Here is a 63,057-nt window from a genome sequence, read left to right on the forward strand (position 1 = left end):
CCTCGTAGTTGAGGGAAAAATCTTGGTCTTAGCGTCTTTCAAGTTCTTCATAGTGATCAACAGATATAAATCCCAAGTGACTCAGGGAATAGAGCTATGCTCCCCGGCAACGACACCAGAAATTAGTCTTGATAACCCACAAGTATAGGGGATCGCAACAGCTTTCGAGGGTAGAGTATTCAACCCAAATTTATTGATTCGACACAAGGGGAGCCAAAGAATATTCTTGAGTATTAGCAGTTGAGTTGTCAATTCAACCACACCTGGATAACTTAGTATCTACAGCAAAGTGTTTAGTAGCAAAAGTGGTATGATAGTAATGTACAATAGCAACAGTAAAGATAAATGTTTTTGGGGTTTTGTAATAGTTGTAACGGTAGCAACGGAAAAGTAAATAAGCGAAGAACAATATATGAAAAGCTCGTAGGCAATGGATCAGTGATGGATAATTATGCCGGATGTGATTCCTCATGCAATAGTTATAACATAGGGTGATATAGAACTAGCTCCAGTTCATTAATGTAATGTAGGCATGTATTCCTAAATAGTCATACGTGCTTATGGAAAAGAACTTGCATGACATCTTTTGTCCTACCCTCCCGTGGCAGCGGGGTCCTAGCAGAAACTAAGGGATATTAAGGCCTCCTTTTAATAGAGAACCGGACCAAAGCATTAACACATAGTGAATACATGAACTCCTCAAACTACGGTCATCACCGAGAAGTATCCCGATTATTGTCACTTCGGGGTTGTCGGATCATAACACATAATAGGTGACTACAGACTTGCAAGATAGGATCAAGAACACACATATATTGATGAAAACATAATAGGTTCAGATCTGAAATCATGGCACTCGGGCCCTAGTGACAAGCATTAAGCATAGCAAAGTCATAGCAACATCAATCTCAGAACATAGTGGATACTAGGGATCGAACCCTAACAAAACTAACTTGATTACATGGTAAATATCATCCAACCCATCACCGTCCAGCAAGCCTACGATGGAATTACTCACACACGGCGGTGAGCATCATGAAATTGGTGATGGAGGATGGTTGATGATGATGACGGCGACGAATCCCCCTCTTCGGAGCCCCGAACGGGCTCCAGATCAGCCCTCCTGGGAGAGATTAGGGCTTGGTGGCGGCTCCATATCGTAAAACGCGATGAAACTTTCTCGCTGATTTTTTCTCCGTGAGACGGTATATATGGAGTTGGAGTTGAGGTCGGAGGAGGTCCGAGGGGCCCATGAGATAGGGGGCGCGCCCTAGGGGGGGGGCGCCCCCTGTCTCGTGGATAGGCCTTGGGCCCCCTGGGCCTGATTCTTTCGCCAAAAATTCTTATTAATTCTGAAAAGTCCCTCCGTGGATTTGCAGGTCATTCCGAGAACTTTTCTTTTCTACACATAAAACAACATCATGGTAGTTCTGCTGAAAACAGCGTCAGTCTAGGTTAGTTTCATTCAAATCATGCAAGTTAGAGTCCAAAACAAGGGCAAAAGTGTTTGGAAAAGTAGATACGTTGGAGACATATCATGCATTCGCACTCATGTTGAATCAATAGGATCAAAATTACGGTGTCAAAGGAGACTAATGAATGTTGCTAGACCTATGGGAAGCAACCATAGTGTAAGCAGACAAGTATATGTAGAGCAATAGTTTTAAAGAGGATTCTCGAATGATCGGATAGAATTTCAAAGTATCATATGAAACATATGAACAAATGGGGATGGATGAATACTCGATAAGTGCGAGTAATTATTTGCAGGGGTATCCATGTGGTAAAGAACTGCAAAGCAGTAGACACAAGGTATTCTCATATCAATAGAGATCAAGATCAACTGGGGATAAAAGTAAGAACGACAGGTGTATGTATTTATCCATAGGGATATTTCGGTGGTAGGGAATTGCAAAAGCAACAGGCACAAAGTCTTGAGAGAACATCAGAGGGAATCTTTGGAATCCTTCGATGCACCAAGCAATCATCTGGAGTGAGGGGCTCTCCGGGAGAAAGTAGTTACGAGAACCTAGTGTTAGAGTTAGCAAAAATCATTTAACCCGAATAGAAGAGAGCTCAGAGTCCCAGAGTATAGACGAGGAATAAAAGATCCTAATACCACCCAATGGCAATGTGGGCCCATAAGGCACACATCCATGTTAGTAAAAGTTTTGTAGTGACTAGACTAGACTTCGTCCAAGGAGTGTGGAAGGGGGATTCCTACAGGCAGTCGGCTCTGATACCATCTTGTGACGCCCCCAATTCAATCGTATACTAATCATACACGCAAACGTGTATGATCAAGATCAGGGACTCATGGGAAGATATCACAACACAACTCTACAAATAAAAAAGGTCATACAAGCATCATAATACAAGCCAGGGGCCTCGAGGGCTCGAATACAAGTGCTCGATCATAGACGAGTCAGCGGAAGCAACAATATCTGAGTACAGACATAAGTTAAACAAGTTTGCCTTATGAAGGCTAGCACAAACTGGGATACAGATCGAAAGAGGCACAGGCCTCCTGCCTGGGATCCTCCTAAACTACTCCTGATCGTCGTCAGCGGCCTACACGTAGTAGTAGGCACCTCCAGTGCAGTAGTCGTCGTTGACGGTGGCGTCTGGCTCCTGGGCTCCAACGTCTGGTTGCGGCATCCGAGAAGAAGAGGAAAACGGGGGGAAAGAGGGAGCAAAGCAACCGTGAGTACTCATCCAAAGTACTCGCAAGCAAGGATCTACACTACATATGCATGGGTATATGTGTAAGGAGGCAATATCAGTGGACTGAACTGCAGAATGCCAGAATATGAGGGGGATAGCTAGTCCTATCGAAGTGTACGCTTCTGGCAGCCTTCGTCTTGTAGCATGTAGACGAGAGTAGATTGAAGTCCTCCAAGTAGCATCGCATAGCATAATCTTACCCGGCGATCCTCCCCTCGTCGCCCTGTGGAAAAGCGATCACCGGGTTATCTGTGGAACTTGTTTGGGTGTGTTTTATTAAGTATCCGGTTCTAGTTGTCATAAGGTCAAGGTACAACTCCAGGTCGTCCTTTTACCGAGGGACACGACTATTCGAATAGATAAACTTCCCTGCAGGGGTGCACCACATAACCCAACACGCTCGATCCCATTTGGCCGGAAACACTTTCCTAGGTCATGCCCGGCCTCGGAAGATAGACACATCGCAGCCCCACCTAGGCACAACAGAGAGGTCAACACGCCGGTCTAAATCTATGCACGCAGGGGCCTGGGCCCATCGCCCATTGCACACCTGCACGTTGCGAGGGCGGCCGGAAGCAGACCTAGCCTCCCTAATACAAGAGCAGGCGTTCCAGTCCAATCCGGCGCGCGCCGCTCCGTCGCTGACGTCAAGAAGGCTTCGGCTAATACCACGACGTCGAGTGCCCATATCTTTCCCGCGTAGTTGGTTAGTGCGTATAGGCCAGTGGCTAGACTCAGATCAAATACCAAGATCTCGTTAAGCATATTATTATGAAGCAACTGCAGACACCGACCAGGGCCAGGCCCACCTCTCGCCTAGGTGGTCTCAACCTACCCTGTCGCTCCGCCACAAAGTAACAGTCGGGGGCCGTCGGGAACCCAGGCCCACCTCTACCGGGATGGAGCCACCTGTCCTTCCAGCCCCCATATCTGAATCACTTGCGGGTACTCAACGAGCCAACCCGACTTTAGTCACCATCTGTATAGTATATGCATGAATAGTATATACCCGTGATCACCTCCCGAGTGATCACGGCCCGATAGTATAGCAAGGCAGACTGACAAGAATGTAGGGCCACAGATGATAAACTAGCATCCTATACTAAGTATTTAGGATTGTTGGTAAGGTATCAATAGATGTAGCAACAATGACAGGCTATGCATCAGAAAAGGATTAACGGAAAGCAGTAACATGCTACACTACTCTAATGCAGGCAGTATAGAGGAGAATAGGCGATATCTGGTGATCAAGGGGGGGGGGCTTGCCTGGTTGCTCTGGCAAGAAGGAGAGGTCGTCAACTCCGTAGTCGTACTGGGTAGCAGCGGCGTCGGTCTCGTAGTCTATCGAAGAGAAGAGGGGGAAGAAACAATGAATACAATGCAAACAGATGCATCACGATGCATGACATGACAAGTAACGGTGCTAGGTGTGCCCTAACGCAGTAGGAGGTGATACCGGTGAAGGGGGGGAAACATCCGGGAAAATATCCCCGGTGTTTCGCGTTTTTGGACAGGTGAATCAGAGGGGAAAAGTTGCGTGTTTGACATGTTAGGGATGTGTGGCGGACGAATGGGCTGCGTATCCGGATTTGTCTCGTCGTTCTGAGCAACTTTCATGTACAAAGTTTTTCCATCCGAGCTACGGTTTATTTTATATTAATTTTAAAAGATTTAACCATTTTTAGAATTTTATTTAATTATTTAATTCTAACATTATCCAGAATAGTGTATGCTGACGCAGGCATGACATCATAGTGATGTCAGTAGGTCAACTGGTCGGTTGACTAGTCAAACCAGACAAGTGGGTCCAAGGGGACCCACATGTCATTGTCAGGGGCACTAACGGGGGTTTAGACTAACTAAATTGGTTAATTAGTGGGTGGGTCCCAACAGTTAGTGACTATTTAGTTAACTAAATTAATTAAGGAAATAATTAGCATTTTATTTATTTACAAAAATGTTTTAAACGACACGGGCCCGCATGTCAGTGGCAGTAGCCGCCACATCAGCGTAGTTGACTTCAATCAACGTGGCCAGTTGGGGCCCCAGGCCCACACGCAGTGACCCAGTGGTGGGGCCCGCCTAACCACGTCAGCAGACGGCGCCGGAACGACGCCGGCGAGGCAAAACGCGACGGAGGCGCACGGGAGGCCGCGGGATTTGGCTACAGGCCACCAAAATTGAGGCGGGGGGTTGCGTTCGAACGGGGAGTCGATGCCGCATCTACTAGGACCGGTGGCATCGCCGGAGTTCGTCGAAGCTGACGGCGGCGAGCACCGAGGCGGATGCCGGAGCTCGGTTGTGGGCGGCTACGGCGGGGAGAGGCACAGCCGGGGACAGGGATAGGTGCGTTGGGGCCCTGGAGACGTGCTGAGAACGACGACGCGGTCGGACGCGAGCCACGCTTGCGGTGGCCGCGACGGAGAGCTCGACCGCAGCGGCGGGAGGGTGAGCGCAACGAGGGAGCGAGCTACGGGATGCGATGAGCTAGGAGCGGAGGAGGAGGAGGTTCAGGGGCTCACAGCCGTTGCAGAGAGGGGCCGGGGAAGACTCAATGTGCTCGAGGCGGCGCGGATTCCGGCGATGGCGACAACGGAGCAGAGGAGGGAGACGAGGTCGGCGCGGTCGCGGCAGGGGCTCCGAGTTCCAGCCCGAGGTGGCGGGAGGTGTAGGGGACGACGGCGGGGCTGTTGAGCACGTCGACGAGGTGAGGGAGGGTCGGTGGCCGCGTCGACGGTGAGCAGCGGCAACGAGCTCGAGCGACCGAGGTCGGGATCGAGCGTGAGGAGAGGGGAGAGGTGAGGTGGATCTGATGGGAGGGGGAGATCTGGCAGGGGGCGAGTGGGGAGGGGAACCCGAGGAAGCGCGGGCGCGGCATCCTTATCCATCCGCCATCGACGGTGAAGAGGTTCAACGGGGGCGCGCCCCTGTTTAGGCGCGGTCGGTGGAACAGTGCATGGGGAAAGAAGACGACAAAGGGTGGGCGGGGAGTGGGCCTACGACGATGGTCAGTCGGCTGGGCTAGCTGCCAGCTGGGCCGGTTGGCCCAGTGGGGGGTCCTTTCCTTTTTTTGTTTGTTTTGTTTTGTTTTACTTTTCTTATTTTCTTCTGTTTTGGCTAATTGTTTGGGCACCAAATGAGTTTTGTAAAAGATGAGAGCTGGCCCACAAATCACAGCACTATAAATCCTACCACCAAAAACTAGTTTGGGTTAATTATCATTTCATATTTATTTTGTATTAATGAAAAGGTTATTAAATAATGTTTTCAGCCACCTTTTGAGGTTGTTTAAGTCACTTATTAAATATCAATAATGTTGTTTACAATTAATCATAGTCTCTAATTTATCTATTATTTATTGAACATTTTAGTTTTAATATTTGAAAACTTTATTGTTTGCTTGATTTTGAATTTTGAATTATAATCAGTTTCGAACTAACGCGAGATTGGAAAAAATAACCATGGTGACGTGGCATCATTAACGTGGGATTACTGTAGCTTAATTATCCGGACGTCACAACATACTAGCCATAGATTCATCAAAATAAGCAAACAACACATAGAAACAGAATCTGTGAAAAACAGAACAGTCTGTAGTAATCTGTATCAAACATATACTTCTGGAACTCCAAAAATTCTGAAATAAATTAGTGGACCTGAGGAATTTGTCTATTAATCATCTGCAAAACGAATCAACCTAAAATCACTCTTCAGTAAAAAATGGCAGCTATTCTCGTGAGCGCTAAAGTTTCTGTTTTTTACAGCAAGATCATAAAGACTTCACCCAAGTCTTCCCAAAAGTTCTACTTGGCACAAACACTAATTAAACCTAAAACCACATCTAACCAGGGGCTAGATGAATTATTTATTACTAAACAGGAACAAAAATCAAGAAGCAAAAATAAAGTTGGGTTGCCTCCCAACAAGTGCTAACGTTTAACGCCCCTAGCTAGGCATGATGATGACAATGATGCTCGCATAAAAGATAAGAATTGAAACATAAAGAGAGCATCATGAACAATATGACTATCACATTTAATCCTACCCACTTACTATGCATAGGGATTTTGTGAGCAAACAACTTATGGGAACAATAATCAACTAGCATAGGAAGGCAAAACAAGCATAACTCATAAAGAGAACTAGCATAGCAGAGGAAACTTGACATTATTGCAATTCCTACAAGCATATGTTCCTCCCTCATAATAGTTTTCAGTAGCATCATGAATGAATTCAACCATATAACCAGCACCTAAAGCATTCTTTTCATAATCTACAAGCATAGAAAATTTACTACTCTCCACATAAGCAAAATTCTTCTCATTCGGAATGGTGGGAGTATCATAAGAGACTTGGATACTATAAATTGTTTCCACATTAAAAGAGTAATGTTCAGAAAAAGGGTAATCATAATCATGACAATTTTTATAAATATAATCATCACTACTTTTTATAGCATAAGTTTCATCACAATAATCATCATAAGTAGCAACTTTGTTCTCATCATAATCGATTGAAACCTCTTCCAAAATGGTGGAATCATCACTAAATAAAGTTGACACTCTTCCAAATCCACTTTCATATTCATCACAATAAGATTCAACATCCTCCAAAATAGTGGGATCACTACTTCCTAAAGTTGACACTCTTCCAAACCCATTTTCATCAATATAATCATCATAGGCAAGAGGCATGCTATCATCATAACAACTTTGCATATCAAAACTTGGGAGGCTAAAAATATCATCTTCATTAAACATAGCACCCCCAAGCTTGGGGCAAACATTAATTTCAATAAATATATTATCAAATATTTCATCCTCATCAAACATAGCTTCCCCATGCTTGGCCCTTTTCATATCATAAGTATAATCACTCTCATCATTAATAGTGTGGATAGCACCAATAGTATAGCAATTATCATCATCACAATGAGTAGTAGGAGCAATATCATTTGGAAGGGATACCTTTTTACCTTTGCTGCTCCTTCTCTTCCTTTTCTTCTTCACATTATGTGTGGGTTCAACCCTCTTCTTTGAGCTCCTTATTGATGAGATTGGTTCAATAGAAAACTCCAAAGCCACTAATAGCGGAGAACAAACGAAGATACTATGGTAGGGTACGAAACCACCTCAAAGTTATCCTTTTTGATCTATCTATTCAAGAGTCTGTAGTAAAATAACATGAAGCTATTCTTTCCGTTCAATCTATCATAGAGTTCATACTAGAATAACACCTTAAGACACAAATCAACCAAAACCCTAATGCCACCTAGATACTCCATTGTCACCTCAAGTATCCGTGGGCATGATTATACGATATGCATCACACAATCTCAGATTCATCTATTCAACCAACACAAAGTACTTCAAAGAGTGCCCCAAAGTTTCTACCGGAAAGTCAAGACGAAAACGTGTGCCAACCCCTATGCATACGTTCATGGGCAGAACCCGCAAGTTGATCACCAAAACATACATCAAGTGGATCACGTGAATATCCCATTGTCACCACAGATAAGCACGGCAAGACATACATCAAGTGTTCTCAAATCCATAAAGACTCAATCCGACAAGATAACTTCAAAGGGAAAACTCAATTCATCACAAGAGAGTAGAGGGGGGAGAAACATCATAAGATCCAACTATAATAGCAAAGCTCGCGATACATCAAGATCGTGCCATAGAGGGAACACGAGAGAGAGAGAGAGAGAGAGAGAGATCAAACACATACCTACTAGTACATACCCTTAGCCCCGAGGGTGAACTACTCCCTCCTCGTCATGGATAGCGCTGGGATGATGAATATGGCCACCGGTGAGGGATCCCTCCTCCGACAAGGTGTCAGAATGGGCCCCCGAGAGGTTTTTGGTGGCTACAGAGGCTTGCGGCGGTGGAATTCCCGATCTATCTTTGTTGTCGATGTTTTTAGGGTACGTGGACTTATATAGGCGAAAGAAGTCGGTCGAGGGGTGCTCGAGGGGCCCACGAGACAGGGGGCACGCCAAGGAGGGGTGGGCGCGCCCTCCTATCTCCTGGCCTCCTCGAGGATCTTCTGACATGAACTCCAAGTCTCCAGGATCATATTCTTCCCAAAAATCATGCTCCCAAAGGTTGCATTCCGTTTGGACTCCGTTTGATATTCCTTTTCTTCGAAATACTGAAATAGGCAATAAAACAGCAATATGGGATGGGCCTACGGTTAATAGGTTAGTCCCAAAAGTAATATAAAAGTGTATAATAAAGCTCGTAATCATTCAAAACAGATAATAAAATAGCATGAATGCTTCATAAATTATAGATACGTTGGAGACGTATAAGAGGACAGGGGCAAAAGACAGGGATGGGTCGCGATCTGGGCGAGCTTTCTGTTTTCTCATGCGATATAGTCAGCAGGGGCAGCTTTGTCTACTTAAAAAAACTAACAAGCATCTAAACGGTATATGCTAACAAAAGTGACGGAAGTGTTACAAAAGGCACAAATTTTAGAACTAGTGTTAGATAAGGAAGACATTTTTTTTGCAGTGTTAAATAGGGAAACAACATTTAAAATAGTGTTATATAAGGAATTCTCTCTATCATTGTAGTGCTTAGATGAAGCCTTGCGCGGATCACATCATCAACACCATCATCATGCCGTCATGCTGACGAAAATCTCCCTCGGCCCTCTGCTGGATCAAGAGTTCGAGGGACGTCATCGAGCTGAACGTGTGCTAAACTCAGGTGTCGTACGTTCGGTGCTAGATCGGTTGGATCATGAAGACGTTCGACTACATCAACCGTGTTAACATAAAACTTCCGCTTTCGGTCTATGAGGGTATGTGGACACACTCTCCCCCTTTTGTTGCTATGCATCTCCTAGATAGATCTTGCGTGATCGTAGGATTTTTTTTTGAAATTGCATGCTACGTTCCCCAACAGTGGCATCCGAGCCAGGTGTATGCGTAGATGATATGCACGAGTAGAACACAAAGAGTTGTGGGTGATAATAGTCATACTGCTTACCACCAACGTCTTACTTTGATTCAGATGTATTGTTGGATGAAGCGGCCCGGACCGACATTACATGACCGAGTTCATGAGACTATTTCTACCGACGTGCTTTGCACGCAGGTGGCTGGTGGGTGTCTGTTTCTCCAACTTTAGTTGAATCGAGTTTGACTACAGCCGGTCCTTGTTGAAGGTTAAAACATCACACTTGATGAAAAATCGTTGTGGTTTTGATGTGTAGGTAAGAACGGTTTTTGCTAGAAGCCCGTAGCAGCCACGTAAAACTTGGAACAACAAAGTAGAGGACGTCTAACTTGTTTTTGCAGGGCTTGTTGTGATGTGATATGGTCAAGACATGATGTGATATAAATTGTTGTATGAGATGATCATGTTTTGTAACAGAGTTATCGGCAACTGGTAGGAGCCATATGGTTGTCGCTTTAGTGTATGAAATGCAATTGCCATGTAATTGCTTTACTTTATCACTAACGGTGGCGATAGTCGTAGTAGCAATAGTTGGCAAGACGACAATGATGCTAACGATGGAGATCAAGGTGTCAAGCCGGTGACGATGGAGATCACGACGGTGCTTTGGAGATGGAGATCAAAGGCACAAGATGATGATTGATACGTCCATTTTGCATCATGCTTTTATGATAATATTTATTGCATTATGGGCTGTTATTTCACGTTATGTCACGATACTTATGGCTATTCTCTCTTATTTTACAAGGTTTACATGAAGAGGGAGAATGCCGGCAGCTGGAATTCTGGGCTGGAAAAGGAGCAAATATTGGAGGCCTATTCTACGCAACTACAAAAGTCCTGAAACTCCACGGAATACCTTGAAATAAATAAAGAAAAATCGTCACCAAAGATGAAGGCCTGGGGGCCCACACCCTACTCACGAGGGTGGGGGCACCCTCCTGGGCGCGCCCCCCTACCTCGTGGGCCCCTTGGTGGCTCTCCGACGCCCATATCTTCTCCTATATGAAGTCTTTCGATGAGAAAAAAATAAGAGAGAACCTTTCGGGACGAGACTCCGCCGCCACGAGGCGGAACCTTGGCGGAACCAATCTAGGGCTCTGGCGGAGCTTTTCTGCCGGGGACACTTCCCTCCGGGAGGGGGAAATCATCACCATCGTCATCACCAACGCTCCTCTCATCGGGAAAGGGCAATCTCCATCAACATCTTCACCAGCACCATCTCATCTCCAAACCCTAGTTCATCTCTTGTATCCAATTCTTGTCTCCAAGTTCGGGATTGGTGGTAGTAGTTTGCTAGTAGTGTTGATTACTCTTTGTAGTTGATGCTAGTTGGTTTATTTGGTGGAAGATCATATGTTCAGATCCTATATGCACATTATTACCCCTCTGATTATGAACATGAATATGCTTTGTGAGTAGTTACGTTTGTTCCTGAGGACAAGGGAGAAGTCTTGCTTATTAGTAGTCATGTGAATTTGGTATTCGTTCGATATTTTGATAAGATGTATGTTGTCTAACCTCTAGTGGTGTTATGTGAACGTCGACTACATAACACTTCACCACTATTGGGCCTAGAGGAAGGCATTGGGAAGTAATAAGTAGATGATGGGTTGCTAGAGTGACAGAAGCTTAAACCCTAGTTTATGCGTTGCTTCGTAAGGGGCTGATTTGGATCCACATGTTTCATGCTATGGTTAGGTTTACCTTAATACTTTTGTTGTAGTTGCGGATGCTTGCAATAGAGGTTAATCATAAGTGGGATGCTTGTCCAAGTAAGGGCAGTACCCAAGCACCGGTCCACCCACATATCAAATTATCAAAGTACCGAATGCGAATCATTTGAGCGTCACGAAAACTAGCTTGACGATATTCCCATCTGTCCTCGGGAGCGCTTTTCCTATCATAAGAGTTTGTCCAGGCTTGTCCTTTGCTAAAAAAAGGATTGGGCCACCTTGCTGCACCTTATTTACTTTTATTACTTGTTGCTTGTTACCATTTATCTTATCATAAAACTATCTATTACCACTTATTTCAGTACTTGTAGAGAATACCTTGCTGAAAACCGCTTATCATTTCCTTCTGCTCCTCGTTGGGTTCGACACTCTTACTTATCGAAAGGACTACGATAGATCCCCTATACTTGTGGGTCATCAAGACTCTTTTCTGGCGCCATTGCCGGGGAGTGAAGCGCCTTTGGTAGGTGGAATTTGGTAAGGAAAAATTTATTTAATGTGCTGAAATTTTCTGTCACTTGTTACTATGGAAAGTAATTGTTTGAGGGGCTTGTTCGGGGTATCTTCACCCCGTCCGGTTGAGCCAAGAGTTGCTCCTCAACCCACTGAACCTACTGAATCTATTGAAAATGAAACTCCTTTTGGAATTCCTTCGGGTATGATGGAAAAACTGCTAGCTAACACTTTCGTAGGAGATGGAACAAAGCATCCTGACGAACATCTACGCTTTGTGGATGATATTTGTGGACTATTTAAGCTTGCAGGTATACCCGATGATGTTGTTAAGAATAAGGCTTTCCCTTTATCTTTGGAGGGAGACGCATTGACATGGTATAGGCTATGTGATGATACGAGATCATGGAACTATAAAAGAGTGAAATTGGAATTTCATCAAAAGTATTACCCTATGCATCTTGTTCATCGTGATCGCAATTATATATATAATTTTTGGCCTCGCGAAGGAGAAAGCATCGCTCAAGCTTGGGGGAGGCTTAAATCAATGTTATATTCATGCCCCAATCATGAGCTCTCAAAATTGACAATTCTCCAGAATTTTTATGCTCGGCTTTGAGATAATAATCGCACCATGCTCGATACTTCTTGTGCTGGCTCTTTTATGATGAAGTCTATTGAATTTGGATGGAATTTATTGGATAGAATTAAACGCAACTCTAAAGATTGGGACCTCGACGAAGGTAAGGAGTCAGGTATGACACCTAAGTTTGATTGTGTTAAATCTTTTATGGATACCGATATTTTTCGTAAGTTTAGCACTAAATATGGACTTGACTCTAAGATAGTAGCTTCTTTCTGTGAATCTTTTGCTACTTATGTTGATCTCCCCAAGGAGAAGTGGTTTAAATGTCATCCTCCCATAGAAGTAAAAGCAGTTGCACCTATTAAAGTTGAAGAAAAGATTATCACTTATAATGATCCTATTGTTCCTACTTCTTATGTTGAGAAACCTCCTTTCCCTGTTAGAATGAAGGATCATGCTAAAGCTTCAACTGTTGTTCGTAAAAGCAATACTAGGACTTATACACCCCCTGAGCAAGTCAAAGTAGAACCCAATATTGCTATTGTTAAAGATCTATTGTCAGATAATATTGATGGGCGTGTTATTCAATTCACTAGAAACTACTAGAATTGCTAAACCCTGTGATAGAGATAAACATAGACCTGTGGTAGGCGTGCCTGTTATTTCTGTTAAAATAGGAGATCATTATTATCATGGCTTATGTGATATGGGTGCTAGTGCTAGTGTTATACCCATTGACTTATACAAAGAAATTATGCATGAGATTGCACCTGCTGAGTTAGAAGAAATTGATGTTACAATTAAACTTGCAAATAGAGATACTATATCTCCAATGGGAATTGTTAGAGATGTTGAAGTCTTGTGTGGGAAAACCAAATATCCCGCTGATTTTATTGTTCTTGGTTCTCCACAAGATAGCTTTTGTCCCATTATATTTGGTAGACCCTTCTTGCATACTGTTAATGCTATGATAGATTGCAAAAAGAATGTTGTTACTGTTGGCTTGGATTATATGGTTCATGAGTTTAATTTCTCTAAATTTAGTAAACCACATCGTGAGGAAGAATTGCCTAGTAAGGATGAAATTATTGGTCTTTAAACAGGAACCTATTTGCTAGACCATGAAAACGATATGTTCATGAATGAAAGAAGGGAAATAGATGAAGTATTCTTTAATCAGGAACCGATTCTGCAACACAATTTGCCTGTTGAAATCCTAGGGGATCCCCCTCCACCCAAGGGCGATCCCGTTTTTGAGCTTAAACCGTTGCCTGATAATCATAAATATGCTTATCTTGATGAAAAGAAAATATATCCTGTCATTATTAGCGCTAACCTTTCAGAGCATGAAGAGGAAAGATTATTGAAAACTCTGAAGAAGCACCGTGCTGCTATTGGATATACTCTGGATGATCTTAAGGGCATTAGTCCCACTCTATGTCAACATAAAATAAATTTGGAAGTTGATGCCAAACCAGTTTGTGATCCTCAACGGTGTTTGAATCCTAAAATGAAAGAAGTGGTAAGAAAAGAAATACTCAAGCTTCTGGAGGCAGGTATAATTTATCCCGTTGCTGATAGTCAGTGGGTAAGTCCTATTCATTGTGTCCCTAAGAAGGGAGGTATTACAGTTGTCCCTAATGATAAAGATGAATTGATCCCTCAAAGAATTATCACAGGTTATAGGATGGTAATTGATTTCCATAAATTAAATAAAGCTACTAAGAAAGATCATTACCCCTTACCTTTTATTGATCAAATGCTAGAGAGGCTATGCAAACATACACATTATTGCTTTCTAGATGGTTATTCTGGTTTCTCTCAAATACCTGTGTCAGCTAAAGATCAATCAAAGACTACTTTTACATGCCCTTTTGGTACTTTTGCTTATAGACGTATGCCTTTTGGTTTATGTAATGTACCTTATACCTTTCAAAGATGCATGATGGCTATATTCTCTGACTTTTGCGAAAAGATTTGTGAGGTTTTCATGGATGACTTTTCCGTCTATGGTTCCTCTTTTGATGATTGCTTAAGCAATCTTGATTGAGTTTTGCAGATATGTGAAGAAACTAATCTTGTCTTGAACTGGGAAAAGTGCCACTTTATGGTTAATGAAGGTATTGTCTTGGGGCACAAAGTTTCTGAAAGAGGTATTGAAGTTGATAAAGCCAAGGTTGATGCTATTGAAAAGATGCCATGTCCAAAGGACATCAACGGTATAAGAAGTTTCCTTGGTCACACCGGATTTTATAGGAGGTTCATTAAGGACTTCTCAAAAATCTCTCGGCCTCTGACTAATTTATTGCAAAAAGATGTACTGTTTGTCTTTGATGATGATTGTGTAGAAGCATTTGAAATACTTAAGAACGCACTAGTCTCTGCACCTGTTGTTCAGCCACCTGATTGGAATTTACCCTTTGAAATTATGTGTGATGCTAGTGATTATGCTGTAGGTGTTGTTCTAGGGCAGAGAGTTGATAAGAAATTAAATGTTATCCATTATGCTAGTAAGACTCTAGATAGTGCTCAAAGAAATTATGCTACTACTGAAAAGGAATTTTTAGCAGTGGTATTTGCTTGTGATAAGTTTAGACCTTATATTGTTGATTCCAAAGTTACTATTCACACTGATCATGCTGCTATTAAGTATCTTATGGAAAATAAGGATGCAAAACCTAGACTTATTAGATGGGTTCTCCTGCTTCAAGAATTTGATTTGCATATTGTTGATATAAAGGGAGCCGAGAACCCTGTTGCAGATAACTTGTCTAGGTTAGAGAATGTTCTTGATGACCCACTACCTATTGATGATAGCTTTCCTGATGAGCAATTAAATGTCATAAGTACTTCTCATAGCACTCCATGGTATGCTGATTATGCTAATTATATTGTTGCTAAATTTATACCGCCTAGCTTCACATACCAACAAAAGAAAAAGGTTTTCTATGACTTGTGACATTACTTTTGGGATGACCCACATCTTTATAAAGAAGGAGTGGATGGTGTTATTAGACGTTGTGTACCTGAGTATGAACAGGAACAGATCCTACGCAAGTGTCACTCCGAAGCTTATGGAGGACATCACGCTGGAGATAGAACTGCACATAAGGTATTGCAATCCGGTTTTTATTGGCCTACTCTCTTCAAGGATGCCCATAAGTTTGTTTTGTCTTGCGATGAATGTCAAAGAATTGGTAATATCAGTAGACGTCAAGAAATGCCTATGAATTATTCACTTGTTATTGAGACATTTGATGTTTGGGGCTTTGATTATATGGGACCTTTTCCTGCCTCTAATGGTTACACTCATATTCTAGTTGCTGTTGATTACGTTACTAAGTGGGTAGAAGCTATTCCAACTAGTAGTGCTGATCACAACACTTCTATTAAAATGCTTAAGGAAGTTATTTTTCCGAGGTTTGGAGTCCCTAGATACTTAATGACTGATGGTGGTTCACACTTTATTCATGGTGCTTTCCATAAGATGCTTGCTAAATATGACGTTAATCATAGAATTGCATCTCCTTATCATCCTCAGTCTAGTGGTCAAGTAGAATTGAGCAATAGGGAGCTCAAATTAATTTTGCAAAAGACTGTTAATAGGTCTAGAAAGAATTGGTCCAAGAAACTTGATGATGCATTATGGGCCTATAGAACTGCATATAAAAATCCTATGGGTATGTCTCCGTACAAAATGGTCTATGGAAAAGCTTGTCACTTACCTCCCGAACTAGAACATAAGGCATATTGGGCTATTAAAGAGCTCAAGTATGATTTCAAACTTGCCGGTGAGAAGAGGTTATTTGATATTAGCTCACTTGATGAATGGAGAGCCCAAGCATATGAAAATGCCAAGTTGTTTAAAGAAAAAGTTAAAAGATGGCATGACAAAAGGATACAAAAGCGTGAGTTTAATGTAGGTGATTATGTATTGCTATACAACTCTCATTTAAGATTTTTTGCAGGAAAACTTCTCTCTAAATGGGAAGGTCCCTACGTTATCGAGGAGGTCTATCGTTCTGGTGCCATAAAAATCAACAACTTCGCAGGCACAAATCGGAAGGTGGTAAACGGTCAAAGGATCAAACACTATATCTCAGGTAATCCTATAAATGTTGAAACTAATATTATTGAAACCGTGACCCCGGAGGAGTACATAAAGGACACTTTCCAGAATGTTCCAGACTCCGAAAAGGAATAGGTATGTGTACGGTAAGTAAATCGACTCCAAAACAATTTTTAAGGCAATATTTCTCTGTTTTGGAATATTTAGAAAAATAGAAAAATAAATAGCAGTCCGAGGAGGACACGAGGCCTCCACGAGGGTGGAGGGCGCGTCTAGGGGGGTACCTCGTGTGCACCTCGTGTGCCCTCCAGACTCCGTTTCCTTGCACGATACGTATTTTGGTCGGTAAAAATTCATTATATATACTCCCGGAGGTTTTGACTCTCGTATCGTGCAAATATCTTCTGTTTTCGTTCGAGCTGTTGCTGCTGTAGATTAAAGCAAGATGTCTTCTCAGGAGTCAGTCAGAGAAAGCCGGGTATCTAACCCGACACCAAAACCAACGGTAAACAGTGACGCTGACCACTTTGGGCCGGCAATGGAGGAAGATATGGAGGCTGACCTGATGAGAGTAGATGCCATGGAAGATCAAGAAGTCACCTCCCGCCTCCGAGATGGATTTACAATGGGGGAACTACAGAGCTCAGCTATTCCAAACTCGGTTATCCCTTCCAATGTTAAATTTCTTTCCTATGAAAATATGAGGAGGAGTGTCTCTTGTTCTCCCGCAGCTATGCAACACCCTTGGGTGCAAGGAGCTTTAGCCGTTACAGGAAAGCTTCGCAAGGAAATAATGGACCTCAAGCAACAAGTCAATAAGCTCGAGGAGGAGAACCGTATTCTGAGGGGAATCATCGCCAAGAATATTACACCTACAACAAAGAAGGAGAAATAATCACCTGGGTATGGGCACTCCCTTTGGCAACTGCCAAGCTTGGGGGAGGTGCCCTGGTATCGTATCACCATCACAACTCCTATCTTTACAGTTTTTCTTAGTTCGATCCTATTAGTAGTATCTTGATTTAGTAGAATAAAGTCATGGCATGATCTAGTTTTGAGTTTTGCTTTATGATCTTTCCTTGTAATTGAGTCCATGAGCTATATAATAAAGATTAGTGTTGAGTCAAGGGCTTGAGTTTTTTGCCATGATCTTGGGAAAGTAGAAGAAAAGAATAAAAAGAATCAAGGAGCTCATATTGATCTTAGTGAAAGTAATGACTTCACATAGAAAGAGTATGATGATTAAAAGTTGTTGGGAGTTGGAAAATATAGCTTTGGTCATCGTTGCAATTAATAGGAAGTAATAAGGAAAGAGAGGTTTCACATATAGATATATTATCATTGACGTCTTTTATGGTTGGGAGCACTCGTTAAAATATGACATGCTAAAGAGTTGAGGTTGGACAAGGAAGACAGCATAATGAGTTATGTTTTCTTACATTCGAGATAAAGTATGTTGTCATGGATCCTCTACCGTGTTGAGCTTGCCTTTCCCCCTCATGCTAGCCAAATTCTTAGCACCAAGTAGAAATACTACTTGTGCTTCCAAACACCCTTAAACCAGTTTTGCCATGAGAGTCCACCATATCTACCTACGGATTGAGTAAGATCCTTCAAGTAAGTTGTCATCAGTGCAAGCAATAAAAATTGCTCCCTAAATATGCATGATTTATTAATGTAGAGAAATAAGCTTTGTACGAACTTGTTGTGGACGCAATAAAAGCGACAGACTGCATAATAAAGGTTCACATACAAGGGGCAATATAAAGTGACGTTCTTTTGCATTAAGATTTTGTGCATCAACCCTAAACGCGCATGACAACCTCTGCTTCCCTCTGCGAAGGGCCTATCTTTTATTATTATCCTCTACCTTACAAGAGTCTCGGTGATCCTCACCATTCTTTTTTCATTTTATCCTTTGGCAAGCTCAGCATGTTGGAAAGAGTATGATATACATATCTAATTGGATGTGGGGGAGCATGAATTGTTATTGTTGACATTACCCTTGAGGTAAAAGGTTGTGGGGCAAAACTATAAGCCCCTATTTTTCTCTGTGTCCGATTAAAACTCCGTAACCACAAGTATCGCGTGAATGCTAGCAATTATGAAGGACTAAATGATAGTTGAGTATGTGGACTTGCTTTTAAGCTCTGACATAGACTCTTTTCGATGTTATGATAAATTGCAATTGCTTCAATGACTGAGATTATAATTGTTAGTGCCCAATAATGTTTCTGATTCATGCTTTGGCTTCGTGAATAGATCACTACTTGAACATGAGTAATCATATGACAAAATCTATTTATGTTGCTGTTATGAAATAATCATGATGCCTTCATGTCCGTATTTTATTTTTATCGACGCCTCTACCTCTAAACATGAGGACATATTTATTGTTATCGGCTTTTCGCTTGAGGACAAGCGAGGTCTAAGCTTGGGGGAGTTGATACGTCCATTTTACATCATGCTTTTATGATAATATTTATTGCATTATGGGCTGTTATTTCACGTTATGTCACGATACTTATGGCTATTCTCTCTTATTTTACAAGGTTTACATGAAGAGGGAGAATGCCGGCAGCTGGAATTCTGGGCTGGAAAAGGAGCAAATATTGGAGGCCTATTCTACGCAACTCCAAAACTCCTGAAACTCCACGGAATACCTTGAAATAAATAAAGAAAAATCGTCGCCAAAGATGAAGGCCAGGGGGCCCACACCCTGCTCACGAGGGTGGGGGCGCCCCCCCCCCGGGCGTGCCCCCTACCTCGTGGGCCCCCTGGTGGCTCTCTGACGCCCATCTTCTCCTATATGAAGTCTTTCGATGAGAAAAAATAAGAGAGAACCTTTCGGGACGAGACTCCGCCGCCACGAGGCGGAACCTTGGCAGAACCAATCTAGGGCTCTGGCGGAGCTTTTCTGCCGGGGACACTTCCCTCCGGGAGGGGGAAATCATCACCATCGTCATCACCAACTCTCCTCTCATCGGGAGAGGGCAATCTCCATCAACATCTTCACCAGCACCATCTCATCTCCAAACCCTAGTTCATCTCTTGTATCCAATTATTGTCTCCAAGTCCGGGATTGGTGCTAGTAGGTTGCTAGTAGTGTTGGTTACTCCTTGTAGTTGATGCTAGTTGGTTTATTTGGTGGAAGATCATATGTTCAGATCCCTTATGCACAATATTACCCCTCTGATTATGAACATGAATATGCTTTGTGAGTAGTTATGTTTGTTCCTGAGGACAAGGGAGAAGTCTTGCTATTAGTAGTCATGTGAATTTGGTATTCGTTCGATATTTTGATAAGATGTATGTTGTCTAACCTCTAGTGGTGTTATGTGAATGTCGACTACATAACACTTCACCATTATTTGGGCCTAGAGGAAGGCATTGGGAAGTAATAAGTAGATGATGGGTTGCTAGAGTGACAGAAGCTTAAACCCTAGTTTATGCGTTGCTTCGTAAGGGGCTGATTTGGATCCACATGTTTCATGCTATGGTTAGGTTTACCTTAATACTTTTGTTGTAGTTGTGGATGCTTGCAATAGAGGTTAATCATAAGTGGGATGCTTTTCCAAGTAAGGGCAGTACCCAAGCACCGGTCCACCCACATATCAAATTATCAAAGTACCGAACGCGAATCATTTGAGCGTGATGAAAACTAGCTTGACGATATTCCCATGTGTCCTCGGGAGCGCTTTTCCTATCATAAGAGTTTGTCCAGGCTTGTCCTTTGCTACAAAAAGGATTGGGCCACCTTGCTACACCTTATTTACTTTTATTACTTGTTGCTCGTTACCATTTATCTTATCATAAAACTATCTGTTACCACTTATTTCAGTACTTGCAGAGAATACCTTGCTGAAAACCGCTTATCATTTCCTTCTGCTCCTCGTTGGGTTTGACACTCTTACTTATCGAAAGGACTATGATAGATCCCCTATACTTGTGGGTCATCAATGATGGCCATATCATGTCACATATTTTGATTGCATGTGATGTTTATATTTTATGCATCTTATTTTGCTTAGTACGTCGATAGCATTATAAGATGATCCCTCACTAAATCAAGGTATAAGTGTTCTCCCTGAGTATGCACCGTTGCTACAGTTCGTCGTGCCGAGACATCACGTGATGATCGGGTGTGATAAGCTCTATGTTCACATACAATGGGTGCAAGCCAGTTTTGCACATACAGAATACTCGGGTTAAACTTGATGAGCCTAGCACATGTAGATATGGCCTCAGAACACTGAGACCGAAAGGTCGAACGTGAATCATATAGTATATATGATCAACATAGAGATGTTCACCATTGAAAACTACTCCATCTCATGTGATGATCGGACATGGTTTAGTTGATATGGATCACGTGATCATTTAGATGACTAGAGGGATGTCTATCTAAGTGGGAGTTCTTTAGTAATATGATTAATTGAACTTTAATTTATCATGAACTTAGTCCTGATAGTATTTGCAAATTATGTTGTAGATCAATAACTCGCGTTCTAGCTTCCCTATGTTTTTTGATATGTTCCTAGAGAAAACTAAGTTGAAAGATGATAGTAGCAATGATGCGGACTGGGTCCGTGATATGAGGTTTATCCTCATTGCTGCACAGAAGAATTATGTCCTTGATGCACCACTAACTGACAAACCTATTGCAGGAGCAAATGCAGACGTTATGAACGTTTGGCCAGCTCAATATGATGACTACTTGATAGTTTAGTGCACCATGCTTTGCGGCTTGAACCGGGACTTCAAAAACATTTTGAAACGCCACAGAGCATATGAGATGTTCCAAGAGATGAAATTGGTATTTCACACGCATGCCCGTGTCGAGAGGTATGAGACTTCTGACAAGTACTTCGCCTAAAAGGATGGAGGAGAATAGCTCAGCTAGTGAGCATGTGCTCAGAATGTCTGGGTACTACAATGGCTTGAATCAAGTGGGAGTTAATCTTCCAGATAAGATAGTTATTGACAAAGTTCTCTAGTCATCATCACCAAGTTACTGGAACTTCGTGATGAACTATAGTATGCAAGGGATGACAAAAGCAATTTTTGAGCTCTTCATGATGCTGAAATCAACGAAGGTCGAAATCAAGAAAAAGCATCAGGTGTTGATGATTAAACAAGATCACTAGTTTCAAGAAAAGGGCAAAGGGAAAGAAAGGAAACTTCAAGAAGAATGGCAAGCAAGTTGTAACTCCCGTGAAGAAGCCCAAAGCTAGACCTAAGCCTAAAACTAAGTGCTTCTACTGCAAAGGAAATGGTCACCGAAAGCGGAGTTACCCCAACTATTTGGTGGATAAGAAGGATGGCAAAGTGAACAAAGGTATATTTGATATACATATTATTGATGTGTACCTTACTAGTGCTCGTAGTAACCCCTGGGTATTTGATACTTGTTCAGTTACTAAGATTAGTAACTTGAAACAGGAGTTGCAGAATAAATAGAGACTAGTTGAGGGTGAAGTGACGGTGTATGTTGGAAGTGGTTCCAAGATTGATATGATCATCATCGCACCCCCCCCCCTATACTTTTGGGATTAGAGTTGAACCTAAATAAATGTTATTTGGTGTTTGCTTTAAAGCATGAATATGATTATATTATGTTTATTGCAATACGGTTATTCATTTAAGATAGAGAATAATTGTTATTCTATTTACACGAAGAAAAACCTTCTATGGTCATACACTCAATGTTGATGGTTTATTGAATCTCGATCGTAGTGATACACATATTCATAATATTGATGCCAAAAGATGCAAAGTTGATAATGATAGTGCAACATACATGTGGCGTTTAGGTCATATTGGTGTAAAGCACATGAAGAAACTCCATGCTGACGAGCTTTTGGAATCACTTGATTATGAATCATTTGATACTTGCGAACCGTGCCTTATGGGCAAGATGACTAAAACTCCGTTCTCCGAAACAATGGAACGAGCTAATGACTTATTGGAAATAATACATACCGATGTATGTGGTCCGTTGAGTGTTGAGACTCGTGGCAGGTATCATTATTTTTTGACCTTCACAGATGATTTGATCAGATATGGGTATATCTACTTAATGAAACACAAGTCTGAAACATTTGAAAAGTTCAAAGAATTTCAGAGTGAAGCGGAGAATCATTATAACAAGAAAATGAAGTTTCTACGATCTGATCGTGGAGGTGAATATTTGAGTTACGAGTTTGGCCTTCATTTAAAACAATGGAATAGTTTCACAACTCACGCCACCTGTAACACCACAGCGTAATGGTGTGTCCGAACGTTGTAACTGCACTTTATTAGATATGGTGCGATCTATGATGTCTCTTACTGATTTACCACTATCGTTTTGGGATTATGCATTAGAGACAACTGCATTCACGTTAAACAGGGCACCGTCAAAATCCGTTGAAATGACACCGTATGAACTATGGTTTAGCAACAAACCTAAGCCGTCGTTTCTTAAAGTTTGGGGTTGCGATGCTTATGTGAAAAAGCTTCAACCTAATAAACTCGAGCTCAAATCGGAGAAATGTGTCTTCATAGGATACCCAAAAGAAACTGTTGGGTACACCTTCTATCATAGATCCAAAGGTAAGATGTTCGTTGCTAAGATGGATCCTTTCTAGAAAAGGAGTTTCTCTCGAAAGAAGTGAGTGGGAGGAAAGTAGAACTTGATGAGGTAATTGTACCTTCTCCCGAATTGGAAAGTAGTTCATCACAGAAATCAGTTCCAGTGATTCCTACACCAATTAGTGAAGAAGCTAATGATGATGATCATGAAACTTCAGATCAAGTTACTACCAAACCTCGTAGGTCAACCAGAGTGCGGTACGCACCAGAGAGGTACGGTAATCCTATTATGGAAGTCATGTTACTAGACAATGATGAACCTACGAACTATGAGGAAGCGATGATGAGCCTAGATTCCGCGAAATGGCTTGAGGCCATGAAATCTGAGATGGGATCCATGTATGAGAACAAAGTGTGGACTTTGGTGCACTTGCCCGATGATCGGCAAGCCATAGAAAATAAATGGATCTTCAAGAGGAAGACGGACGCTGATAGTAGTGTTACTATCTACAAAGCTCGACTTGTCGCAAAAGGTTTTCGACAAGTTCAAGGTGTTGACTACAATGAGTTTTTCTCAACTGTAGTGATGCTTAAATCCGTCCAAATCATGTTAGCAATTGCCATATTTTATGAAATCTGGCAAATGGATGTCAAAACTGCATTCCTTAAATGGATATTTCTTAAAAAAGAGTTGTATATGATGCAACCAAAAGGTACTAACAAGGTGTGCAAGCTCCAACGATCCATCTATGGACTGGTGCAAGCATCTCAGAGTTGGAATATATGCTTTGATGAGTTGATCAAAGCATATAGTTTTGTACAGACTTGCGGTGAAGCCTGTATTTACAAGAAAGTGAGTGGGAGCACTACAACCTTTCTGATAAGTATATGTGAATGACATATTGTTGATCGAAAATGATGTAGAATTTTCTAGAAAGCATAAATGAGAGTTTGAAAGGAGATTTTCAAAAAAAGACCTCGGTAAAGCTGCTTATATATTGGGCATCAAGATCTATAGAGATAGATCAAGACGCTTAATTGGACTTTCACAAAGCACATACCTTGATAAAGTTTTGAAGAATTTCAAAATGGACCAGTCAAATAAAGGGTTCTTGCCTGTGTTACAAGGTGTAAAGTTGAGTAAGACTGAAAACCCGACCACAGCAGAAAATAGAAAGAGAATGAAAGTCATTCCCTATGCCTCAGCCATAGGTTCTATAAAGTATGTTTTGCTGTGTACCAGACCTATTGTGCACCTTATCATGAGCTTGGCAAGGGGGTACATAGTGATCCAGGAGTGGATCACTGGACATCGGTCAAAGTTATCCTTAGTTACCTAAGAAGACTAAGGAAATATTTCTTGGTTATGGAGGTGATAAAAGAGTTCATCGTAAATAGTTACGTCAATGCAAGCTTTTACATTAATCCAGATGACTCTAAGTCTTGATCTAGATACATATTGAAAGTGGGAGCAATTAGCTAGAGTAGTTCATGCAGAGCATTCTAGACATAGAAATTTGCAAAATACATACGGCTCTGAATTTAGCAGACCCATTGACTAAACTTCTCTCACAAGCAAAACATGATCACACCTTAGTATTCTTTGGGTGTTAATCACATAGCGATGTGAACTAGATTATTGACTCTAGTAAACCCTTTGGTTGTTAGTCACATGGCGATATGAACTATGGGTGTTAATCACATACATATGTGAACTATTGGTGTTAAATCACATGGCGATGTGAACTAGATTATTGACTCTAGTGCAAGTGGGAGACTGAAGGAAATACGCCCTAGAGGCAATCATAAAATTGTTATTTATATTTCCTTATATCATGATAAATGTTTATTATTCATGCTAGAATTGTATTACCGAAAACTTAGTACATGTGTGAATACATAGACAAAACAAGGAATCCCTAGTATGCCTCTACTTGACTAGCTCGTTAATCAAAATGGTTAAGTTTCCTAGCCATGGACATGGTTGTCATTTGAAGAATGGGATCACATCATTAGAAGAATTATGTGATGGACAAGACCCATTCATTAGCTTAGCATTATGATCGTTCAGTTTTATTACTACTGCTTTCTTCATGTCAAATACATATTCCTCCGACTATGAGATTTTGCAACTCCCGGATATCGAAGGAATGTCTTGTGTGCTATCAAACGTCACGACGTAACTGGGTGATTATAAAGATGCTCTACAGGTATCTCCGAAGGTGTTTGTTGGGTTGGCATAGATCGAGATTAGGATTCGTCACTCTAAGTATTGGAGAGGTATCTCTGGGCCCTCTCGGTAATGCACATCATAATAAGCCTAGCAAGAAATGTGACTAATGAGTTAGTTGCGGGATGATGCACATGGAACGAGTAAAGAGACTTGCCAATAACGAGATTGAATTAGGTATGAAGATTCCGACGATCGAATCTCGGGCAAGTAACATACCGATGATAAAGGGAATAACGTATGTTGCAGAATGGTTCAACCGATAAAGATCTTCGTAGAATATGTGGGAGCCAATATGGGCATCTAGGTTCCGCTATTGGTTATTGACCGGAGAGGTGTCTTGGTCATGTCTACATAGTTCTAGAACCCGTAGGGTCCGCACGCTTAACGTTCGATGACGATTTGTATTGTATGAGTTATATGATTTGATGACTGAATGTTGTTTAGAGTCCCTGATGAGATCACGGACATGACGAGGAGTCTCTAAATGCCTCTACTTGACTAGCTCGTTAATCAAATATGGTTAAGTTTCCTGACCATAGACATGTGTTGTCACTTGATGAACGGGATCACATCATTAGAGAATGATGTGATGGACAAGACCCATCCGTTAGCTTAGCATAATGATCGATAAGTTTTATTGCTATTGCTTTCTTCATGACTTATACATGTTCCTCTGACTATTAGATTATGCAACTCCCGAATACCGGAGGAACACCTGTTGTTCTATCAAATGTCACAACGTAACTGGGTGATTATAAAGATTCTCTACAGGTGTCTCTGAAGGTGTTTGTTGTTTTGGCATAGATCGAGATTAGGATTTGTCACTCCGTGTATCGGAGAGGTATCTCTGGGCCCTCTCGGTAATGCTCATCACTATAAGACTTGCAAGCAATGTGATTAATGAGTTAGTTGAAGGATGAAGCATTACGAAAGGAGTAAATAGACTTGCCGGTAAAGTTACATTGAACTAGGTATGAAGATACCGACGATCAAATTTCGGGCAAGTAGCATACCGATGACAAAGAGAACAACATATGTTGTTGGCGGTTTGACCGATAAAGATCTTCGTAGAATATGTAGGAGCAAATATGAGCATCCAAGTTCCACTATTGGTTATTGATTGGAGATGTGTCTCGATCATGTCTACATAGTTCTTGAACCCGTAGGGTCCGCACACTTAACGTTCAATGACGATTTGTATTATGAGTTATGTGTTTTGGTGAACGGAGTTTGTTCGGAGTCTCGGATGATATCACGGACATGACGAGGTGTCTCAAAATGGCCGAGAGGTAAAGATTGGTATATTGGAAGGTGGTATTCGGACACCGGAAGGGTTCCAAAGTGTATCGGGTACAAACCGGAGTATTGGAAGGGTTACCGGACCCCCCCGGTGGAAGATATGGGCCATATGGGCCATGGGAGGGAGGCTAACCAGCCCACAAGGGGCTGGTGCACCCCCCACAAGGGAGGAGGCCAAATTAAACTAGGGAAAGGGGGCCCCTGTCCTACTCCCTCTCCTTCCCCCTTTCCAGCTTCGTAAGAAGGAAAAAAGAGGGGGGGGGGGGGCGAATCCTACTAGGAGTGGAGTCCTAGTAGGACTCCCCCTCCCTTGGCGCGCCCCTGGTGGTCGGCCTCCTCCTCCCTCCTTTATATACGGGGGCAGGGGGTACCCCAAAGACACAACATTGTCTTAGCCGTGTGCGGTGCCCCCCTCCACTGTTTACTCCTCCGATAGTATCATCATAGTGCATAGGCGACCTGCGCGGATCACATCATCAACACCGTCGTCATGCCGTCGTGCTGACAAAACTCTCCCTCGACCCTATGTTGGATCAAGAGTTCGAGGGACGTTATCGAGCCGAACGTGTGCTGAACTCGGAGGTGCCGTACGTTCAGTGCTAGATCGACTGGATCGTGAAGACGTTCGACTACATCAACCGCGTTAACATAATGCTTTCGCTTTTGGTCTACGAGGGTAGTGGACACACTCTCCCCCTCTCGTTGCTATGCATCTCCTACATAGATCTTGTGTGATTGTAGGATTTTTTTTGAAATTACATGCTATGTTCCCCAATAGTCGACACTACCCAAAGGGTCACGTTCATCTTCATGAAGTCCGCATGCAATAATAATTCCATCATGTCAAAGAGCCAAAGCTTCGCATTTGGTTCGTGTGACTCAACAATATGACCAGTCAATTATCCGTTGCCCTACGCCCAAACACATCTCACAGGAGTGTAGTCTATGAAAGAATGCCTACAAGAACTAGCACCACCACAAAATTGGCGAATATCTGTGTCGCACATCTTTATATGGTGACGCACATCCTCCAACAGATGTGAGTCCAAAGGAAGGTTCTGATCTTACCGATAACATGGGTGTTCCATAAAGATTTCCAATTCTTCTCTTCTGCCGCGCCATTAGAAATAGCTCCTCTCCAACCCAACAAATTCTCTTTGCAATTTCTCATACCGATCAACTTCGGTATGCCGATCTAACAAAAAAATCTATTTTCTTTTCAAAATTGCCATGCCCAGAAATCTGTTAATGAAGTTCTGCATTTTTTTAAGGATCTACGAAAAAAGGAGCGCCCAGCCCCCACATGGAGTGGTCCAAAATGCGCAGGGTGGCGCAGGGGGTGCGCGATTGATGGCTATTCGCCGGCCTAGGTGCGAAATAGGGGCTCACAAGTGAGACATATCCCACCTTTTTTTTTGACTGGTAGACATATCCCGAAATCACTAGTTAAGGAGTACTTGTTATGAAGATCATTCCAATTCCCCAGGTTATGATAAGTGGCGCACTCCATGTGCGCCACTTGTCGCATCCCGAGAGTTTTCCCTTTTTTCGTAGATCCGTTTATTCAAAATGTTTTATCTCTTAAACCGTGCGTCCAAATATCGAACCGTTTTTGCCGTTGGATTCCTTGCATCGAGATCTTCAAACTATATCCCATGTTGATAGGTTTTGATGAACTTTTTTTCCATGAAAAAACCAGACGAAAAAACCGAACCGGGAGTACGGGTTTTCCCCTTTCCGAAAGAGGCACACCCGTGCCTCTGACGAAATCACAACCGTACCTCTCGCGGAAACAAAACCGTGACTCTAGCGGAAAAAAACAAAAAACGTGTTTTTTTTCATTTCTGAGGAGGCACGGCCGTGACTCTCGCGAAAGCACAACCGTGCCTCTCGCGGAAGCAAAACTGTAACTCTCGCGAAAAGAAAAAAATAAAACGTGTTTTTTTCGTTTCCAAGAGGCACGGCCGTGCCTCTCGTGAAAGCACAACCGTGACTCTCGCAGAATCAAAACCGTGATTCTCGCGAAAGGGAAAAAAAAGGAAACGCGTTATTTGCACAAATTTTTTTCTCAAAAGTTTTTTTGGTCGAAAAGCTAGGGAAGACCGGTGGAAAACCAAAACATCAAAAAACCCCGAAAAAAAACGTTTAGAAAGATGAAACGCGTGCGAAAAAAATCCAGATAGAGCGCCTAGAGCGCGACACGTGGCGAATCGCTGAGAGCGCGCCAGGTGACGCGATCGTTGCGAGACTCCCGAAGGAGCGCTGGTTAATTAGTTTTTTTGAGACAAACTCGCAAATCCTTTATTATCCCGTCACAATGTTTACAGGGACGAAAGAAAGATTTCCAGGCTGACCTAACCAAACATGGCGGCCGACCTGGAGAGTAAGTGCGTGCTTTGCAAGGTTGTGAGCTTCAAAATTGAAGCTCCTAAATTCATGAACTATGTTAAAAAATGAAACTCTGAAGATCTATCTATAATTTCTTTGATATCAGACCCATAAGCCGCGGACGTGCCCTTCCTCACATCATCTACCACCATCTTGCAATCCAATGCAACATGGATATCTTGGACATAAAGATCTGCCGCGAGGGATAAAGCTTCCCTTACTGCCATCGCTTCAAGTGTTGCTGGATCTGTGATGTGCTTGACAACAATGGCCGATGCACCAAGAAAGACCCCCTGTTGATCCCTGCATACTGAACCAACTGCGCCATACCTGTTGCATACTGAGATAGCTGCATCGACATTTAGCTTTGCACAACCCTGGGTTGGAGGCCACCAGGTTGACGGTCTTGAGACAGACACCATCGTTGGCCGTTGAATTCGGCAGCTCACTTGCTCTATTTCTGTCAAGTAGTTTGTTATGAAGATGTTGGTGGAGAAGGGAGATTGAAAGATTTCCTCCCACCCGTAGGATTTATAATCGGTAGGATTTATACCGTGGTTTGTATACATATGTCGGGATAAAACAGCATAATTCATAATCGGCAGGATTTATACCGTGGTTGGGAAAATTTTAATTGAAAAAGCAGAACTGCAGTGATTGAACTTATTTTGAATGGGGCAGTTTGTGTCAGATTAATTTGCTGCAAGCCCAGGCAATAAAGATGGGTTCCGTTAACCGAGGGACTGTGACTGTAGGATGTATCACGCCAAGATCATAATGCTCTCAGATAATCCTCCTGGTCATTAAGAAATAAGCTTATGCCGGATGAACTCTAGTGCGCGATACACCACTAGGATTCATTCTGTGGAAAAGGTTATGGGTTAGGAAATGTTTCAGACAGAATAAGGTGCTGGAGTGAAGAAGCTACAAAAACACCTTTAGAAAAAGGACCGAGAACTACATTACAATTGCATTCTATAATGAGGATTTGGAAACAAAATTCAGAGGGTTAAAAAGGACTGTCTCATGGGCTCCTTTCCTTGTGACTGATGTCCGACTGTGATCCCTTCTTATTTTGCAGGCATGGGGTTGTGGTCATTTCTTGAGGGTGTCCTGCTTATAGCTAATGCTTTGGCAATATTGAATGAAGACCGTTTTCTTAATCCCAGAGGATGGAGCTTCGCTGACGCTAGAGGCATGCATGGAGCAAACACCTTCAAAGGACAGATGATTGGCCTCATATACGCTGCTCAATACATGAGATTTCCATTGATCCTTCTTAATGGAATCACTATACTTGTGAAGTTTGTTACATTCTGACAGTGGGAAGTGGTATGCTATATAGTTCTTCGGTTTGCTTCCTCGAAGATTGAGATATTTGCACTCAACTAGGCTTCATGTAAATCTTCTCGTGCTTCACCCCTTCTTCCGATAGTCTTTGTTGATGGTTGTATAGCTGTGCCTTGTGTATGCACCCTGTTGAGATGTGCAGTTGTGCTCAGCTACTAATTTATTGGTTATCCGGGACAAACAACAAACTAGACGGCAGGTGCCTAACTCTGATCTTTCATTGTTCTTTTGTATGTGCATGATGTATTTGCATTTGTCCGCTGTAATTTTTTCTTGTTATGCCTGATAATTTTTTGCATGATGGACTTTTTATTATGAAGGAATGGAACACTCATGTTCCCATTTTCATAGAAGCATCAGAGAAGTTCTTATGTGATATGATTTGGAGTGCCTCTCATAAACCAGGCACTGTAGTATTATATGTTTGGTTTTCACCACTTCTATGGAGTAGAGTATTTCACTAGTTAATCCATATATGTAATACTTCTCAATTATTGGTTTCTTATCATATGTGTTCAATGTCAAACGTGGGTGTCATTTATTGGACCTTGCAGTGATTGCTCTGAATACAGGTTATGGCCATTCCTATATGTGTATAATTTCTGAAGATACACGAGCTTAGAAGCCATTGATGGAATATACATTTAGAAAAGGAAATTTAATTATATTTAATATTGAAAAATATTTAATCCTTGAGATTTGAATTTTCTTCTTCTTGAACTATTACTTGACTGTCATCATCAAAGACGGAAGCGACATTTGGATAAATTCTTGCATGTGCTCACGACGGAGTATAGAACCATGATTTAGTAATTTTTGAAAACTTAAAAAAATGATAAAGTATGATACACAGTTGCTACTAGTCGCCAAATTTATTGTACCATAAATATACAAAACATTTTCCAAAATCCTCCATGAAAAAAAAGAAAATCCTATATTTTCAGTACAAATCTATTTTGTTCCTGAGAAGAGGAAATTTTGTAATTATTTTAAACTTCCATCCTTAAATCTGATGATAAGTTACCCCAAAAGAACAACAAACCATTCCAATTCGAGGTAAGCCCACTAGATTCCCAGGCCCATCATGTGTGTTACGGTGCCTCCTTTATAACCTCAGACAGAGCCACCCGACCGTCATTGCCGAACCATCAGAGAAGTTCTTATGTGATATTCCCTTTGTCTCATAATATAAGATGTTTTTTTGCAGGGTAATACAAAATGTTATTACATCCAATATATGAGTATATTGGATGTAATGACATCTTCCCACCACCTCTTTGTCCAATCTTCCTTGTATGATAATAAATCAACTTAATTTACTTATCTTCTGAACCAATTTCATTTTAATTTACTATTTTACTTACCAAACTTCAGATCAAAATATAAGGTAATTCATGGGCAGAATTTGGTGATCATATATTTATTTACACAATCGCGTTATTTTAGACAAGTAAATCACAATCCCATTGCAATGCACGGGCATTGTTTTAGTTAATTCATAGATGTAACTTCTCAATTATTGTTATTTTATCATGTGTACAGTGTCAAACGTGTGTCATTTATTGGAGGTTGGTGGACATGCTTTATCGTGTAAAATTTCTGAGTATACAACAACAAATATGATTTTGTAATGACTTAGAAAAACAAAAACAAATGGTGTTAAACTATGACATGCAGTTGCTGCTAGTCGCCAAACCATAAATATATATAATTTTTCCAAAATCCTATTAGAAAAAACGAATTTCATATATTTTTAGCACAAATGTATTTTTCTTTTTTAGGGGAACAAATGTATTTTTCTGATATCTGATAAGAGGAAAATTTGTAATCATCTTAAACTTGCAGCCCTAAATCTGGTCGGTTAGCCCAAGAGAATAACAGCCCATTCCAGTTCCAGCATAAGCCCGCCAGGCTCCCAGGCCCATCACGTGCCGCCACCGCGTGACCGCCTATAGTCCCGGCTCCCCAACGTTTAGGGTTAGGACGCCTCCTTTATAACCTCAGAGAGAGCCACCCTGCCGCCGTCATCTCCGAACCACCGATCCGTTGGCATCTGGTAAGAACCGGATCCGCCGTCGCCGTCGGCGGCGGCATCCGAACCCGGCGAGTTACGCTTCCGCTGGTTCTTCTCCACGCTACCCGCCCATTTATTTGCCTACTTTTCGTTCCTTGCTGCGAGATTCAGATTGCGTCTGCCGTATTTGATTTGTTCTCGAGGGCATCCGTGATGTTACATCCACTTAAACTCATCCTTGCACTTTGAGTCTCGGCAGTGAAGAAAAACATTGGGGAATATGTAGTCTGAGATGCTCTCATGTTCTTGCTTTTGTTTAGATTTGTCGGCCTGTTTTTTCAGTGGATCTGCTCTGCTTCAAGTCGTGGATCGGTGATGTTATTGTTAACTGCGTTATCTTTCTCGAACTTCTAAGTAATGAGGAAAGCATTACCTGCTGAGATCCAAGCCACGCTTTTAGTTTCGTTTTGTATGGTTAACTTAGACGGTTGAATCTATTTTTTCCTACTTATAATTGTCTCTTTTGATGTTTCTTTGAATTTTCTGTGCTTCGTCATCTGGTCATTGGGAGGATCAGTCTCTGATCGGTTTCCAGTCGACTCGTTCCCTTGAAGCAACATTAACCTGTTGTATCCTGAGCTACTTACTGTTGTGCCCTAGGATGTGTCTCTCCAAAGGCACCGTGGCTCTTACATACATATCCTGATTATAATTAATCTGTTGCTCCACTCTGTTTAATTGATTGAATCATCTATCATGGCCCTAGACCCATCAAAACAAGTATCCTAGTTCCATCTTTGTAACCCAACCTTTGGCATACACAATCCTTGATATTCAGTTCTTGCCCTTTGAGATGATGTTTTTGTAGTTATTTGATAATCAAATTGCCTGTGTAAACAAGAACTTTGCCAATGATTGCTGCTCTTAGGTTATGTTTTTTTAGTTTCTGTTTTGAGATGGCGTTCTGAGTCATTAAGATGGAAGTGAGGATCCTTTCCCCAGCTGATCGACTATGATTATACTGTGCGCAAATGTAATCCTTTATCAGAGGATTCCAAGCCATAAATCTGATCCATCCACTTGAAAAATATCGCTTATGTTTTCTTTAGGGTCCTCTGTCTAGTATTTTCATTGGTACATTTCAAATGGAAATTTCAGTGTCATACAAATATGACTAATACTGTGGTATGCATGTGATGAGAAAGCATATGCAACTCACGACGGTCGTCTGAGACACTTTGTGTGTAATGGTGCATTCATATGTTCTCTGATGCCTTGTCTATTTCTTCTGTTTGTGTGATTTGAGTTCTCCCCTGGCTTCTATTTGTAGGAATTCCTCATCTTTGGTCTCGTTTGTCTTTACTGGCATTTACTTGCCGACCATCCTGCTATATCACCATGACATCACCACCCATATTCCGAGTCTTCTTGACCGAGGAACATAGTTAACAGATCTTTGTTGTAGTTATGAGGATGATGATTTCAAATTTGTCGCCCCAGTCTTAGGGTCCACTCAGGTGGATTTGTGCTGATTGACATACTATTGAATCTGACTTGCAAATCTGAGTTTGAACAGTTAGTTTTTTTTACTTAATTTCCTCGTGATGGCAGTGACGATTTGCAAATATTCAAGCTCAACAGACCAAATCACAGGTTTTCTCTCAGGAGTTGATTTGTATGCCGATTATCCCGCTGAACCGAGCCATCTGATATCCTTTATTTTCAATGTGCTTTTCATTGTTCGTTTCCTTTAGAGAGTCTAGCTGCGATGAGGATAACAAGCTCCCTCTTCTGAAAGCATTGACGACATTGTTGGCAGAATCGAACCAATTATACATTGCCACCACTGAGCAGCTACATCTTCAATCTTTTTGGCCATCATTTTTGCCTTTCAATTTAGATTATCTGTTTGGGTTGTGCGGAGGTATTGATGCATAATCCAAACTCTTGATCGGAGTAGTAACATGGACTGCCTGTGATCATCTTCGCAACTTTAGCCATTAGAGTTTTTTTTTATTTTCTTCTTGATGTTGTCAGTGTCATGTGATGAAACCTTATCTATCTTAGGACACCTTCTGACACAGTGCCTATTTTCCTGTGGATGAGAAGGCTTTTATGTTCTGATGATACACTATGTTTTCTTGGGCACTATCTTAGTTTTGTGGTATTGGCTGGAGAGCAGTCTTTTCTTTTACACGAGTGACCTGTAATTTAATTAAAGCCAATGATGATTAGCTTCATGTTGGAATTACCGTCTGATTCTAATTGACGATATTTTTGCGGCTTTCTGAGGCATAAAACCAAGAGCTTAATTTTTTTTATTTAATTATATTCTTAATTCTGTTCAGTTTTAATTATCCCAGTGAAGATTCTTAGACCAGGAAGTGCCGTATGACACTGTAAACAGCAGTTGTTTCTCACCACTGCATGTGTCCTCCTTTGGCTATAACCTTTGTGGTTTGGTCAGGGCTGGAATATCCATTTGCACCTGGTTTGGTTCATCTGTGTGCATGATTTTAAATGGGTCTCTGAGGGATTCTCTTATATTGTTTGCTCTGTTTTTCTGTTGATAGGTGTATTTTGGTTGGTATACACCCTACAGAGCTGGTTATTTTTGTTGATATTTTTGTGAGTTCAGTCGATATGATTTGATCAGTTTTGGGGATATGTTATGGCGATGGATAAATTTAAGGCTTGTTTCTCAAAACATTCGCAGATGCCGCCGATCCTTATTAATATCCTCATACTTGTTGTCTTTCATTTGATGTTCTCGTCTTGTTATGTGGGGAGCACTGTTTCAATGTTTGGCTGCTGTTCTTGCATCCGAGTTTACATCGCTCCTGAGATGTATTCAGGTGGCGCTTAGAGCACTAATCCATTCAGATGGATCTTGGGTTACGCTCGCCCCCAAATTCCAGTTTAATCTCTGTTCTTTCTGTATTTGTTGCGTTATTTTGTCTGTAATTATAGCTGTTGTGGGACTGCTGATTGGTGAATTGAGCCTTTTTGGGTGCAGTGATTATAAAACATTCCTCGTACTGATGGGAAATCCCTGTGAACGACATCTATACACCCATAGAATCTGAGCACCATTGGACTAATTTCTTCTGGTTTCAATGTGTATTTTATGCTGTTTCCCCTTTTTTCACTGAGATTTTGTTTTTTGATTCTAGATAGAATCGATTTACTTGATTTTAATGCGATTGTCCAGCACTTACATCCTTGTGGATGACACTCCCATATCCTTGTGGATGACACTCCCATAGTATCAACGTATTAGCCTAAACTTTGTGTTTGTGGATGGCATCCCCCAAGAAGAGTTAGAATGGCAGTTCCCGCTCCTTGAGCGGTACCAAATAAATGATTATTCGAATCAGGGTAATACTCCCTCTATTCCATATTAGTTGTCGCTCCCATATTAGTTGTATCTAGGACTGAAATACGTCTAGATAGTACTCCCTCCGTTTCATATTAGTTGTCGCCGAAACGGATGTATCTAGCACTGAATGCGGGAATAGCAACAGAGTGTTGGTTTTCAGTTTTGATGTAAACTTGCTTTTCCATTTGCTAGTTAAACTCTACCACTTTACGGGTGAATACTCTGGAACACCGTTCAGTTTTGTGGACTGTATCACGACCTGAGACGGTACAACTGGAGAATCTTTCCAAACTCCACTATATTGGTAGACTACTCCGTGAGTGGCATTCCAATTGCTGGTTTAGTTATTGGTTATCTATGCTGATAAATATGTAACAGCTTGCAATTTGTTTGTCTGCAATAATATATTGGCTGCTGCAGCAGGTAACTGTGCCATGAAAGAACAAGTAGTTAGGATCGGAAATAGAACCAAACTCTATTATTTATGCTTCAAATTGTGAGCACAATGATTTGGGGTGTGTGCTACTAGATACTTCTTCCTTGACAATAGGGACAGCTTGATTGAGTTCAAAGCAATCCAGTAATGGAAGATAGATCAGTTCCAAAGCATTCTGGTAATGGAAAGGGGTCAGTTTTGAAGCAATATGATGTGGAAGATTAATACTCCCTCCGTTCCGAAATAATGAAGTTTTGTACAAAGTGAGTCACTTATTTTGGAACGGAGGAATTTTAAGATAAGATGTACTCACAAGATTGGCGAGGAGAGCAGCTCGTCCCTCCGGCGACCGATTCCTTCCTGGAGTCTGGCGTTGCTTTCCTGGATCCCGCGTCCTTTTTCGTGAGAGGACGTTGCAGATGTCCGGGACGGACACGACTTCTTCTAACGCTAGAAGACCACAGGAAGAAACCCGGGACCAGAGCATGTCGTGAAAGACGCACACGGGGCGGGCATGCTTCGACCGTGTCTCCGGGGCACAACTGTCATGAACCCGGGACCAGAGCATGTCATGAACGCGAGGATAAGGATACCAGGCCGAGAAACCCGGGCAAGTACTCCCCTATTGTGCCGATCGCTAGCGCATCCAGGGCCCCGGCGCCCAGCTCTGTTGGAGAGGCCGTCACTGATCTGAAAAGTGCGTCTGCGGTTTGGATAGACTGATTCTGCGAACGCCTAGCCCCAGGAATCAATAAAAAAACAAGTGCTAAGTTTCATTTCAGATCAGTGAATAAACCAAAAAAGAGACCTTTCTCGCTCGACGCCACACTATGCTCTGCTTCAACAAATGAGAGTTTTCGGTGGAACCGGTGAACCACGCGAGCTGGTTAGATGCGTGGGGCAGAGGGCTCGTAGTACCTGATAGCGCAGCTATGCAGTGGAAGGGAAGGAGCCTAATCGACCCCCTTCTTTCTTTTTTATTCAAAGACACAAAAGCAAGCACAAAAGAGATTGGACTCTCGGATGAGACTAAGCAGCTACCGTTCCGACGCGCCCCTGACCCTATCTTGATTCAAACCGAAAACCCTCTCTAAGGTGGAGCCTAGTTGAAGCTGTCATTCAAAGAATAAATGGGAATCCAAATCCACTTTTAGGGATATAGATGAAGTCTCGCTCAGTAAAGAGAGTTGTAGATTCGTAGAAGAGGATCAGAGTACGCGCGCTACAAAAGGCAGCTAGCCAATGAAAGTAAGTGGAAAGAATATAGTACTTTTGTACTGACCCCTCCGGGGCCTCCGGTTGTTTTGGCGCGCCCTACCCCAACGTTAGACTATTGCCTTTTTAGCCTACGCTTGCTGCTTGCAGCATGGATTCGATACTGCTTAGCATATCTGTTTTGCTGGTGCTCGCGCCCTCGGCAGTACGAGTAGTTTTCATTACGTCAGAAGATCTCGTTCCCTCAAAGACATCCGCTTGTAGCCCCTTGTCATGAGTTGTGTGTATGCCGGTTGGCACCCGCTTGCAGCCCCTTGTTGTGTGTATGCCGGTTGGACTGGACTCGTTCCCTTGAAGCAACATTGACCCGTTGTATCCTTAGCTACTTTTTATTGTAAAACTACTTATGTAATTAGAGGAAAAATCTCCCTTTGCCCAACCATCGTGCGGTTGTTCCGGCAATGGACGCCTCCCTTCGATTCCGTGGAACCGACGCTCTCTAGCAATGGATTGTCGTGTCTCTTCGAGATGTATAAAAGGGGCCTGTAACCACACTCAATCACTTTTGATTGGAAACACGTTATCAGACCGAGGAAGAGATCAAGACTCGTCGGTGAGATGCCTGGCCTTTTCCTTTTTTCTCTGCCTGTTTCGCGAGGATGGCCATCGCTACCGTCGTCGCCACCATAGTGTTGAAGGACTCTGGCGTTTTCGCTGTAGGATGAAGCCTGTCCATCGCTTCGCCCATTTTGTGCAGTTTTAGACTTTGTTTAGTACCTAGTTTGACTGCTACTTACATTCTAGTCTAGTTCTAGATTACATCTGACTAGGACTTGAGTAATTATTACTGTGTTGATATTATGTAATGGATTGATAATATAAATGAAGTACCGGATTTAATCTGGGAAGAATGCCATTTTCCATGTGTTTACCACACATCAAGTTTTCTTGAACATGTTTTTGCGATGGAGATAATCTTCTCTCGCATATCAAATTTGCAAATTTCTGAATATTTCTCCTTCATTATATTTGGAATTACAAGGTAATGAGTTGGGATCTACTGCTCATTTGTAGATTATCCCCTCTTACTGTGAGGTCTACACTTTGTCATTCTCGACAAGCGGTTATCTCCAACGTATTCCTTATATCTAAATTGTAGCATACACAAGGTAACGGCCATGCAGCCTATTATTGTGAGATCTAAGTGATCTTCAAAGTGGTTCACACAATTGAGGTTGAGAATTTTTCAAGTTTACACTTGAGTATTCAAATTTTTGCATTCTTATTACACAACCATGATGGTTTTTAATTTACCGCCCGTAAATTAATTATCTTTGGTTCCCCATGTAGGCAAAGATGACTGCCAAAGAATTTAAGGAGCTTGCCCTCAATGGCCACAAGTACCCTACATGGGCTATGAACATCAAAATCAGTCTTGCGTCCCGTGAGCTAGCGCGTGCAATCCAACTATGCTGCTTTGTTCATCATAAGGCATCATATTCAGGAATCTCCTAGTACTCTGTTTCTGGTCCTCAAAATGTGGTATGAACAACAAAAGGCAGTAGTCCTGCCAGAAGCACTCCATGATTGGACTCATCTCCGTCTTTAGGATTTCAAGTCCATCCGTGAGTACAATCATGCTGTTCATAAGATATGTTTCAAACTGCGCTTTTGTGAGAAGGAACCTACCGAGGGGGAGAAGATAGAGATAACTTTGTCTACTATGCTCCTTTCAGATAGGATCCTCCAACAACAATATCGTGCTCGTAACTACACTATTTATTTCGAGCTTATTCACATGTTACTTTATGCTGAAAAGCATGATGAGCTACTCGCTAAGAATGGCTCTCAGCGCCCAGTTGGGGCACAACCTTTACCTGAAGTCCATTTGAATGTTGCAAATAGACAAAACTTTAATGGTACATCTCGGGGTAAACAATCCAATTTCGAGCATAAGCGAAAGCGCAATGGGAACAGGAAATCCAGAAACCCAGGAAAAGGAAAAGGCACTTCAAAACCCAGGTTTGATAAATCTAAGCTTTGCAACAAGTGTGGATGCTACACGCATTCTACTAAAAAGTGCACAATGCCCAAGCATTTGGTTATGATGTACCAGCAATCTCAGGGTCGCAAAGCACCTCAAGGGAAAAGGTTTGAAGGCAACTTCAACCTTCATCCGCACAACACAAAAGGAGCCGGTGGTTCACACGATGTTCCTCCCGGACCGAGAAACGCCATGATTCCTTATCCGACCGAGGATCCTGCTGAAACGAAGAATATGTTGATTGAGTACATCCCAAACAACGTGTTTGGCGACTTCAACTAGTCCCTCAATCTCCTTAGTGATCTACTTAATTATGTCCATTTGTGATGATTGTAATAAGAACATAAGTTTGTTGTTGTCTTTATATTGTATTGTATTAGCACACTTGATATAATAAGATTGTATTCTATGTATTGACATGAAGTTTTCTTATTGAAAATTCTTTGTTTTATATAGTTTTCTACAGGGACAATCCGGTACCACAAACTCCATACAGAGGGAGATGAAATATTTCCAAACTCTGAAAAAGATGAATGGATATATACGCGATACAATGATTGTTGGCACCGAACGTGCCATATTCACCCTCCCAAGTGGTACACAAGTGACGGTTGAGGATGCTTTATTGTACCTGACTCATCACGTACCCTGATCAGTTATCGAGATATCCGTAAGAATGGTTTTCATATTGAAACCCATGAAGACAACAAAGAGGTACATGAGAAAATACCTTCTCTATCGTCTAGTTTGTACTATACGTATATCAAACCCGTGGAACATGTTGCGTACAAAGTAATTTTTTAAAATGTTAACGCATTCCAAACCTGGCATATGATCGCCTAGGCCATCCCAGAATCGGGATGATGAGAAAAATTACTAGCAATTCCATTGGTCATAATTCGCTTGAGTCAAAATTTCCTCAATCTTCTAATTTTGTGTGCACATCTTGTGCCACAGGAAAGCTAATTTTGAGGCCCTCACACCTCAAAATACAAGATGGATCACTTTAGTTCCTTGAACATATTCAAGGAGACATTTGTGGTCCCATTCTGCCATTATCTGGACCTTTCAGGTATTTCATGGTTCTGATTGACGCATCTACACGATGGTCACATGTGTGCCTTCTGTCCACATGAAACCATGCATTTGCGAAGATAATGAGGCAAGTCATTAAGTTGCAAGCCCATTATCTTGAAAGTCAAATTAAGTCAATTTGAATGGACAATGCTGCAGAATTCTCCTCACGTGCTTTCAATGATTATTGCATGGCTTTTGGGATTGAAGTTCAACACTCTGTTCCATATGTCCATACACAAAATGGTTTGGCTGAAGCATTAATTAAGAGGATTAAATTCATTGCAAGACCTTTGTTGACGAATTGCAACTTGCCAACCTCTTGTTGGGGTCACGCTATTTTACGCGCTGTTGACTTGATACACTTGAGGCCAACTGCATATCACAGTTCTTCCCCTCTAGAATTGGTACGTGGAAATCCTTCAAGCATTTCCCATTTGCATAAGTTTGGATGTGCTGCATACATCCCGATCTCACCACCACAGCGGACATCTATGGGCCCACATAGGAAGTTGGGGATCTATGTGGGGTACAAATCGTCGTCGATTATCAAGTACCTGGAACCCCTATTTGGGGATCTATTCACAACCCGTCATGCTGATTGCATATTTAATGAGGAACATTTTCAGGCATTAGGGGGAGATTTCAAGTACAAAAAAGAATGCCCAGAAATTGATTGGAATGCCCATGCCATTTCATACTCTGATCCACGTACCCAAGAGGCCGAACTTCTAGTTCAAAAGATCATTAATTTGCAACATCTTGCAAATAATCTGCCAAATTCATTTACTGATCTAAAAGGTGTTACAAAATCCTTAAATCCGGCCAGAAACGCGCCAGAAAGAGTGGAGGTACCAATAAAAACCACCGAACCCCTATTCCTAAACAGAGGGGGAGTAGTACGTCCTTTGACCTGGAGCATGATTCTAGCAAGCAGCAAAGAAAAACCTCGGAGTCAGTAAATGCACGTCAACTCAACATTGACAAACACCTGATGGGTTGTATACACCCAGTGAAAGGGCAACCTCCACAACCCAGCTTCCCTATGCACAAGCTAGCTGGGACATTGGAACACCCAAACTCAATCATGTTGGAAAGTCACAAAGAGTCACTAGGGTTACAGGAAATTTCCATCAACTATGTTGATTCTGGAGAATCATTTGACCGTAAGACTACGACTGTCGACATATATTTTGTTGAAAGGATTGCAGATACTGTTGGAAATATGCCCTAGAGGCAATAATAAAATAGTTATTATTATATTTCCTTGTTCATGATAATTGTCTGTTGTTCATGCTATAATTTTATTAACTGAAAACCTTGATACATGTGTGAATACATAGACCACAACATGTCCCTAGTAAGCCTCTAGTTGACTAGCTCATTGATTAACAGATGGTCATGGTTTCCTGACTATGGACATTGGATGTCATTGATAACGAGATCACATCATTAGGAGAATGATGTGATGGACAAGACCCAATCCTAAGCATAGCACAAGATCGTGTAGTTCGTTTGCTAAAGCTTTCCTAATGTCAAGTATCATTTCCTTAGACCATGAGATTGTGTAACTCCCGGATACCGTAGGAGTGCTTTGGGTGTATCAAATGTCACAACGTAACTGGGTGACTATAAAGGTGCACTACAGGTATCTCCGAAAGTATCTTTGGGTTGGCACGATACGTGACTGGGATTTGTCACTACGTATGACGGAGAGGTATCTCTGGGCCCACTTGGTAATGCATCATCATAATGAGCGCAATGTGACTAAGTAGTTAGTCACGTGATCATGCATTACGGAAAGAGTAAAGTGACTTGTCGGTAACGAGATTGAACGAGGTATTGGGATACTGACGATCGAATCTCGGGCAAGTAACGTACCGATTGACAAAGGGAATTGTATATGGGATTGCTTGAATCCTCGACATCGTGGTTCATCCGATGAGATCATCGTGGAACATGTGGGAGCCAACATGGGTATCCAGATACCGCTGATGGTTATTGGCCGGAGAGCTGTCTCGGTCATGTCTGCATGATTCTCGAACCCGTTGGGTCTACACACTTAAGGTTCGATGATGCTAGGGTTATAGGGAAGATTTTTGTGTGATTACCGAATGTTGTTCGGAGTCCCAGATGAGATCCCGGACGTCATGAGGAGTTCCGAAATGGTCCGAAGGTGAAGATTTATATATGGGAAGTCATCATACGGTCACCGGAAATATTCGGGGGTATATCGGTATTGTACCGGGACCACCGGAGGGGTTCCGGGGGTCCACCGGGAGGGTCCACCTGCCCCGGAGGGCCTTATGGGCTGTAGGTGGAAGGGAACCAGCCCCTAAGTGGGCTAGGCACCATCCCCCCCTAGGGCCCATGCGCCTAGGGTTGTGGGGGGGGGGGAACCCTAAGGGGGAGCCCCCCTTGCTTGGGGGGCAAGCCCCCTCCCCCTTGGCCATCGCCCCCCTCTAGATCTCATCTAGAGGGCCCGGCTCCCTTCCCCCTTCTCCCTATAAATAGAGGGGTGGAGGGAGGGCTGCAGCACCACATCCAAGGCGCAGCCCCTCCCCTCCCCAACACCTCTCCTCCTCCGCGTGAGCTTGGCGGAGCCCTGCCGGAGAACTGCCACTCCATCACCACCACACCGTCATGCTACTGTTGGAGCCATCTTCCTCAACCTCTCCCTCCTCCTTGCTAGATCAAGGCGCGGTAGACGTCAACGGGCTGCATGTGTGTTGAACGCGGAGGTGCCGTTGTTCGGCGCTTAGATCGGAATCCACCGCGATCTGAATCTCTTCGAGTACGACTCCTTCATCCACGTTCTTGTAACGCTTTTGTCTCGCGATCTTCAAGGGTATGAAGATGCACTCCCCTCTCTCTCATTGCTAGTTACTCCATAGATTGATCTTGGTGATGCATAGAATTTTTTTAATTTCTGTAACGATCCCCAACAGTGGCATCATGAGCTAGGTCAATGCGTAGTTTCTATGCACGAGTAGAACACAAGTTTGTTGTGGGCGTCGATTTTGTCAATTTACTTGCCACTACTAGTCTTATCTTGTTTCGGCGACATCGAGGGATGAAGCGGCCCAGACCGACCTTACACGTACGCTTACGTGAGCAGGTTCCACCGACTGACATGCACTAGTTGCATAAGGTGTCTAGCGGGTGTCTGTCTCTCCCACTTTAGTCGGATCGGATTCGATGAAAAGGGTCCTTATGAAGGGTAAATAGCAATTGGCATATCACGTTTTGGTTTTTAGCATAGGTAAGAAACTTTCTTGCTACAAACCTATAGCAGCCACGTAAAAAACTTGCAACAACAATTAGAGGACGTCTAACTTATTTTTGCAGCATATGCCGTGTGCTGTGATATGGCCAAAAAGGATGTGATGAATGAAATATATGTGATGTATGAGATTGATCATGTTCTTGTAATAGGAATCACGACTTGCATGTCGATGAGTATGACAACCGGCATGAGCCATAGGAGTTGTCTTTATTTATTGTATGACCTGCGTGTCATTGAATAACGCCATGTAATTACTTTACTTTATTGCTGAACCGTTAGCCATAGTAGTAGAATTAATAGTTGGCAAGACAACTTCATGGAGACACGATGACGGAGATCATGATGATGGAGATCATGGTGTCATGCCGGTGACGATGATGATCATGGCGCCCCGAAGATGGAGATCAAAAGGAGCAAAATGATATTGGCCATATCATGTCACTATTTGATTGCATGTGATGTTTATCATGTTTCTGCATCTTATTTGCTTAGAACGACGATAGCATAAATAAGATGATTCCTCATAAAATTTAAAGAAAGTGTTCCCCCTAACTGTGCGCCGTTGCGAAAGTTCGTTGTTTCGAAGCACCACATGATGATCGGGTGTGATAGATTCTAACGTTTGCATACAACGGGTGTAAGCCAGATTTACACATGCAAAACACTTAGGTTGACTTGACGAGCCTAGCATGTACAAACATGGCCTCGGAACACAAGAGACCGAAAGGTCGAACATGAGTCGTATAGAAGATACGATCAACATGAAGATGTTCACCGATGATGACTAGTCCGTCTCACGTGATGATCGGACACGGCCTAGTTGAGTCAGATCACGGATCACTTAGATGACTAGAGGGATGTCTATCTGAGTGGGAGTTCATTAAATAATTTAATTAGATGAACTTAATTATCATGAACTTAGTCTAAAATCTTTGTAATATGTCTTGTAGATCAAATGGCCCACACTAATGTTGCCCTCAACTTCAACGAGTTCCTAGAGAAAACCAAGCTGAAATACGATGGTAGCAACTATACGAACTGGGTCCGGAACTTGAGGATCACCCTCATAGCTGCCAAAAGAGCATATGTCCTAGATGCACCGCTAGGTGAAGCACCCGTTTTCCCAACAACTGAAGACGTTATGAACGCCTGGCAGTCGCGTAATGATGATTACTCCCTAGTTCAGTGCGGCATGCTTTACAGCTTAGAACCAGGGCTCCAAAAGTGTTTTGAGCAGCACAGAGCATATGAGATGTTCCAAGAGATGAAAATGGTTTTCCAAGATCATGCCTGGGTCGAGAGATATGAAGTCTCCGACAAGTTCTACAGTTGTAAGATGGAGGAGAATAGTTCTGTCAGCGAGCACATACTCAAAATGTCTGGGTTGCACAACCGCTTGTCTCAGCTGGGAGTTAACCTCCTGGATGACGCGGTCATTGACAGAATCCTTCAGTTGCTCCGACCTGGCTACAAGAGCTTTGTGATGAACTACAATATGCAGGGGATGGCGAAAACCATTCCTAAGGTATTTTCAATGCTGAAATCAGCGAAGGTGGAGATCAAAAAGGAACATCAAGTGTTGATGGTCAATAAAACCACTAGTTTCAAGAAAGGCAAGGGTAAAAAGAACTTCAAGAAGGACGGCAAGGGAGTTGCCACGCCCAGTAAGCCAGTTGCCGGGAAGAAGCCAAAGCACAGACCCAAACCTGAGACAGAGTGCTTTTATTGCAAGGGAAACGGTCACTGGAAGCGAAACTGCCCCAAGTACTTAGCGGACAAGAAGGCCGACAACACCAAAGGTATATGTGATATACATGTTATTGATGTGTACCTTATGAGTACTCATAGTAGCTCCTGGGTATTTGATACCGGTGCGGTTGCGCATATTTGTAACTCAAAATAGGAGCTGCGGAATAAGCGGAGACTGGCGAAGGACGAGGTGACGATGCGCGTCGGGAATGGTTCCAAGGTCGATGTGATCGCCGTCGGCACGCTACCTCTACATTTACCTACGGGATTAGTTTTAAACCTTAATAATTGTTATCTAGTGCCAGCTTTGAGCATGAACATTGTATCTGGATCTCGTTTAATACGAGATGGCTACTCATTTAAATCCGAGAATAATGGTTGTTCTATTTATACAAGAGATATGTTTTATGGTCATGCCCCGCTGGTCAATGATTTATTCTTAATGAATCTCGAACGTGATGTTACACATATTCATAGTGTAGATACCAAAAGATGTAAGGTTGATAATGATAGTCTCACATACGTGTGGCACTACCACCTTGGTCACATTAGTGTCAAACGCATGAAGAAGCTCCATGTAGATGGACTTTTGGAGTCTCTTGATTACGAATCATTTGACACGTGCGAACCATGCCTCATGGGCAAAATGACCAAGACTCCGTTCTCCGGAACAATGGAGCAAGCAACCAACTTATTGGAAATCATACATATTGATGTGTGCGATCCAATGAGCGTTGAGGCTCGCAGTGGCTATCGTTATGTTCTCACTCTCACTGATGACTTGAGTAGATATGGGTATGTCTACTTAATGAGACACAAGTCTGAGACCTTTGAAAAGTTTAAGGAATTTTAGAGTGAGGTAGAGAATCAACGTGACAGAAAAATAAAGTTCTTACGATCAGATCGCGGGGGAGAATATTTAAGTCACGAGTTTGGTACGCACTTAAGGAAATGTGGAATTGTTTCACAACTCACGCCGCCTGGAACACCTCAGCGTAACGGTGTGTCCGAACATTGTAATTGCACTCTATTGGATATGGTGCGGTCTATGACGTCTCTTACTGATTTACCGCTATCATTTTGGGGATACGCTTTAGAGACAACTACATTCACTTTAAATAGGGCACCGTCCAAATCGGTCAAGACGACACCGTATGAATTATGGTTTGGGAAGAAAACTAAGCTGTCGTTTCTAAAAGTTTGGGGATGCGGTGCTTACGTCAAGAAACTTCAACCTGAAAAGCTCGAACGCAAGTCGGAAAAATGCGTCTTCATAGGATACCCTAAGAAACCATTGGGTATACCTTCTACCTCAGATCCGAAGGCAAGATCTTTGTTGCTAAGAACCGGTCCTTTCTAGAGAAAGAGTTTCTCTCGAAAGAAGTAAGTGGGAGGAAAGTAGAACTTGATGAAGTACTGCCTCTCGAACTGGAAAGTATCGCAGCTCAGGAAGATGTTTCTGTGGTGCCTGCACCGACTAGAGAGGAAGTTAATGATGATGACCAAGGTACTTCAGATCAAGTTGCTACTGAACTTCGTAGGTCCACAAGGACACGTTCCACACCAGAATGGTATGGCAACCCTGTCCTGGAAATCATGTTGTTGGACAACGGTGAACCTTTGAACTATGAAGAAGTGATGACGGGCCCAGATTCCAACAAATGGCTTGAAGCCATGCAATCCGAGATAGGATCCATGTATGAAAACAAAGTATGGACTTTGACAGACTTGCCCATTGATAGGCAAGCAATAGAAAATAAATGGATCTTTAAGAAGAAGACGGACGCGGATGGTAATGTTACCATCTATAAAGCTCGGCTTGTCACTAAGGGTTACCGACAAGTTCAAGGGGTTGACTACGATGAGACCTTCTCACCCGTAGCGAAGCTGAAGTCCGTCTGAATCTTGTTAGCAATTGCTGCATTCTATGATTATGAGATATGGCAAATGAACGTCAAAACGGCATTCCTTAACGGTTTCCTCAAGGAAGAATTGTATATGATGCAGTCAGAAGGTTTTCTCGATCCTAAGAATGCTAACAAGGTGTGCAAGCTCCAGCGCTCCATCTATGGGCTGGTGCAAACATCTCGGAGTTGGAACATTCGCTTTGATGAAATGATCAAAGCGTTTGGGTTTGTGCAGACTTATGGAGAAGTCTGCGTTTACAAGAAAGTGAGTGGGAGCTCTGTAACATTTCTCATATTATATGTGGATGACATACTATTGATGGGAAATGATATAGAACTTTTGGATAGCATAAAGGCCTACTTGAATAAGTGTTTTTCAATGAAGGACCTTGGAGAAGCTGCTTATATATTAGGCATCAAGATCTATAGAGATAGATCGAGGCGCCTCATCGGTCTTTCACAAAGCACATACCTTGATAAGATATTGAAGAAGTTTAATATGGATCAGTCCAAGAAAGGGTTCTTGCCTGTTTTGCAAGGTGTGAAATTGAGCACGGCTCAATGCCCGACCTCGGCAAAAGATAGAGAAAAGATGAGTGTCATCCCCTATGCCTCAACCATAGGGTCTATTATGTATGCCATGCTGTGTGCCAGACCTGATGTAAACCTTGCCGTAAGTTTGGTAGGGAGGTACCAAAGTAATCCCGGCATGGAACACTGGACAGCGGTCAAGAATATCCTGAAGTACCTGAAAAGGACTAAGGATATGTTTCTCGTTTATGAGGTGACGAAGAGCTCATCGTAAAGGGTTACATCGATGCTAGCTTCGACACAGATCTGGATGATCCAAGTCACAAACCGGATACGTGAATATTATGAATGGTGGGGCAGTAAGCTGGTGCAGTTGTAAGCAAAGCGTCGTGGCGGGATCTACATGTGAAGCGGAGTACATGGCAGCCTCGGAGGCAGCACATGAAGCAATCTAGATGAAGGAGTTCATTACCGACCTAGGAGTTATTCCCAATGGGTCGGGCCCGATGACTCTCTTCTATGACAACACTAGAGCTATTGCCCTTGCCAAGGAGCCCAGGTTTCACAAGAAGACCAGGCACATCAAGCGTCGCTTCAACACCATTCGTGAAAATGTTCAATATGGAGACATAGAGATTTGTAAAGCACATACGGATCTGAATGTCGCAGATCCATTGACTAAACCTCTTCCACGGGCAAAACATGATCAACACCAGAACTCTATGGGTGTTCGATTCATCATAATGTAACTAGATTATTGACTCTAGTGCAAGTGGGAGACTGTTGGAAATATTCCATAGAGGCAATAATAAAATGGTTATTATTATATTTCCTTGTTCATGATAATTGTCTGTTGTTCATGCTATAATTGTATTAACCGGAAACCGTGATACATGTGTGAATATATAGACCACAATCAGGCCCGTCGAGGGGCATGTGCGAGCGGTGCAACCACACAGGGCCCCCAAAGTCATGGGGCCCCGACCAGAGGGAAAAACCTAGGAAAGCCGGTCCCCATCGGAAGAAAACCAGAGAAAACGTTAGCGTACAGGTTCGTTTTTATTCCCAGTACACACACTCGTACGTAACGTCTTCTACACTTCTATTCACCATGCCATCAGGAGGACAAGGGCGCCTAGGGTTCCAGAATCCCCTCCTACCTCTGCTGCGGCCAGTCCCGGCCAACGGCACCCCATGCCAGGCTTCCGCCTCCCCATCCCAGCCTCTCCCCCGTCTTTTGCCGAATTCCAGTTGCCCCGACCAGGTAACTACTCTACCCTCCCTTCGTCCCTTGATTGGTTTGGTGTTTCCTTCTTTCTTCTGATTTCTTGTTTCTATAATTGTGCAATTGTTGCATATAGTGAGATTATATGCTTCCCTTGCATGTTTAGTTATGAGAATTATGACAATTTCTTACTTTGGAACGTATATTGTGAGTTTATACCTAGAATGGAGTTTGTTTACAAGGTATTTGTAAGAATGCCTGTATGAAAAAAATGTTTTTCCTTGTATTCTATAGAAGTTGACAGTCAGATTCGATCTGGCACATTATATGTGATTTGCTGTCATGCCTGACAAGTTGTCAACACCCGATGAATGTAGGACACCAAAGGAGGGAGCATAAGGTACTTGTACCCATATGACAAGTCCACTTAGATTCAAATAGTTCTTCAGTTATATGTTCAAGTTATATTGTTAATTTAGGTATATGAAGTTTGTAAGATTTAGGGCCTTACTTTCCATTTCGCACCGGGCCCCCAAATTCCTAGAGACGACCCTGAGCACAACATGTCCCTAGTAAGCCTCTAGTTGACTAGGTCGTTGATCAACAAATGGTCATGGTTTCCTGACTATGGACATTGGATGTCATTGATAACGAGATCACATCATTAGGAGAATGATCTGATGGACAAGACCCAATCCTAAGCATAACACAAGATCATGTAGTTCGTTTGCTAAAGCTTTCCTAATGTCAATTATCATTTCCTTAGACTTTGAGATTGTGTAACTCCCGGATATCATAGGAGTGCTTTGGGTAACATCACAATATAACTGGGTGACTATAAAGGTGCACTACAGGTATCTCCGAAAGTATCTGTTGGGTTGGCACGAATCGAGACTGGGATTTGTCACTCCGTATGACGGAGAGGTATCTCTGGCCCACTCGGTAATGCATCATCATAATGAGCTCAGTGTGACTAAGTAGTTAGTCACGGGATCATGCATTACGGAACGAGTAAAGTGACTTGCCGGTAACGAGATTGAACGAGGTATTGGGATACCGATGATCGAATCTCAGGCAAGTAACGTACCGATTGACAAAGGGAATTGTATACGGTATACGGGATTGCTTGAATCCTCGACATCGTGGTTCATCCGATGAGATCATCGTGGAACATGTAGGAGCCAACATGGGTATCCAGATCCCGCTATTGGTTATTGGTCGGAGAGCTGTCTCGGTCATGTCTGCATGATTCCCGAACCCGTAGGGTCTACACACTTAAGGTTCGATGACGCTAGGGTTATAGGGAAGATTTGTGTGTGATTACCGAATGTTGTTCGGAGTCCCGGATGAGATCCCGGATGCCACGAGGAGTTTCGGAATGGTCCGGAGGTGAAGATTTATATATGGGAAGTCATCATACGGTCACCAGAAATATTCGGGGGTATACCGGTATTGTACCGGGACCACCGGAGGGGTTCCGGGGGTCCACCTGCCCCGGAGGGCCTTATGGGCTGTAGGTGGAAGAGAACCATCCCCTAAGTGGGCTGGGCGCCATCCCCCTAGGGCCCATGCGCCTAGGGTTGGGGGTAACCCTAAGGGGGGGCGCCCCCCTTGCTTGGGGGGCAAGCCCCCTCCCCCTTGGCCACCGCCCCCCTCTAGATCTCATCTAGAGGGGCCGGCCCCCTTCCCCCTTCTCCTTATAAATATAGGGGTGGAGGGAGGGCTGCAGCACCACATCCAAGGCGCAGCCCCTCCCCTCCCCAACACCTCTCCTCCTCCGCGTGAGCTTGACGAAGCCCTGCCGGAGAACTGCCACTCCATCACCACCACGCTGTCGTGCTGCTGTTGGAGCCATCTTCCTCAACCTCTCCCTCCTCCTTGCTGGATCAAGGCGCGGGAGACGTCACCGGGCTGCACGTGTGTTGAACACGGAGGTGCCGTTGTTCGGCGCTTAGATTGGAATCCATCGCGATCTGAATCACTTCGAGTATGACTCCTTCATCCGCGTTCTTGCAACGCTTCCGTCTCGCGATCTTCAAGGGTATGAAGATGCACTCCCCTCTCTCTCGTGGCTAGTTACTCCATAGATTGATCTTGGTGATGCGTAGAATTTTTTTAATTTCTGCAACGATCCCGACAGATACCCTTCTCACTGATCATGATCCAAGGTCTACCGTAGAGTGCCAAAAGCACTCCGTCTGGCCTAAATGGAAGGATGCAATCCAAGTAGAAATTGCCTCGCTTAACAAAATAAAGGTATTCACTGAAGCAATACCGACACCTCCCAGTGTTTTCCCTGTGGGATTCAAATGGGTTTTTCTCCGGAAACGGAATGAGAACAATGAGATGGTGAGATATAAAGCAAAGCTCATAGCAGAAGGTTTCATGCAGAAACCTGGCATTGATTTCACTGAAACATATTCTCCAGTAATGAGTGTAACCACTTTCCGATACCTTATATCATTGGTAGTGCAAAATCATCTATCTATGCAGTTGATGGACGTCGTGACCGCATATCTTTACAGGTCACTAGATTCAGACATATATATGTAGGTTCCTGACGGAATCTCTGTCCCGAATAGAAGTGCAAAATGCAGCATGTATTGTGTAAAGCTGAATAAGTCATTATATGGCTTAAGGCAGTCGGGACGGATGTGGTACAACCGACTCGGTGAGTTCCTTCTTAAAAAATGTTACTCCAATAGCGCTGATTGCCCATTTGTCTTCATCAAAAAGTCCTCTATAGGATTTGGCATCATTTCTGTGTATGCTGATGATCTCAACATTATCGGCAGCACACCAGACATTGATGAAGCACACAATCGCCTAAAGATGGAATTTGAGATGAAGGATTTGGGTAAAACCAAATTTTGCTTAGGCATTCAACTTGAGCACCTTCCCTCAGGAATCATGGTACACCAATCTGCCTATATTGAGAAAATATTGGAGAAATTCAATATGGACAAATCCTATCCATCCAAAACTCCCATGGTGGTTTGATCTCTAGACGTAGAGAAAGATCCGTTCAGACCTAGGGGTGACGGAGAAGAGGTGTTGGGACCTGAAGTTCCATACCTCAGTGTCGTTGGAGCGCTTATGTACCTTGCAACTTGCACAAGACCTGATATTGCATTTGAAGTGAATCTACTTGCTAGACATAGCGGTGCTCCCACCAAACGTCATTGGTTTGGATAAAGAATATCTTTCGATATCTCTAAGACACAAAGGATCTTGGCCTATTTTTCTAGTTACAGAAAAAATCAGGACTCTTGGTATGGTTGGATATACAGATGCTAGCTATTTGTCTGATCCCCATAATGCCAGATCTTAGACCGGCTTCATGTTCCTACATGGTGGCACTGCTATATCATGGAAGTCTTCAAAACAGACTTTGGTGGCAACATCTACCAATCATTCTGAAATAATTTCATTATTTGAAGCAACATGCGAATGTGTATGGCTTCGTAAAATGATAAACCACATACAACAGTCATGTGGAATTGGTTCGATAGAATCACCCACCATTATCTATGAAGATAATGCGGCCTGTGTTGCATAGATGCAAACATGATATGTCAAGAGTAATATCACCAAGCATATTTCTCCTAAATGCCCCTCCCCCCAATAATCTTCAGAAAAGCGGGAAAATAAGCATTCTGCAAGTCAAATCATGCGACAATCTTGCCGATTATTTACCAAGTCTCTACCAAATTCAACATTCCAGAAATATGTTCATGGAATCGGTATGCGACGACTTAGAGACTTGCAGGTGTCAGGGGGAGTCTCTTCTTGAGATATCCTTATTTGAATGACATCAAATTATGCTATCTCTTTGTGTGTTTACGTTTCAGGATCGCATTAAAGATTTTATGAAGAACTTTTGAAGGAGAATCTTTTGAGATGATAGAGCTTCCCAGATAATCATGAAGATGATTCTACATGGTCAAGCGTAGATTAGGGGGAGTGTTAAAACTAATTATGTAATTAGGGGAAAATCTCCCCTTGCTCAACCGTCGTGCGGTTGTTCCCGCAACGGGCGCCTCCCTTTGATTCCCTGGAACCGACGCTCTCTAGCGATGGATCATCATGTCTCTTCGGGACGTATAAAAGGGGCCTGTAACCATCGATCAAGACACCCGATCACTTTTGATTCGAAACATCTCCAAAGGGCACCGTGGCTCTTACATACATGATGCGTTACTATAATTATTTTGACACTCCACCCTTAATCTTTACCGATAGAGCCTTCAGTGGTGTTTGAAACCGATCATCTTCTAGTCATTCTTGCGCCTTGATATAAAGTGTTTGGATTATGCTTTTTAGTTATTTGATTATTAAAATACTAAGAAACTAATTTATGAGTGCATTGACCAGATTAATCAACCAATGGAATAGGAAGTTTACCATGTGAAATTAAGAAGAGTGTTGATAATTAAAGATTTTTGGCTTCTGGTCGAACGGTTCTTAATTCAACTCGAGGAGATTTATCAAAGATCTTATGTGAAGAGCACAACGTAGAATGTATGTGAACTGTATTGTAATGGCTTAACATGGTGGTTTTATATTTTCTGCTTAGTTCCTCTGGATATTTGAAAGCATGCACACCCTATCCTATGAACAAGAGTTGGAAAACGCCTTCTCTCATTGAAAGCACACCACCGGAAGGGATGAAATAAATGCAGACTCGTGGTTTAGTTCCACCACAATGAACCTAACCATTTGAGCTAAGCTTAGTTCGCTCCTCCAGACATAAACCTGCTAGTTGCTGATATCTCCCTCCCATCCGATGTAAATGGTCCAAAAAACTTTATAATTCATAAATGAAGTGCATACGTTTTTAAATGAATCTATCTGCATAAGTTTTTCTGAGATTCAAGTTTGATACGAATACTAGTATTTAATCTTATGTGTCACCAAATTAATTCCTGTTCAAAAGTAGTTTTCATCGTACGTGCCTTTTTTACTTTTCGCATATATAAGAGGTCAAACTTCATAAAGTTTGTCCATACTTTTATATTAAAATATTAACATTTATAGTATTAAATTTATGCAATATGAAAATTAAATTCATGGTGCATCTAATGTTGATATTTTTTTTCAATAAAGTTGATCAATTTTATGAAGTTTGACTTCAGAGACAAAGGACGAGCACCAGAGGGAGTACTATATACATTATGTGGACCATAAGTCAGGTTTCTAGAAAGAGAAATCATCTACAACCGGACCTCATGATGGAAATGGCCGTCGTTACCCATTGTGGCATTGGTCCAGTCGTAATTTAAGGTGGATGGTCAGATCAACCCAAGAGCCAAGACTGTTTTTGTTTTAAAGTTACAAATATGCTACTACCTCTGTGAATAAGTCATTCGCGTAGTTCTAGGTCGATGATTTAAGTATCTAAATATGTATCATATGTGACAAAAAATATATATTTAGAAACTACATCCGTCTAGAAATCTAGTGATATACTTTTCATGACATATAACACATATTTAAATCCTTAAATCGATGACCTAGAACTACGTGAATGACTTATTCACCTAGACGGAGGTAGTACCTTAGATACAAACAATTCATGGTAGAAATAGAAATGGAGCTGCCTATTTTTTTGATCAAATAAATTGAAATAATGTTGTTGTAAATAGTCTTTGTTTTTGTGCACTATTACCATGTTGTTCAATGAGACATGAACTCGTTATTGAACCATTGGGTTGGCTCCATGTCCCTAAACAGAAGAGGGGCCATCAAGGACCAGGTTCGGACCAAGGAACTGGACCCCACAAACGTCTCGCTTGGTCGTAAAATCGCATCCAACTAAACCATTCTAAACCAGCCTAAATGTTTGGGCTGATCGACCCAACTCGACCCCACCTATCTTGTCTTTATCTGCATTATGGATCAAACCCTTGCCATTTTTGCCTCTCCACCCCACTTTCAGTCCGCTTTGCCCAGCTCCTTTTTGGTGATCTTGGGTCATTTTCAACATTGTAGGCAGCGAATCTGAGTACGTCAACTTGGATTTGGCTAGCTTTCTGTCGATTCCAGGAGGATACTCAACCACATGGCTTCGTTCGCGCCTTAGCGCCAGTGGGGCTTAGATTGAACGGCGGTGATGCGCCGCCCGCCGATGGCTTGAGGTGTGTGTCTGAGCAACCCCTGCATTGGGCCCTTGTCCCCACGGTGTTAGGCTTCAAGTTTGGAGCCAAACGTGCCCATGGTGAGATGGCCAAGGTGCGCCGCGTTGCAGAACGTGAGTCGCACCGTGCCACGTCGGACAAGGCCAGAAGGATATTCGTGCTTGTAACCTGGCGAGCGATAAGCTCAGGCGGCACGTGCGCTTGCGGTGGAGCATACCCGTATTGTCCATGCCCTCGCTGGCCCTGCCCCCCAAAGAGGAAGAAAGAGAAGAACGGTGTCGCATTCGACACCTCCAGGCGCAAAACAGATCCGCCTCGGTCTCTATATCATCTTCAAGCGTTACAATATCTATAAACCGGACAAGTGCAAGGGCGACAATGGATGAACTTTCTCCATAGCTCGTTAATTCTATGCTCTATAAGAATTATAAAGTACATTGTTTGATCTATGTTGCATGAGATTATATGGATTTGAAGGGCATATGAGGGGACGATTTGCCTAAGTGTGGTTGTAGATGCTCCAGGACAGATAATAATTTATCTTGTGACAGCCTGAATGAATGACACAAAAAGATAGGAAACCAAATAAAACCCCCCAGATGTTTATGCCAGTAGTTTACTTGATTTCCCATCAGACGAGTTCAGGAATTCAAAGCCTATAAGCAAAAGGTGAAACGCTCAACTACAGGGACTAGAGAGCAGATCCCGAACGTCTTCCCACTTTTAAAGAAAACAAAGAACTCCTTCCCCCTGCAAACAGTTACTCAGCCTTGGTGCTTCGAGACATCTTGCATGGCATCATAAGCTTTCCTGCATATTCAAAAGAGGACCATCAGAGACTGCTTCAGTCACTTGTAGTAACACTTAGGAGCAAAAGCACAACAAGAACTTAATAAATACTAATATAAGTATGTCTGGTTCCTCACAATGCATAATGCAACCAATGATGTGTTTGCCACAAACAACAAAAAGGAGGCAGATGGGATACCGTAATGCATCCTCAATCTCAGTGTTAGCTGGGTCCAACTTGAGTCCATCCAGAAAACTTTCACAAGCACCCTTGTAATCCTGATGATAAAACACAAGTTAATAGCCAAAAACAATTCGCACACAAACTCATATAGAGGAAAAAACATCCGGCAGTATCTTTTTTTTAGATGGTATCTTCTATGTAACCTTCAGTAACATTAGAGCCGCGCCCTGCCGGTAACAGGCTGTTGGCCAATCAGGCCGCATTTTTCTGCATTCGTTAGCATCTACCAAAGCCTTGTCTCCGTCACCCATGCGGAGCGAGCAAAGGCTCCTGTTTGAGTACATGGTCGCATCATCTGGATCAAGCATCGTTGCCTACAACCAACGAGGCAAATATTTGGAATTTGTGGGCACTGACAATGAGATAGGAAATCTACCACATGACTGAGAAGAGACTCGACATAGTAGATTAATCCTGAATGAGTAAGGCTGGAAAACAAAGCCAATTAATCCGACATACAGTTAACAAATATAGCACAATGTTAAGGATATACCACGCGAGAATTAAAGTGGCAGTGCGTAAATTATGTTTCCCCTATGTCTTCCTACAAGTGGCTATCATGACGCTTTTTATCACTTCATTCATTATCCACTATGCTTTAACCAAATCCAGAAGCCAGTAACTCCTAAAATATTACAATTATACTTAATTTATTCTCATAGAAATACACCATCATCAGGTTAACACACTACTAATCTACCCTCTTCATGTTTATGACAAGCTGGAAGCTCAACGATGTCTTAATTCTGCCATGATTTGTAACAAAACCAGCTCCCGCAATAATAGGCTGCAGACCTGTGGCATCGTCGGTAGGAACCTTTGTTGGCCCGTTCTTTGATAGAAGCCCCCCAACTCGATGTGAATTTTTTGGTATTTGAACAAGTTTTGACCAAAAGAATATTTTAGATCAATGTATTCGCATTAAAGAATAATGTAAAACCATATCATAATCTATGAAATTAGAAGCCTTGCCCGCTGAGCCAACCACCCCCTCTCCAACCCTCTCCCCCCTCGCCGCCACTGGCAGGAGCCGCCGGGTAGAGCCTGCGCGGCGGCGGGACGCTTCATTACTTCCCTTTCGCGAGGCTGGGGTGGCACGGGGCCGCTAGGCCAAGGGGGGTGTGGGGCGGCGCGGCGAGCTAGCGTCTGTCGGCGTGGCGTGCGCGGGCGATTATGGCTGTGTGTGTGCTGGTGGGCGCGGTAGGTCAAGGGCGCGTCGACGTGTTGTCGCGGCCCGATCCAGGGCGGCGTGTGGGCGTGGTGCTCAGGCGCCGTTCTCGGCTCGGAGCTGCTGCGTGCTGGGTGGGGGATGTGCGCTTGCGGCCCCTACGGCACGCTGGTGTCTGGATCTGGTCCTCAGGGCCGAGTCTACCGTTGCTCAGCCGGAGGCGACGCGCCCTTGCACGCAGAAGGTTGGACGGCACGTGCGTGGTGTCTGGATGCCGGGGCGGCGACCCCAGGGGATCTCGACGGGGTTGCGCCATCACGGCTGCGAGTGCAGCGTGGCGGTCGGCCAGGGACACCGGTGGCGGCGGATCTGGGGTTCTCCCTGCCCAGATCCGTTGGCTGCGGGTGGTGGTGGCTTGGACGACGCCGGCAGCCCGGACGATGGTAGTTAGGGATGTAAGTGGTAAATAAATGGTGTCCACAATCCCGTTTAGTTCATTTTTCTAGCTTGATAGTTCATTTTTCTTAAACAAATGAAAAAACTATTTGAACTATCATATTATAAGTGGATTTTAAACGGGATTAAACGGGACCCGGTTGACATCCCTAATGGTAGTTCGCTCCACCTACGTGGTTGGGGAAGGCCAGAGATCGCGGTGGAGGTGGTGGCGTCCTGTGGGCGTGGGAAGGGATGTGCCCTGTTCTTGATCTGGTGTATGCGGTGCTACAAGATATCCTCTCCTCCCACTACGGTAGTCAGCTCATTTTGAGAATCTCCGATGGACTTGGGGATTCGTGGTTTGGGGTTGAGAGAAATTCCTGCTTCGCGATGTCCAAGGCCGACAACGGCAACGCCTGCGGGCGCCGTCCCCTCCATGGAGGCATTGTCTTGGCCCCAATCCGAATCTCTCCCTCGTGCTCAGAGAAACCCTTGGTCCGACCTCCGAACCAGGTGATGGCTGCGTCATGGCATCGTTTCCCTCCTTGAAGACATCGTCTTGTTGCTCGAGGAGTCCCGTTGGTGCAGCTCGAGTCGGTGTCGGCAATTGCTCTGGCGTGAGGCACTGAGGCGCAATGTAGATCATCGCCGACGCTCTCTCGACGACACCTTCTCCATGTCTGCCCGGACCCTGTCATCGACTTGCCGACTTTTTCTTGGCGCAAATGGGTGGGGTATGTTGGTTTGTGTCGTCCTCGGGTCTTGGTCGTGTTGTCGAGATCTTTGGCGTTGGTTGTGATGTGTCTTGGTAGCTCTGTGATTTGCATCATTGCCATTGGCTTGGGCTTGATCTAGGTGATGCATATTTCGTAGTTCGCATGGGATGTGTGGTTGCTAATCCTGGTGATTAGCGTTGTAATGGCCGAAAGGCATTGTACCCGGCTTCTTTGCCGCTTCTTCTCTAATGCCATGATACACATGCTTATACGTACTCCAGAAAGAAGTCTTGCCTCCTTCAGGTTGAAAGTTCGACAAGAAAAAATGGTGATACACAATCCATTAATAACATATGGACTAAATGAAATTTTAGAAAGGGACAATGTAAGAAGTATATGATGCTTTAATATTACCACACTGTAGGATCCTGCTGCAGAAAAATAATCCTCCTTCTTGAAAGAGTTGTTGGCAAGTTTCTTAAACCCTGCCGCTCTAGTTTTGCTTTTAGACACAGGCTCGTCCTGGATCATCATGATATCGAAGTTAATGAAAGACTTTAGATGCGCAAAACTGTATAAGTTATAAAATACTTCGAATTATGATGTAAATATTTGGAATCGGATCCTATTACATAAAAATCCTTTTGCTCACATATCTATTGACTGCATATCTGTGAGTACCTCCAAGCATCTCCGCCGTGTTGTACCAAAGAATTTATCGCCTAAATTGTCAACTAAATTCACACAAATTTGTGATATCATGCTTTGGTAACTACAAATATGAACATGCATGCTACATTAATCTACATACATACAACATCGCAAGTCTCCACCGGCCTTACCCGCCAATGTGAAAGTCACATTTTCATTGTTAATAACTGGCAAGGAGGTACTGATTTCCTCCATTTAAACTTCCCACGCACATTGTATCTAGAAAGACTGTAATAGGAAATTGTCTACTTAGTACTTAAACTTTTTAATTGTCGCCTGTCACTACATTTCTTATTTGTCTGCGTTGTTTTTGGCTTGTAAGAAACTTTATAGTAAGATTTAGGCTGCAGGCACCATTGATGCAAAGCCCGGTGGTAATGACCACTTCCCTTTTCTACAAAAAGAACATTGCATTATCTTCCTCTTTGGTGCATGGGCCTTGCTTCTTCTTTTCACGTGGGAGGAAGTTGTGTTGTGTGCTATGATTAATCCAACAAGCCCGGGCTTTAATTCCAACTGTGCCATTCCAGTATCAAAGCCACTTTCGGAATTTTGGTTTCCTATTTTTGGACGAAATTATTCGAATATGCAAGAAAGTACCGGAGCCTTACGCAGTACCCGATACATACCTAGGTCTTGGAGGATTGTCGGCAACTAAAGGTCCGAAAGAATAGTGTATTTTGTTGCCCCTAGAATTCCTAACATGTGTGCATGGGTTGCAACTTGATAGGGTCAAAGTGTATGCATGTAGAGTTTTAAAACCCAGTGCCTAGCCACCATGTTTGCAGTGCTGATTAGAACTCTACATGAATGATTCGACAAAAAGATTGAACTCAACAAGCATAGTGTCAAAGAGGTAAATCTTACATCATCTGGAAGAACACGGTCGGCAGCAGCATCCTCCTTAATGCAATCGACGAAGTCAGTTGAAACGAGTTTTTGAGAATGGAGATTCTCCACAGCATAGGTTAAAGCTCCCTTGGCATCAGCACCAGCCTATATCACAAAAAAAGATGTTCAATGTCTGTATCAAGAAAATATGGGGATAAGTCAGTCCTTGAGCTTGTGGGATGGTGACGGCCAACATTGCACATGTCAATGACTTGCAGATCCTAGGCCATTAGCTAGACTTGTTTAATGAAAAATAAAAAGATAATATTTTTCGAGAAGATGCTTACGGAACTGGAAAAAGACGTCACTAGACAACTTCCCCTATTATATAAACACCTCATAAAACCACTTTTACATGGATGTATTTACATGAGTAAGGATGAGAATGGGTCGGCCCTCTCTCGACCTGACACTAGACAACTCCCCCTATTAATTATATAAACACCCCATAAAACCACTTTTGCCTGGAGGTGTTTACATGAGTAAAGATGAGAATGGGTCATCCCTCTCTAGGCCTGACACTCGGTTGGCCCCTCTGCTTTGTCAACGGACATGGAGCTAACCCAATGTTTTGTGGTGACTGGCCTCATGTCCCATTGGGTAACACGGTTTGACCCATTTTAATAGTAATTTTGCACAAAATATGGAGTAGTTACACAACAACATATTTTCAAATAATGTCATTTAGTAGTAAGAATTTTTAGCATGTTAGGATGCGGCCTCATTTCTTTTTCTAGCATGAACAAAAGTTAATTTGGAGTAATACTTGAAAAAACTGGATGAGCACAAGGCTAACAATCCTCGCACATCTATATGCTTCCACGGGCTACGACAGAGAACATGGGCACCACCTTCGTTCTGCGCACGTCTGGCTTGTTGTTGGCCTAACAAAGGAAGAAAGTAACCCTTAGGGCAATGGTGCAGAGCGCTCGTGGCGACAACCATTGGGGTTTGCTGTAGCTCGGAAGGCAGAGAGGTGACGCGGGAAGACGGGAATCGATGAGAAGGAGCACGAGGACGAACAATGTGGTGGCGAAAAAGGGTACATTGGTGGCCAACGACGGTGAAGGACAGAGGCAACACAGGTAGTTGAGGCATGTCATCCTTTCCCTTCATCCCTTCATACAACTCGAGAGGCGGTTTGACTAATTGTTGTGGGCCAACAAGGCAATGCAGAGCTCATGAGCACGACGATGGTGGTTCCTTGGGCGACTACGGTGCGACATGGGTGACAGAATAGATTTACAAGATGCAATGATGGCGATGAGCTTAGGGTCATGGGCCTGAAGTAGAACCCTCCACTAGTACTACTTTGGGCGCGCCACTAGTACTTAGGTTACCGATTACGAGCGTAGTTTTGTGCTCGCCACTGCTAAGGTTTACGGGAATAAAAAAAGCTCGATGGTCCAGGTTAAACTCGCACCCATGGGGTCGTCACCGTCCATGTGCATAACAGACATCCATCTCACAGTTATTGTACCCTAATTGACGTTCTATCAAACACCATTGACGATCCCAATATCGTTGTAGCCATCAATTGCTGATGAGCCCTACCGTCGTTGTCGGTGTCCACGGCCGGATCCAACAGCCACTGATGGTGGCCACACCCTTGTGCCCAATCGGCTGCGAGGAGGATCCCAATGTGCTCGAGATCCATGGCGTGCTCAAGGAGAATCCACTCCCTTCCACCTCCATTGCTCCCAATTTGCTGATGCCACACATCGCCGCCGGTAACACGTGTGGTTTCTTCCCTACCAAAGAGGGGAGGGAGACGTTGACTGGTTAGCTACAGGGAGAGGTGGGAGACGCATGTGTCGCTTGAGAAGTGGACCGATGTTTGAACATCGTCTCTTTTCCCTCGCGTTGCCTCCCCGAGCAAGGTGACTCGGGGCTCCTCTTGTAACGTCCGGATAATTAATCTACAAGAACCCTCTACTAATGATGCCATGTCAGCGCTGTTACTGTTGTTAATCTGACGATGATTCAAAACCGGTTCAAAATTCAAAACTAAAATGAAGTCAAATAATAAAAGTTTTCAAACATTATAACTAAAATGTTACAAATGTGACAAATAAATCATGCTCCCTCTGTCCCATAATATAAGAGCATTTTTGATACTACACTAGTATAAAAAATGCTCTTATAGTATGAGGCGGAGGGAGTGAGTAACAATGGTGGTGAAACCACATTTTTATAAAAAATATTTAAATGCACTAAACTAATTAAAACAGTAGCTAAAACCATTAATTAAACACCTTTTGTACTTTATATAAAATACTAAACTATTCTATTTTGGGACGAAACTTTTTATGACAGTGGGTTATGTTATAACACTAAATTAGGAAATTATATTATAATTTATAAAACTAAAATAAAAGAGAAACTAAAATAAAACAGTAAAAGAGAAAATAAGAAAAGAGAAAATAAAACAAAAGACAAAAATAAAAAGGGGGGAAAGCCCCTGGCTAACTGGGCCAACCGGCCCAGCTCTCTCCCCTCGGCCCACCTACCCCTACAAAACCCTCCACCCCCACCGAAACCTAACCCTAATCCACCCACTACCCCCACTTCCCCTCTCTCTCCCGATCCCATCTGGAACGGAGCACCAGGGCCGACCCCGACGCTCGCCCCTGCGACCCCGATGCCACCCGGTGCCGCCCTGTCGTCGCTGGCGCTTGACGCTCCTTCCCGAACGGCCTCCTCGCGCCTCGCCGAACCCCC

General features: G+C 43.0%; 1 protein-coding gene, 11 non-coding genes and 1 pseudogene across 12 annotated transcripts; 12 read left to right on the forward strand and 1 right to left on the reverse strand.

Moving 5' to 3' along the window:
* Nucleotides 1–29,700: 29,700 nt before the first annotated feature.
* Nucleotides 29,701–30,763, forward strand: LOC119307756 (immediate early response 3-interacting protein 1-like). The gene has a single exon (XM_037583842.1). It carries the CDS (start codon nt 30,116–30,118, stop codon nt 30,350–30,352), a length of 237 nt encoding a protein of 78 aa, XP_037439739.1. The 5' UTR covers nt 29,701–30,115; the 3' UTR covers nt 30,353–30,763.
* Nucleotides 30,764–32,597: 1,834 nt separating this feature from the next.
* On the forward strand, nt 32,598–32,694 carry LOC119351127. Its single transcript, XR_005169662.1, has one exon. It is a non-coding gene; the product is annotated as a small nucleolar RNA snoR26 (small nucleolar RNA).
* A 65-nt stretch (nt 32,695–32,759) lies between these two features.
* LOC119351128 lies at nt 32,760–32,844 on the forward strand. Its single transcript, XR_005169663.1, has one exon. It is a non-coding gene; the product is annotated as a small nucleolar RNA snoR27 (small nucleolar RNA).
* Nucleotides 32,845–33,373: 529 nt separating this feature from the next.
* LOC119351540 lies at nt 33,374–33,472 on the forward strand. Its single transcript, XR_005170022.1, has one exon. It is a non-coding gene; the product is annotated as a small nucleolar RNA Z103 (small nucleolar RNA).
* Nucleotides 33,473–33,583: 111 nt separating this feature from the next.
* Nucleotides 33,584–33,672, forward strand: LOC119351624. The gene has a single exon (XR_005170066.1). It is a non-coding gene; the product is annotated as a small nucleolar RNA Z161/Z228 (small nucleolar RNA).
* Nucleotides 33,673–33,865: 193 nt separating this feature from the next.
* LOC119351123 lies at nt 33,866–33,952 on the forward strand. The gene has a single exon (XR_005169659.1). It is a non-coding gene; the product is annotated as a small nucleolar RNA U31b (small nucleolar RNA).
* A 47-nt stretch (nt 33,953–33,999) lies between these two features.
* Nucleotides 34,000–34,103, forward strand: LOC119351066. The gene has a single exon (XR_005169608.1). It is a non-coding gene; the product is annotated as a small nucleolar RNA Z107/R87 (small nucleolar RNA).
* A 51-nt stretch (nt 34,104–34,154) lies between these two features.
* Nucleotides 34,155–34,250, forward strand: LOC119351503. Its single transcript, XR_005169990.1, has one exon. It is a non-coding gene; the product is annotated as a small nucleolar RNA R30/Z108 (small nucleolar RNA).
* A 181-nt stretch (nt 34,251–34,431) lies between these two features.
* LOC119351045 lies at nt 34,432–34,527 on the forward strand. Its single transcript, XR_005169591.1, has one exon. It is a non-coding gene; the product is annotated as a small nucleolar RNA snoR31/Z110/Z27 (small nucleolar RNA).
* Nucleotides 34,528–34,614: 87 nt separating this feature from the next.
* Nucleotides 34,615–34,695, forward strand: LOC119351075. The gene has a single exon (XR_005169616.1). It is a non-coding gene; the product is annotated as a small nucleolar RNA snoR77Y (small nucleolar RNA).
* A 57-nt stretch (nt 34,696–34,752) lies between these two features.
* On the forward strand, nt 34,753–34,933 carry LOC119351631. Its single transcript, XR_005170070.1, has one exon. It is a non-coding gene; the product is annotated as a small nucleolar RNA Z112 (small nucleolar RNA).
* Nucleotides 34,934–35,402: 469 nt separating this feature from the next.
* On the forward strand, nt 35,403–35,487 carry LOC119351113. The gene has a single exon (XR_005169650.1). It is a non-coding gene; the product is annotated as a small nucleolar RNA snoR8a (small nucleolar RNA).
* A 20,337-nt stretch (nt 35,488–55,824) lies between these two features.
* Nucleotides 55,825–60,444, reverse strand: LOC119307766 (annotated as a pseudogene).
* Between the last annotated feature and the right edge of the window lie 2,613 nt (nt 60,445–63,057).

The sequence above is a fragment of the Triticum dicoccoides genome, chromosome 1B (assembly GCF_002162155.2).
Source record: "Triticum dicoccoides isolate Atlit2015 ecotype Zavitan chromosome 1B, WEW_v2.0, whole genome shotgun sequence".
Classification (NCBI taxonomy): domain Eukaryota; kingdom Viridiplantae; phylum Streptophyta; class Magnoliopsida; order Poales; family Poaceae; genus Triticum; species Triticum dicoccoides.

Coding starts and splice junctions, on each gene's coding strand:
- LOC119307756 (XM_037583842.1), top strand. CDS start 30,116: ATGGGGTTGTGGTCATTTCTTGAGGGTGTCCTGCTTATAGCTAATGCT.